Genomic DNA, 53,919 nt, shown 5'->3' with positions numbered 1-53,919 from the left:
TGCCTGAAAAAAAAAAAAAATAAAGACAACATCCCATCAAGGGAAAAAAAAACCCAAAACCAAAACCAAACGAGGGGAAAAGGAGCTGCCCAGGCTGCGCTGCCTGGCTCAGCCTCCTGGGGGAGGGCTCATCCCGAGGGTCAGAGCATCCCACCGCGTTTGGGAGGGCTCCGGGGAGGACGCGTCCCGGCAGCAGCAGCGATCCCCGGCCCCGCCAGCCCCGGCAGCTCCCGGGACGGCAGCCTCCGGCGGGGCATTGCCCTTTTAAGCTGTTGGCCCTATTTGCCTCCTCCCCGGCTCCCGGGGGGGCTCCGGCAGCCTCCCGCCTCCCTCCTTCCCTCCCTCCCTCCCCGCCCGCTTCCCTCCCGGCGGCGGCAGCTGCGGGGCCGGGGTGCGGAGAGACCCAGGGCGGCTGCGGGGCCGGACCGAGCCGGGCTCCTCCTGCGCTTTCTCCTGCTTTTGACCCTGCCTCTGACCCTGCCCCTTCTGTCCCTGCTCCTTGTTCCTTCTGCCACTTTTCCTGCCTTTGCCCCTTTCTCCCTTCTCCCCCTTCTCCTGCCCTTTCTCCTTTTCCTGCCTCTGCTCCCCCTGGGACCATGGGATGCTGCACCGGGCGCTGCACCCTGATTTTCCTCTGCACTTTGCAGCTGGTAAGTGGAGGCTCTCCGGGTGATGGGGAACGGTGCGGGGGGACGGAGGAGAACGGAGGGTTCGGTGCCTTAGGACGGGGACAAAAGCCACCCGCTGCGACTCGGTGGCCGCTGCCCCGGGGCTGGGAAAAGCTCTGGACCTTCCGGAACTTCGTCTTGGAGAAGGAAGGTTGGAGGGATGTCAGGGTGCGCTCCGGGGAGGCTTTGCTGCGAGAGGGAATTTAGTGATGCTTAAAACTCGGAGAAAGATTGAAAAAAAAAGAAAAAAAAAAAAAAAAAAAAAAAAAAAAAGAAAAAAAAAAAACCAAACAAACCGAAACAGACCAATCAAACAAAGAAAAAATTCCAGAAAAAGTTTCAATTCATAAGTTTGTGCCTAAAATATACAACTGAAAAAAAAATAATCAATCAGTGAAAGGAATCCCGGGGGACTTGGTGGCGATGTTTTAAACCAAACCAAACCAAACCAAACCAAACCAAACCAAACCAAACCAAACCAAACCAAACTTCCCCTGTGCCAAAACCCACCGGTACCTTCAGCCTCTTGGATGTCCAGCTGCAAAAAAAGAGCTGGATCCCAGCCTGCTCGCCTGCACGGGAGGGGTTTGTGCTGGCTGGGAAGGAATCATTTCGAACCTCCTCGGGATGAAGTGCTTCGACTGAACGTGCTTAGAAATAGACATCTGTTTATTTAGGAATAAACTTTGCGGTGTGAGGAAAGTGCTGTCCCCCGCTGGGGACAGGTTCCTCATCCTCCTGACATCTGCAGACATGGGAACAGGATAAACAAAGGTCTGGTTGTTCCCCGAGTGTCTGTGCATCCAGCTTGGATCTGGAGGGTCCCCTTCTTGTCAATAGCTAATAGGCTCCAGGGCTCCTCCAGCCTTAAAAAGGAAATGACAGCATCTAGGTATTTAATTTAATTTAATTTACTTCTTCCACATTTGCTTTATTTTGGAGCATTAGCAGCGGGCAGGAAAGGGCAGGCTTCCTGCTAAGTCCTGTTGAATAGTCAGCTAGTGCCAAGGGGTGAGTCGAGTTAAAAGTCTTTGTTTTGGAGTTGCTTTACTGTGACAGCCGAATATTTTCAGTGCAGGGAGGGCGAGCAGGCACTTGGCTGAAGGTGGGAGAGAAAAAAAAAATAATAAAATAATGGGAGCCTGCTAGTTTTTATATGGAAAGCCATCAGCCTAAAATTGGAGGAAGGGAAGAGGGTGGGAATGCAGCCCTGTTAGCTCTGGCTAGCACCGTCGGGAGATGGGGATGGCAGATTTGACTCATAGCTAAACAAAATAGAGAATAGAAGTGGTGGGGTTTTCTGGCACAAAGCATCTCACCAGGCATATTTATGAGTGAGTTGAATGGCTGGGGAGTGTATGTAGTCTGCTGGATTATCTCTTTTGATTTTTCACCCATGATCACAGAAGAAAGAAGCTGTACTGGAAATTGGCACCTCAACACTCACTGTCTCTTAAAGCCATCACTGTGTCATCCTGCTTTAAAGCAGGCATGGAGGGGGAAAAAAGAGTAAGAAAGGGAAAAAGCCATGAGCTGCTGGTGCTGTTCTGATTTCTGACAAGCGTGGGAGTTCTCTCGTATCCAAGATACAGGGACAAAGAACCCCCAGCATTTTATTTTCCTCAAGACCCTCCTCCTTGAAGAAAAGAATCAGTTTGGCTCATTCTTAAGCAAGTTTGGATGCCTTGGCCGTAGCAATTTCCCATGGCACTTGCTGGGTGAATTGGTAGAGCTGGAAAAATGTGAACTATGGTGAGGGAATTCCTGGAGCTGCACTCTGGTGGGGGTGAGGTCAGGAGATCCTGGCTAGTTCTCAGCAAGTGCTTGGGTGAGGGTGAGACCCAGCCTGGGGCTTTTGTATTTTTATTTTTCATATTTTTAAGCAAACTTTGTCTGCAAATTGTCACATGGCTTCCACATCCATATGGCCAAGTGACCTGCAGGACTTGCTGCTGTTTAGTGTGGGTTCTGCTAAGACAAAACACTGAAGTGATCAGGCCAAGATCATCAATAAATTATAATGACATCAACTTCCTTTGTTCCTCTCATGTCTCTGCTCTGCTTCATTTGATACTTTGAACCCTTCACAGTTTTCCCTGTATGTTGCCAAGCTCCAGTATGAAAATCCCAGGGGTGAAATCCTGGCTTTTCCTCCTCTGGAGGTTTTGCCTCTGATTTATATGGGGAGAGGATTTCTGTGCTGGGATTTCCCACTTTTTTTTGCAGCACATCTCTGTGTTTCTTTACATGCTCCTCTGTCTGTTCCTCAAGGCTTCACTGTTTGGTTTTTTTTTTATATATAAATGAACAGAAACGTGAAATGACACCCCTGAAAAAAAAAAGAAATTAGGATTTTGGGTTGCTGTGCTATGTAGAGTTTGTTTTATTATTAGATGTAAGTAGCTGACTAGGTGGGGAAGTGTTTGCATGCTGCAGTCTAAATGTTTCCCTGGAAAAAAAGGGTCAGAAACCAAAGGTGTTCATCAATGCAGTGTGAGCTCCCAAAGAAAAAGTTTCTGATCCATTCAGAGAGCAGAACAGGGTGTGAGCTCAAGGAGCTGCTGCACAGAGTGAATCCCAACAAGATGCTGAGTGCTGGTGGAGCAGATAGAGGAGCAGAGCCCTGTGTCTGTCTGAGGAACATCAGGGCTGGTCCCCTGGGATTTCCTAATCAAGGGGGGAGGGAAGGCAGGAGTTTGAATAAATAATTTGCCACCTTCCAATTTTAGGTGATTGTTTCTCTGAAATGTCCAAGTTAGGCTCTTGCTTTGCTGATGAGTGTTGCTGTGGGAAGGTTCTGGCTCTTTCTCCCCCCTGATCCTGCTTTGTGTTGCTGCCTCTAATCCTTCTCTTCTTCCTGAGCCCCTTCTGTCTTCAGCAGAAGCTTGGGTGAACGTTGGCCCAGGTCAGCCTCAGCCATGACATAGAGGACTGGGAGCAAGGGGATGGGGTGTTTGTAGCCCAGAATTTGTGTGTCCCAAGGGTGTTGTCTCCTCTGAGTTCTTGCTTTACCCAATTTTATTTTTTTTTTTGCCATGGAGATGCTGATGTTACCTGCAGCCTTTGCTCATCCCCCTCGGCCAGCTGCCTGGGGGCAGCTGCGTGTTAAGAAACATGAGCAAAACTTCAATGAGGGATAGGCCTCTTCAGGAATGAAATCAGGACTCTGTAAGAGAGCTTCTGCAGAGGGTTAAGAAATGCCCCTTGTAGGAATGAGGGTTGCAAAAGGTTTGTCACGGTCAGGATTTCCGAACCCGAGTGGAATGACAGAGGCTGCCGTGCCCAGCAGGACTGTGGACTGGGTGGGTCATGATGAGAAACCCCAAAGAAGGGCTTGGTTTCAGGCAAAGAAATACCAAAAAAATCATTGATTTGCTTCTTTCCTCTCTGCCAGGGTGAGATTGCACCCAAACAGTGTATTTCCTGGAGCAGTAAGTGACTGTGCACTGAAGGCACTACGTGAATTTATTTCCACCGAGCATGGAAAAATTCCCTCCCTCCTCATGCCCTGTCCCAATAAATCAAACCACTGTAGTTTCTTTACATTCTGTCCATGGGTTGAGAGCTCAGATGCCAAGCAAAGCCTGGAGACAATTTTACAGATACATTATAAATCCCTCTAGAATAAGAGCTTCTAATGGAAAAAGTGACTAATACTTCAAATGAGCACAGAACACGGCGCCCTGGGACGGGGCTGCATATTGAGACTAACCAAAAGGAACTAAAATCCTTTATTTATTTATTTTTCCTCATGCTCTCTTTCTCCCTCACTCCCTTCTCAGTGATGCCTCTTTAATCTCTTACAGAAGAGGATGACCAATTCTGGAAACTATTTGAGACCAGTACAGATCCTTCCGTACCTACTCTCTTGTAACTAAAATGTCAGCTTGGTTGAGGTATGAAGTGATGAAGTGGGGTGAGGGCAGAAGAAGCAGACAGGCAGGTGGGATTGCAGCAAGTCAGGAAGGACAGAATTTGGGGGGAAAAAAAGAAGAATGAATTTAAAAAGAAGGACTTGATCAGATCAGCCCACGTGGGCTGAAGGGGAGGGTTGGGGAGCATCTTCCGACCCAACGTAAAGAGAGAGCAGGATTGCAGCATCTGCACTTTGGGGGTTGGGGAGGTGCTTTTCTTGGCTTTTTCCTCTCCTTCCCAAGGATATTTTGAAGTGGAGGCTGGGTGGGGAGAGCAAGACCTCTCTTTCACCTCCTCTGGAGCTGGGACAGCTTGATGCCTCCCCTGAGGAAGGTTTGAGATGCTCCTGCTGTGTAGGGCTGAGCACAAAGCATTTGAGAGAAGAGCAGGTGCAAGGGGAAGCTCAGTGTCCCTTCCCTCATCACACTGCTCAGGACCCCTCCAAAATTATCTCGTGCTCTCCCAGGCTGTCTGTCTCCTCCATGGTTTGTTGCTTAGATTATAATCCCCCCAGGGAAGGGTATGTATATGCCCTTCTTTCATGTATATGCACAGCACCCAGCACCACGATGGCCTGAACCTTTCCTAGAGTCCTTGAACAATACTCCAGGCAAAATAATAACAGAAGTCTGAAGACTACGTTTGACAGATGCTGTCTTCTCTGTGTCTGTTCCAGACAAAGGAAAATTAAAGCTGTGCCAATAATAGAGCTCGTCAGCATTTTCCGCTGAAGCTGAATTTCAGTAGAAACCTGGGGATTTGACTAAATGAATATTTTCATGAGAAGTATCTGCTTTCCATAGACAATTTGGATTTTTTTTTTTTTTTCCCCCCAACTTTTGGCCAGAATGTTTTGGCGAAAAATCAAAAATGTGCTGGCAAATGTTTGCTGTGCTGGAAAACATTTTGAAATTTGGAGTTGTGGAGCTTTTCTTCCAAATAGTTGAATTTTTACATGAAGAGATTTTTTTATTATTATTATTTTTTTTCCCCCTTCTTGAGCAGCTGGAGTCAGCACTGCTTGTAGCTCAGTGACCTAAACCCAGGAGCAGCAGAAGGGAAGAGGAGCTTGGGGTCTGAGTTTCAGACGTGCCCCGTTGCAGGCTCTGCTTTGCCCAGCAGCCCACACCCGCCTTTCCCATCAGGAATTGCACGTGACTCACAGTGACCACATCTCTCTGAGTCCTCTGACCAAACCCACCCAGGCCAGAAATGAAATTTGGCAAAAACCAAGCCAAAAAGCAGCTGAGGGCAGGGTGATGTTGAGGTCAACTCTTCGAAGAGGAGCGGGGCTTTGTTTTGGCTGATGAGGTTTAGTTGCTTGACCGCTCTCTGGTTTCTCCCTGCTCCTTTGCCTTCCTCTTTTCTCTCTCTCCAAACACCAGGACCAGGCAAAAAGAAAAGAAGCCATTCCCTCCCCTGATGGGGAACCTCTCCCCCTGGCTGGTGTGGTGTTAAGGGAGCTGACGTTGCTCCATTGTGTGCTAAGAATCTACGGAAACCGGGATCGTTTTGGCTGGGGTGCAAAATGGAGCCTTTCCAAGAATCTGCTCCAGGCACCCTCAAGTAGGAACTTTTGGAGCACAAACTGGATAACAAAGGCCAAATTGTGATTGCTTTTCCTCCAGGAAAACCCTGGAATAGCCCATCACTTTTCAAGCACTTAAGAAAATGCATATATGATCTAGTGAGCAGTAAGTGCCTCAGCTGCAGCATTCCCTTTTTCCATTAACAAAACATTGGGTTTGAGGTCAGTAGAACTGAACCTTTGTTATTTAAAAAAAAAAAAAAAAAGCCAACCCCAAAGAGATAATCTGTGATTTAATGTTCTTATGCTTGTGGGGTTCCCTTTGTCCCCACTCCTCCTGGGCTGCAGTAGATGGGATGAAGACACCTAACTGCAAAGGTTGGGATTTTGTGGTTAAGTTTGGTGGAAAGAGAGTTTTCAACTAAGTGGAAACTTTTGCCTCAGAAGTAGCACATTCTTCTTCCATTCCGTGGCTCCAGAACAGTAGGAGGGAAAAAAGGGACATTTCTAGGCAAAAAAAATATGAAAATACTCTGGCCTTTAAGCAACGCTTGCTGAAAATGATGGGGAGGGGTTCGTTGTGCCCAACCCCAAATATTTTTAACTTTTCAGAAGTGTTTTCTGGCTTCTGTAAAAAAGTTGAAAATTCTTATTAGAAATAAGTTTGGTGTTGTTTCTTTTCTTTGGACTTGTGCACCCTGAAAGTTCTCATCTTCCAAATCTCTCTGATATCACCATGTGTCCCCTAAACACAGCTCCTGTTGGGGTTCAAGGGCAGAAATCCTCCAGGAGGAAGCACAAGCTTGGTTGTGGCAGCAGGGTGGAGCCTTGTTGACTTGAGTCATCTGCTCTCAGACCTGTTTTGGGTGGTTTTATTGGGATTTGGTTGTAGAGGGGAACTCAGTAAGTAAACACCTTGCAGAATTGCCACTCTGAGTTATTTTGTAATCAATCCACAGTTGGAATATTAACTTCAAGTTCATGAGATTTCAGAATGAGAATAAATGGCTTCTACTTGTGTGTTTATTGAGCTCTGACAAGGGCCAGAATCTTATTTCATCTTCTTCTTGTGGGGTTTTCAAAAGTGAGGATTAATAGTAGTAAAAAGTAGGGAATCAGTAGTCAAGTAATAATAGGAAGGTAGGTAGTAATTGTGGGGATGATACAAACTGAAATGATGGAAATATCTGGCAGAAATCTCTGAGTCTGGCTTCCAGCAAACGTGCTGCTGCTCACCTGTGTGTTGGAATTGTTTCTTGTGCTGAACACAAGAAAAAAACCTGATGGTGATGTTGCTTTGGATCCTCCCTGCCTTAGCTGAGCCCTGGGCTCACATCTGAAAGTCCTGGTGAAGGGAAGAACAGTTTTGGTTTGTACCTTCTGAGGTTTCACAGAGTGGAGAGGAGCACAGGGGGCTGGGGCAAGCTGGGGAGCTGCTGTCCTCATTAACATCAGCTGTCATCCAAGGGATGCTGCTTGGTCTCACTTCCACAAGAACTTAATTGCCATTTTCCTGGTGTCTGTGGCTTGTTCTCAGCACAGCTGGTTCCGTGTCAGGACGTTAGACACAAATATGTTGTTTAGCAGGGAAGTGAACACCCCAGATTTTCTCTCCAAAAGTAAGGATTCACAGAAATGGGGAGAGCAGCTTTTCCCACCCCCTTCCCCCTTCATCCTGACTGCAGTTTGGGTGAATCTAGGTTTAGTAATTGAGATGTCAGATTCCCTGACACCTCTCAGCTGAAAGGATGGTGGTGTGGAAGCGGTGACCTCCACTGCCATCTGCCATGGCTTAATGAAAATATACTGTGGGAATCAAGGCACCAGCTTGTCTTCATCACCTGCTTGGAGAAGGCAGACGTCAGGACTTGCTGTGCCAGCTTCCTTTGCCACCATTCTGTGACTAGCCAGCCCTGCAGGCAGCATCCCACCTGCTCCCCAGGCTCTCTCAGCCCAGCAGAATATCTGCTTTCTTCCTTCTTTTCTTCTTATTTTTTTTTCCTCCATTTTTTTCCTTCCAATACTCCAAACTCCTGAACACCAGGATCATTGCCATATTTTTTCCTACACTGATGGAGCAAGCACACATCAGCCAGGCCATGGCTTTCAGAGGGGTGGGAGCATGAGCTGCCACCCTGATGGAGTGATGGGGTGGGAGGGCAGAAGATGGAGGGGGATCCAGCCCTTTCTCCACTTTGGGGTAGCTTCTCAGCATTCAGGCTTCCTCCCTGCTACACTGCCCTCAGAGGAGCCAAGAAGGCAGCTGATATTGGGATAGACTTCTCAGGACCTCAGCCCACTTAATAAAAATATTTTTCCTGGTGCTTAGATGAATACAGAGTCACAGTGACCATACAAAGCCTGGGGAGATGCCTCCTGTGATCCATCTCTGGGGACCAGGGACCTGTGGTGACCCTGAAAAGAGCCTTGGACCCATTAAACCATCTGGTGCTGAATTATATTTCCCAAGTGCTATTCTCTGGAGATAGTTCATCTGAAAGCACCGTTTCATCTGAAAGGGAAGGTGAGAGAGAGGACACTAAAGAAGGGGGTGGAGGATTTTACTGCCCACGTCCAACTTATCAAATACTGAGTTCAACCTTGCATGGAGGGCTCTGGGTGCTGTGTTCATCCATCACAGATAAACACCCTCACCACAATTAACACTTTGTCACTGTCTATCCTCAGCTTTACCTGAAAACTCCATCTAGAGCAACCAGGGCTCAGTCTCAGTGCCAGGCTGGTTAACCTGCCCACAGATAAAGAGGGATCTAAATCCTACTCTGACTTGATTTCTTCCTATTTGAGAGGTTTGGGAGTTATTCTACAGTAAGAGCATTGCCCTGCAGATTAGAAATGGCTGATTTCTCTTGGGTGTATATTGGGTTGTACTCTAAGGTCTACAAGCAAACTTTTCCCTTACGTGAAGCTCAGCACCCTTTTTGTGGAGGGTATGTGGCAGGGTCTTTGCTTAATGTTACTGCTATGGGCCAGATATTCAGGAATGCCTAAATCTGTGCTAGGAAGATTGGGAGCATCCTTTCCTCCTGGCTCCTTGATGCCACATTAAGGAGGAAATAATCCCACTTGGGGCTTTGCACCACATCCAAATGCTCCAAAGACCTGGATGTAGTCCCCAGCACTTAAATTTTTCCACTTTCCAGAGAAGGAATTATTGAGTGGAGCTGACAGAAGAAAAAACTCCTCCTGAGCCAAAGACCCTCAGGAAGACAAACCAGAGCTGACTGCCTTTGCCTTTCATTTAGAAGCTTTGAAACCAGCAGAGTCCACGAGTATTTGTCTGCCCCCCATTAGGTTCACAGAGATAAAATCTGTGTCCACAGGCTGATTAATCTTGTGGAGAATGACTGAGATCTGAGTCCTGAGCCTTGAGCAGACTATTGAACCCCCTCAGAACCCAAAACACTTTTGAGATGCTGGGCCAAACACTGTTCCAGTGCAGTGCAGAAGAGTTTTTCCTGCAGCTCTCACCTGGAGGACAGGGAAGAGGAGACTCAGATCTCTTGGCCAGATTTGTGCATTCAGACAGCTTGCATGACTAGCTGAATTACTGACTCCCAAGTCCATGTAAACCCTATTCCCAAGTTCCTGTGGCTCCTGGTGATCCATTAGCAGGAGATGTCCATGTGCCAGGGGACAAGGGGCTCTGACAGGCAACTCCATTGCTCCAAGGTGCTGCTTGCGATACCACGGTGGGGAAGGCTGCACACCTGCTTGTGTTGTATATGGACAGAATTAGAGGAGAAATCTGATTATCCTAATTACTCAGAAATGCTAAATATGTGCAGAATACTTTGGCTAATTAGCCGGGGAGATTGCTGGCTGTTGAGCAGGGAGGGGAGTGGCTGTGGGGAGAAGTCTGCTCCGTGTCCTTTGCTTTCTGAGCATGTAGAGCAAAAGCGAGCACCAAGGGCTTGGGGATGGGATTGGCAGCCCTAAAATAAATGACAAAGCTGAGAAAGGACAATTCCTTTTCAAACGTCTGTCACTTGTTAGGTTTCTGGGTCTTTGAGTTTCCCATCTCATTATTCTGAGAGGAGACATTCAAGGGAAGGATGAGGCTGAGCAAGCAGCTGGTGAGAGCCCCTGCTCCAAACCTTCATGGAGGGATCTGCTCTGCACACTCCTTGTCCTTATCCTTCTGCTGACACAGGCAGGCTCTCAAATGCTCTCAGAAGCCTGAGGAGTCTGTGATGGTTGATTCTGGGAATGGTGCTGCTTTGTTTGCATTTCATAGGCTCATCTGCAACGCAGCTGCGGATGTTAAAAGAGATCTGGTCCAAAATCTCACCTGTTCCCAAAGAGACAGAGCTGCTGGGCTGGGTGGAGGGCAGGTCATGCTGAGTCCATCTCAAGGTACTGATCCTGAGGTGTCTAGATCCAGAGAACCAGGCTGGTTCCTCCACCTTCATGTTAGACATGGACTCACTAATAAAACCGTAACAGGAGGGTGCAGGATCCACCCCAGTGGGAGGCACACACCTTGGTGTGTTCTGGGGACTAACAGACTACACAAAGCTCTTCCCAAGCCCAAGCCCAAGCCCAGATCTTCTGGATGTAACCAGTGCCCCAAATACAGCTTCATCCATTGCTCCTTGGAGCTGTGCTTCCTCATGGCTCTAAATAATTCTACATGGTTTTTATTCCTGACCTAGCCAGAGCTTTTCTGAAAAGGTCAAGTTTCCTGCTCTTCAGGCAGTGGCCAGCACTCAGTGTGCTCAGGATCAGTCCTGCTGTTAGTTTTAAACAACATCACTTGGGAAGTCAGCTAGGAGAAGCTACAGAAATGTTCAGGCTTCCAGGGCTGCCACTGCAACTGCTTAGAACTGAGTTGTGTGACAGCATGGGAGAATAGATGGGGTGATATAAAAACTCTGCCATGGCTTCAGACAATAAAGACTGTGTCTCCCTGCTGATGAATAATGCCTCTTTGTTTTATTCCTTAGAAGACAGGGCTGTTACAACTGCTGAGAACTATTCCAGTGCTAAATATATGGGTGTGTAATAAAGGCTCTGCAATCTATGAACTGGGACTGAATGGATACTTGAGTGAATCATTGAAAGTAGGATGAATTTCTGAAGCAGCTCAGAGTGACAGGAGGTGGAGGGGTAGTAAACTCTTAGCCAAAGGATGCTTTCCTTGCATGAGATGTAACCCAGGCTTTGCCACTGCCAAGTTTTTCCCTGGTGGTGGCTCCTGTGGCCATGTGAAGTTCCCCACCCCAAGTTTTGGACAGTATCCTAAAAACAAAGGGTGTTTCAGATGGAGCTGCAGGTTTTGGTGGTGAGACATTGTACAAACTTTCTAGCAGAAATCCTGGCAGCTTAAATGGGAATGCAGCAGGAAAGCCCTTGTTTAGCTGTAACCTGGGCTGAGAGCTCTGTGGGGTTTTGTTGGACCCCACCAGAAGGAGTCATAGGCTGGAGCTTGCTGCCCTGGGGAGGAAAATGCTGCTTCTTATTGCTGTCACTGTTCTGGAGTTCACCTCAAAGCCTTGGCAGATTAAACTTCCTTGAAATTACTTAATAGAGCAGCAAGGGTTTGAATTTCCATGATGGGGATTCACACTTTCCTATTTTAGCTAATCCTTGCAGTCAGCTTCCAAGCAAGCAGATCAAAAGACATGAAAAAAAACCCAAAACATTGGAAAGTCTGGAATAGGGACAAGGTAAAGATGCCATAGTTCCAAGGATGAGGAAACATCCCACACCTCCAAAGGGAAGAGGGAGACTGTGGATGTCTGGATGAAGTTTTAGTGACACAAGTTAGGACAGGGAAGGTCTTTGTCCCCTTTTGTGGCTGGAGGTGACAAAAGAGTTCAGGAGTGCCCCACATTTGAGCTGCTGCCCCAGGGTTTGGGGCTGAGTCCCTGCAAAGCCACCAAACAGCCCCAGGAAGACCCAACCTCTACAGATGTGCTGTAAATGAACTTTGTTCTCCAGAGCTGCCAAAGTGGCATCTATTGACTGCTTGTATTTTAAAAGGGAAAAGGGGGAGGGGAAGGGGAAAAAGAGAGGGAAAAGAGAAATTCAGCTCTGCTGTTGAATAAACCATGAGCCATTGAGGAGCTGCAGGGGAAGGGCAGGGGCAGAGCAGAAATGAAGGGGACACAAACGTCATGTGAAAAATGGAGCTCAGGAGGAGCCTGGCCATTGTGTGAGACTCTTGGAAACTTAATTGGGGAGTCGGTTGGTGGGAGGCCAGAAAGATGTGTACAATAAAGCAGAGACACTCGACTGGACTGGAAATGCAAACAAATTGGGTAGGACAACAGGAGAGATAAATTATGCTCATAAAATAAACAATGGCTGAGTGACACTGGATAAACAGTTCCATATAATAACACCACTGTTTGTCTCAGCCATCCTAATTGGAAGGCTGGGCAGCATCCGATGGAAACTCTAGGATGCAGATTCTCCCTTTCTAATGAGGAGGATTTGCCCTCCCCTCTAAAAGCTTCCCCCCCCAAGTCCCATTTAGAAGCAAACTGAAAGGCCTGGTTTCATTCCCCTTTCCCACAGCAAACTCATCCTGGCAGGAGCTGCATTAAGGAGGACAAGTAGAAAATGATAATAAATTGAGGACTTGCTCTTATTTCACCTTGTGACAAATCTATCCAGTGGGTGACTCAGGGAGGGTGATAAGAGCAGGGACTGGGCTGAGGCTTTCCTTTTGACGCTTGGTCATGTGGAAAATAATCCCATTCTAGCCCTCATTCAAATGGGCTTTCCTTTAAAAATAATGCTTTTTAAAAGGCACTGAATCTTTATTGATACTGTTGGAAAGCCAGCAGCTCACTTCCATCAAACGTCATGGCTCTCATTTTAGCAGCTGCTTGGAGTGATGAGCAAAACCAAAGGGGATGCTGCACAAAGTGACAGGGCCAGTGCCATCACTACAAGTGAGAGAACTCATTAAACCTTAGTTGTTGGTTGTTGTTTTTATTTTTTTCCCTATGATACTGTATGGCTAATAAATGCCTGATGAGAATCCTTTGTTTCGTGGAAGTCCTCTCAAGTCCAGAAGGAAAACACAGTGGTGCAGGGGATGGTGAGCATGAGAAAAAGATGGGCTTGGGGACTTCCACCATGCTCCCTCTCACACTTTGAACCTGAAACTCTCCATTCTGCAGCATTTCTGGCCAGCACTCGGTCCAGTGTGTAGCAGAGATGTGCACTGACCCATTGATGCCAACCCAGATGCTTCCCAAGCAGTGAGAGGCTCAACTTCAGCCTCAGATCTGTGTCTAAACTTTTTGCCATCTCCATCCTTAGGTATTTAATCACTTAATCCGTGTGAGCAGTTCACATGTCTCTGTTTTCCTGCTTTTATTGACTTAAGGAAAAAAGAGGTGGATCTCTGTTTCCCAGCCTGGAATGCTCAGGAGGTTTCAGCCAAGGAGGGGACCCAGGGGGTTGTCACTCCCCTCACCTCCCACATGGCTGCTGAGGGTACCAGCAGCTCCTGAGATCTGGGTGGCAGCTCAGAAGTCATCTTGGGAAGCAGAAAATTGGTTTTGCCTCCTAAAGTGGATGAAAAACCTAAATATCCCACTCGGGATATTCCATGCCTTGAGGGAGGGAAGGGAAGCAAGACTTGTTACCTGTAATTCCTGAGGTAATGAATCAAATACTAAAATATGACTGATTTTCTTCCAGTGAAGCAATCAGAAGATGGAAGTCAATAGTGATTGATTCATTTTCCAGGCACTTTGTGGCAGGGAAGTTGTTTGTAGGGATTGTGGTTATTGGAAAATTCCTGCAATACCCTAAAAGCCTCTGACAGTCCCTGTTTGTAACCAAAGAGTTGTTTTCCTGCTTGTTCCAGTTTAAAACCCTCCCTGTCACAAGCATTTTACTGGAACCAGAAGCTAAATGGTTTTCATGTCCCAAACACTCTTTTCTTCCCAGTTCTTTTTCATTTCATGCTTTGCTGACAGGCCTGGAAGTTCACTAGTACATTCATTGGGGGAGAGCTCATCAGTTTTTCTTCACTGATATTTATTTTTTAGGGGAAAAAATGGCTGCATGGTTTTTCAACTCTGGTTTTCTAAGAGATAATTTTTCTTTTGTCCTTTTTTTTTTTTTTTTTAAACCGAAATAAACATTTTTTTTCCTTTTTTCTTTTTTTTTTTAAGATTTTTTTTTGGCAAAGCACCAATATCAGAGAGTTCCTGGTGATGATTAAAACTCAGCTGTCCCAGTCCAGGTCATTTTATACTGAGGATGGTGTGCATGAAATGCAAACAAATCACTCAGCCTCTTTGCAGCCAAACTCCTAAGATACCTCCAGCTTCTCATCTGCCTGAAAACTTTCTGCATCTTGCCATGATGTCTGGAGGGGAAAATCTCCTGGGTGTGTGGGGGGGTTGATATATAAACCAAATCACTTCTGCAGTGTTGGCTCATGTGCTCTGTCTGTGACTCCCCAGCTGTTTCTGTCCTCTGGCTGGGGAGGGGGAGCTGAGATTCACAGCTGAGATCAGCAGCTGTGCAGGGCTGGATTGGGAATCCTTGGCTGGAAAATGTTGGGATTTGGGCCGAGCATCCCTAGGGCTGGATCTGGGGGGGGATGCTTCCCTCTTTGTTTTGAGAATGTGAGCAGGATGGGACAGGTGGGGGTTGGACTTGGTGCTGCAGTCATCACAGGGAGGTCCCCACCTCAAATGCCACCACTACAGGTAGGTGGGCATCCACTAAAAACACAGTTGCAAAGATGATGTGTTTTCTGCTGATGCAGGTATGAAGTATTAAAGAAGCTTTTTACAAATACTGCCTAAGTTTCCAGCTATCCTCTGTGTAAAATGAGGATATTATTTGTGAAATCCCACTCTAGAGATGGGAAAAGAATTAAAAGCAGTGCTGGAGGACTCTGTGGAAGCAGCAGGAATGGAATCAAACCCAGGAGACTGATCTGTATTTGGGGTACCAGCAGTTTGTGTCAGTGCATCCATTCCAGATGCCTCCAAGTTCTTCCTATGGGACCCTTCTCTCCTGCTCCATCAGGTCCAGATTTTTACAGACCCTTCCCAGGAGCCCAGTGGGACCTGTGCTGTGACTCCAGTCAGCAGATGCTCCAAGACTTCACTGACTGAGGGATTCTTTTCCCCCTCAAGGAGCTGCTGCTTTGAGGCTTGGGGCAGAAAGCATCACATGTACCAGCTGGACACATGTTCCAGTGGAAAGGAAAGCTGTAAAACCATGGGAAATGCATCCCTTTGGCTTCAGATGTCTCTCCCTGACTCCCGAGATTCACAAGGAAGTATTAGGAAGCAGAAGTGCTAAGTGCTCTTCCCTGGGTCCTGGTGGGGGGGATTAAGTCTTCATTGCCACTTTGCAGTTTGTTTTTTCTCATTTGCCATGAAGCAAGGCTTCTCACTTTTTCTCACTTTTCTGAGCAAGGCTTCTTTTGCACACTCATCACCAGTGGCAATTTCTGGGTGGCTTTGCTCCCCTCCCTCCTGCTTGCAGGATGAGGCCAAAGGATCAAAGTTGCAGCAAGACCCTGGCGGATCCCAGTTTGCTAGATTATTAATAATAACAAAATGGTTTCTTCTCCCTTATTTCTCACCCCCCTGCCCTGTGCTTCCCTTTAATGAATTCTCTTCTCTGGCTGCAGCCCCAGCCTGACACCAGCCTGATTTGTAATGGAAATAAGCAGCCCAGCCCAAAGGCGACCTGCAGGAGCAACCGCAGGGCTCTAATTAGAATTTTCATTAAACTCCTTCTGTTTACGAATATCCAAGCAATCTGGCCTTGCAGCAGGAGCAAAGAGGAAATTAAAGCCACATCACCACTTAGCTCCAGTGGCATGGAGCAAGGACCCAGCTGTCTGAGCTGAAACTGGAACAGGGTTCCTACAGACAAAGTTGGTTTTATTTGGGTTTTTTTGTTTCTTTTTGGCATCCTGCTCTCTCAAGCTTTTAGCCCCCGGTTGCAGAGCTTGTGTGTTGGTTTGGGGGTGATTTTTTTGTTGTTGTTTTTTTTTGTTTTTCTTCAAGAGGGATCTGGCTGGTGCAAGTGTCTACCCGTGATCTATTGGTGACCTAATTACAGGGATCAGCTGCTGGAGCTGCTCCCAGTGCAGGAAGGAGCAGGGGAGAGCAGGTGGGAAGTGCAGAACAGAGGGAAAGGGACCATCCAGCAAAGGGCAGAGGGGAGCTGGGTCTTGCAAAGCCCATGGGGAGTTTCTACAAAAGCCCAGTGACCCAGGGACAGTCTGACCACAGGTGCAGGGGAGCAAGCTGCTGGGTTGTGGGGTGCTCTGAGACTCAGAGTGGATGGAGCTTTGCTGCCCATGCTCCATGCACATGGAGGGATTCTCATCCTTGTCTTCCCCTGGAAGATAGAACCAGCTCCAGGGGATCTTGCAGGTGTTTGCCTTCAGAGAGGCTTTTTTGGACTTTGGGTGAGGAAAAGGGATGCAGGTGCCAGGCAGGAATTAAACTTGGCAAGAGGCACCAAATGTGGATGCTTTGCTTCCTAAAGCTACAGGCAGGGGATGTTCTCAGTGCCATGTGGAAACAGCAAGTTATTTCTTGGGCTGGGGCTTAAGCTTGGCTTTTGGAGCCTGAAACAGAAGTTCCTTCCTCCTTTGGGAAACTGCCTGTAGTATATTTCAAGTCATCATTCAACCTCAGGGTAAGCAGAGCAAAATAAAATTGCAGTTTGCAGTAAGTGCCTGTAAAATAGCAATGGGAGCCATTGTTTGTCTAAAGCAGATGGAGTCCAGCTGATAATCTCATGGGCTGGATAAACCCCATGACTCCTTGGTCCACAGCCCTGAATGATTTCCAGGTCTTTCTAGTACTCTCTAGCTGAACATGAGCCAGCAGTGTGCCCAGGGTAGCCAAGAAGCCAATGGCATCCTGGGCTGGCTTCAGAACAGCGTGGCCAGCAGGTCCAGGGAAGGGATTCTGCCTCTGTGCTCAGCTCTGGTGAGGCCACAGCCTTGATCCCTGTGTCCAGTTCTGGGCCCCTTCAGCTCAGGAAGGAGATTGAGGTGCCTGGAGCAGGTCCAGAGAAGAGCAAGGAGGCTGTGAAGGGATCAGCAGAATTGCTGTGAGGAAGGGGCTGAGGGAGCTGGGGTGTTGAGGCTGGAGAAAGGAGGCTCAGGGGAGGACGTCATCACTCTCTCCAACTCCTGAAAGGAGGTTGGAGCCAAGGGGGGGGTTGGGCTCTTTCCCAGGCAACTCTCAGCAAGACAAGAGGGCAAGGGTCTCAAGCTGTGCCAGGGGAGGTTTAAGGTTGGAGATGAAAAGAAATTTCTTTCTGGAGAGGGTGATCAGGCATTGGAATGGGCTCCAGGGAAGTAGTGGATTCTCCGTGTCTGGAGATCTTTCCAAAGAGCCTGGATGTGGCACTGAGTGCCATGGGCTGGGAACCACAGGGCGAGTGGACCTAGGGTTGGACTTGATGATCTCTTAGGTCCCTTCCAACCCAGTCGATTCTATGATTCTATGATTCAGTTTCAGCACCATCTGCACAGGTCCTGTTGGTGTGTTTGCTCTCTCCCTCCAGCAGCAGAGCTCTTCTAGCTAAGCAGATGATGCTTAAGATAGCAGATCCAGAGGGGATAGGGTAATTCCCTCCACCAAACAACCTCTTGGCTAATTTTTAAGCAATTTTAACTTTTCCCTGCATCCCTGTCATGTGAACAAGCCCAATCTTTGGATAGCCCTCCTGGCTGAGCAGAGGTAATGATGACAGAATATAATGGCCTGTTGGTAGGAAATAAATCTCTCTATTAGAAAATTAAATTCTTTCTCATCTCCAACACTGCTCTGCCTTTATAGTGTCTAGATGGCTTCATAAATGGTAGCAGATCTCCTCAGGGAATGGCTGGTGAGTTAATGGCACATCTTTAATACACTTCACTCAACAAGGAGATTTGTTCAGCTGGTGGGAAAAGGTCCCCAGCAGTTGCCCAAAGCTGTCTGCCACCCCAGGGTGCTGTTTGTGGGGAGCAATCAAGGATGCTGACATCATTGTCAGCTAAGGCAGACTGCAAGTCCTACAGGAAAGGGAAAGCCAGGACTGGCACAAGTGTGGAGCCCTGAGCCTGGGATAATACTGTGCATCTGGCTGATAAAAAATGTCAGGCACTGGCTGGGGAAAATGATTCCTTTTTATGTCTGCAATACAGTCACGTCCTCCTCACTCCAGTGCCCCTTTCTCCTCTGCAAGCTGGAGAGCCAAAGCTGAGCTATAAAACTGAAGGAGGAGAAAAAAAGCTGTGGGGGAGACCACTGTGGGCACAACAGCTTAATTATGTTTGGGAAACCTAGGTTTGAGTGTTGAGGTAGATTAGGACTAAAATCAAGTTCGTCAGTCATGTCAGAGTGTTGGGTTTTTTTTTCCCTGGCCCCAAAGTCACCTGCTTATTAATTTAGGCTGATGTCTCATCTTTGGCAGTCCCAGCAGCAGATGCAGGATGGTTCTGGGGTGGGTGAAGCCCTGATCCTCAAGCTGTGGGATGGGCAGTCAGGAAAGTCTTTGCTACCAGGGCAATGACCTGGTGTGGGACTCACACCAAACCATGGAGACTCTTGGGCAGGCATTGGCTTCCCAGGCCATGGCAGTGACCACTTTGCCTTCTGAAACAGAAATGATTTAAAGATGCAAGGGCTGCTGCTGGAGGCCTCTCTAATGTCCCTGTGAATAGAAAGGGTTTAAGCAGCTCCTGGGGAGGAAGGGGAGCAGAGAATGGGGCTTATTGTGTCCCTTGGCCAGAGTGACCAAAGATGTCTGAGAGACAGGGACAAACAGAGCCCTCCTGTGCAATTAGTCTCTTGACCTCTGTGGTTCAGTGAGGGATGCTGGCAAAGGAGCTGAGGATCACAAGGCCCTGAGGAAGGTTTCCTTGACAACACTTACTGAAAGAAAAATGAGATTTCATGAATGCAGTGGGTATTAGCACGTGAGATGCTGACTTCAGAAGGACCAAGGACGTGGCACTTAGCAGAACGAGCCACCTCAGCCAGGGGGATGGGAAGCAGTGGCTCACTGAGCTGCTTTTGCAGAGAAACTTAATTAATTGTGACCATTAATATTTATTTGGAAATGCAGTCACTGTGGTAAAAGCAGACTTGTTGTTTAATCATTTTTCTTCCCACAAAATCTCCCCCTTGAACAAGCCCTGGCACAGAAAGGAGTTTCCTGCTCTCCACTCATAGTTTCATCACACTGCAACTTGGGGGTGGGATTCTTTAGATCTAGCATGGTTTCACCATTTACAAATGCAAAGCAATTGTATAGAAAGCCTATGCCTAATAATATAATAATAATACAAATAAAGCCAATAATATCAGTACCAATAATAATAATAACCAGAGCAGACAGATTTAATCTGTATGGAAAAATCAAAAAAAAAGGCATTTGTGTTCAAAACCTAAGTAGATATATTTTTAAACTATACACTTGAGACTTTGTCATTTTTTTCCTGCTGTTTCAGCTAGCTGGGCTTAAATTTTCATCCTTCTGTGATGTCTCACAGGGGACATGTGCTGTGACTTGGTCCTGAACTCAAGCCATCAGCCACTGCATGACCAAAATACCTCAGGACCAAAACCCAGGCAAGTTTTTCCTCAGGAAAAGACCCGTGACCTTTTGCAGTGAAAGTCCTGGCTGCTCTGATGGTGTTTGCAGAGTAGACAAACAAGAAACATCTTCTTAAAAAGCAAAGCCAGTTGCAGGAAATCAAACGCTGAACAGGAACCAGCCCGGAACATCCCAGGGGTGAGCAAGGGCTGCAGCTCAGGAGCTTTCTCAGTTCAGGCTGGAGAGAAAGTAAATATAGAAGTTTAAATTGGAATTTTTCTCTGTTTTGAAGCTGTAGATATGCAGCCAGGGTTCTGAGGTGGCTGTGCCCAGCACTGAGCAAGGGCAGGTGCATGGGGATGGAGTCCAGGAGGCTGTGTCCTTACAGTGGGGAAAAAACAAGAGTTTTCAAGTTGTTTTTTTAGACAACCAAGTGGAAAGTTGCCTAGGTTTCTGGGGAGACATTTTTTTCTTCTTTTCTCCAGGTCCTGGCTGGCCCCATAGCTGTAGGATCAGCTTTTCCATTTGCTCCACTCATTGCATGCTTGTAATTTGATTTCTAACATTTATTTTTAAAAAGAAATTTCTTATTTAAAGCTGAACTTGGAAAGTATAAAAGCAGGGATAAACAGAGGTGGGTGTGTTTATAGGCAGAATATTCTCTTTGTGGATCTATAGCTGGATTTCTGAGCATCTTCCCTGCATCTGGATGAGTTGTGTCATCTTGAAAGTGGCCTTTATTTATTTTTATCTTTAATTAATTGACACAGATTCAAACCGAACACGATTAAAGGTATTAAAAGCTTAATAAACTTAAGAAGAGGAAATCTAGCTGATAATGTGGCCTTGCTGGTAGGCTGTAAAGGAAAGACAGGGGGAGAATTACAGGTGACTGACTTGATCAGCAGTGTGGGGCACAAGGGGAACAGGTTGAACTCTCCAGCTTCTCAGCATAACACAACAGAAGACAGAGATGAGAGGATAGGAAGATTGAAGAGACCAGAAGAGATTGAAGGGACCAAATTAAAACAAGCACACACCCCCCAGCCCATGGTGAACCAGCTCAGAGTGTCCTTCTGGCATCAGCATCTCCCAGTCACACCAGGAACACAACTGGAATGGATTGGAAAGAAACCATTTCACTTTTTGAGATGTTTTCTCAGATCATTTTCCTATTCTGCAGTGGGCTCCATCAGGCCCCCTCCAGCTCAGGACAGCTTCCCCCCTTGGTGAAGATTAAATGGTGTGAGGACCTTGAGCATGTCTCATCCTGCTGGCTCACAGAACCTTTTCCTGATGGGGTTTGGGTGGGTGATAGGATTCTGCCAGCTGCAGAGCATCTTCTCTGCCTTCCTTTTCTTTCCTGGCTTGTATAAATGAAGGATGGCCCAACAAAGAGCTTTGGCTTGGTTGTTTGCCTGGAGAAGGATTGCTTCACGTGGCTATTTTCTATCCCAGTTGCACTCAGATCAGCAGAAATGTGGTTTATTTCAGGAGAGAAAAGCCTGCCACAACTCTTCTGCTTTTAGTACCTCAACGGGTCGTTTAATTTAAAGATTGAAAGGTAAAAATGTTCTATGGGCTAGAGAAGCAAAAGGAGGAGAAGGGATCCTGGTTTTAATAAGAACAGTCATAAAGATGAGAAATTCCTGATGGAAAGGTGCTGTCAGGTTTGGAATGGGTTGAAAGCTGTGCCACAATCTGTGATATTTCTCTTTACAACAGCATCTCCAGCAGATAATAGACTTTCTCCATAGAATAGTGTGAATCTTCATCAAAAACACCCCAGCAAGGCTGTAACTCTGCAGAAACTTGGCAGGAGCAGGGACAGATGGCATTTCCCCTGCTCAGGGAGAGGGATCCAGGGGAGGTTCAGTAGAAGGGGGCAGATACATCAGTACCCAGAGCCTGCATCACTGACCCTGACCCTGTCTCTTCTGAGCCAGGAACCCAAGCTGAAGGTTCTGCCACAACATTCTTCACATCCCAACCCCAAATCAAGGCCAGCTTAGCACAAACATCAGCCCTGGTTGCCTGCAAAGCTCAGCAGCATTTAGTGGGTAAGCTCTGCACACAGGTCTGTAGTGCAAGGAGTAAAATAGCTGTTTATCTCATTTTAGCATAATATTTCCTGAGTTATGCCAGGTTCCTGGGCAAGCACAGGGTAACTTCAGGCTGGTTTTCTGGGTTGGATTGCAGGAGAGACTCACTACCTGTGTGCTGCTAATTCAGTGTTTCACCTGTAGCATTTGTGCTTGTCATTAAGATGTATTTTAGAGAAAACTGCTGTTCCTTTGTAAATGAAGCAGCTTTCCTGAGCTCACACATGACACAAAGGGGTCCAGACCCAGCTCCCTCTCTCTTGACTGGACCAGCAGCCTGAGCTCTGCATCACCTGAGTCACACCTGCAGCTCCTGGGGACACAAAACCATTTAAAAAAATGCAGAGAAAGTGGCAAAGGAATGATAAATCAGGGCAAAAACAACCTGGAGAGAAGGGCAATCACAGTGAGGAAGGGGGAGATGCAACACAAGAAGCAAACAAATCTCCAGATGTGGATATCTGAGTGGGAAAACCCAGGGCAGAAGACACGGGTGGGAAGGAGCAATCTTAATCCCCCTTGTCAGGGCCTGGAAGCAAAAGATGAAGCTGAGCAGGGCCTTATCTCTGCCAAACACCCTCCTCCCACATTGTGTCCCCTCAGCTAACTGATGCACAGCTCCTGTGGCACAGAGTCCCATGTTAATGTAACACACAAAGCCAATTAAATGCCTGATTGGAAGAGGCAATCGCAGTCAAGTGACCCACTGCAGCCAGTCAGGATCCCAAATTTCCAAATATCATTAAGGTCTGTGCATTAATCCCCTCCTAAAAGATTAAGCCTTAACCTATTACTTCTGTTTCTGATGAGATACAGAAAATCTGCTGTGCTGGGGGAGGGAAATGAGCATCCTTTGCCCTGCCCCAGCCCCAGAGCCCCACACGTGTCCTTGCTGCACATTTCCCAGCATCTTCCCGTCAGTTTGCATTTGATGAGAAGAGGGCAGTGTTTCTTGCTTCAAAGGGAAGACTTAATTCTTTTGTAGAAGAGATGCTTTGGGAGACTGCCCCCATTCCCTCCCCCACCCTCTGCCCCTTTGCCAGGGAGATGTCAGAGAGGGAACCCTGCTTATCCCCAGGCTGATTCATCTCTCCTCACCAGAGCTGCTGCAGATTTCTTTGAAATACAGATTTCTGTTGGGCTTCCAAGAGAGTGATGAGAACTCTAATAGCCCCCAGAGAGGTGGGAAGGTGATTTCCCCACTGATGGAGGAAGGAGAGGAAAAGTGGTCACTTGCTAGAGGTGGTTTCCCTCATCTTCTGGCTGAACCCCCAACTCCTCACAGCCTTAAATGCCTCTAAGAAATTAGAGATGCTGCAATGCTGGTTCCCAGGTGCCACTTAAAACCCAAACCAGAAAAAGATGTTGCAGAGCTGATGACACATGTGGACCAAGATACTCTAGAGTTAATTAGTAATAGTTAATTGTAGCTAGCAATGGTAAATGGTGATTATTTATTTAAGCAAAAATAATTATGAAATGCAATAATGCAATCCCAGCACACTACTGTGATAATTAAACAGACTTTGAAAGCTTGCACTGACCAGGAAATCTGCTGTGCCTTGACACTGGTGAAGTCACTGGTTGCACTGGTGGGGTTGGTTGCACTATTAGTGAAGATAAACAAAGAGATTTCTCTAGGTAAGGCTGGGCACTGGGGGAAAACCTGCAGAAATTGCTGTTCCCTCACTCTTTGACCTGTAGGGATAATATTTAGAGGCTGTGGGGATGTGAAGGGCATTCTGCAGGGGCACCTTGATGGGGTTTCAGCAGCAGGAACAGAGCAGTTCAGATCCAGGGGAGCAGATGTTGGTGATACCCAGGTGATGGCCACAGGTGGAAAACATCTTCCTCCAAATCCAAGTGGAAAGTCAGGCCCAGCAATTCCACACTAATGGAGTTTTATTTCCAGAACACAGTGCTAGCCTTGAACCATGTTATTAGTGGGGGGAGAGGAACACAACTTGTCCTTCTGGGAAAATGATGTGTTTGCAGAATTCCTTTGCTGGGTGGGAGCATTTTCTGTGGGGTGAAGGTGGAGGAGAGAGTTTCCTCCTCTCTCTCACTTTGATGGATGGGTGTTGGGAAGCAGAGACAGGAGAGGTGTCAGGAATGATGAAGTGATGCTGAAGGCTCTGACAAATGAGCTCTGGAAGGTCCTCCTGCAGCCATTTCAGACCTTGCCATCTGCTGCTCACCTCTGCCCCAGCCTGGGGCCACCTCCCCTGGGCAAAGTGCATGGAACAGTGGGTGAGCCCCCCCAGAGGCACTGGAGCTTACTGGTGTACATTAGATGAGCTGTCACAGGAGATTGTGATGAGCACAAAGTGGAAGGGGGGACGTGTAGAAACATGTCCTGTCCTACTGACTTGGTTCATAAGCAGTAAATTGCTCTGGGAATGAAGTAGCATCCTCAGCTCCGGGAACAAGTCACAGGCTTGAAGCTCTAATTCTCTTTTTCCTTCTCCCTTCCAGCTTGCTGCATTGGAGAGGCAAGTGTTTGATTTCTTGGGATACCAGTGGGCCCCTATCCTGGCCAACTTCCTCCACATCATCCTTGTTATCCTTGGCCTCTTTGGCACCATTCAGTACAGACCTCGCTACATTGTGGTGGTAAGTGATGTGCTTTTTGTTCAAGGTTACTCAGAGACCTCTGGAGCTTTTGCTCTGGTGAGATATGGTAAGTGATAAGGAAATGAGTAAAGCCCTTGGGAAACCAGGCACAAGTGTTGTAAACAGTTTTAGGAACACGTTGTTCAGTGTGCTGCATTTTGCAGGACTTAGAACAGCCTGGAAGATATCAGATAATTTGTACTGGTACCCAAGTAACACTGAGATACTGCACAACAGAGAAGGAGAACAAGAAGCTGGATAAAAGCATGGCAGAAACTCTTCCAGTCCCCCCAAAATTCTGCCCCCTGGGGCTCTAATGAGGCAAGGCATATGGGAAACAAAGAGAACTGCAGTGCTGCTTCAGGACATTGACTGCTCTCAGCTGTATCACTTAAATAAACTAATTCCAGTCACTTCCTAATGCTTATTGTTTTTTCTCTCCCCACCATCCCCTTCTAGTATGCCATCTGGACTGCAGTTTGGGTCACCTGGAACATCTTCATCATTTGCTTTTACTTAGAAGTGGGAGGGCTCTCAAAGGTGAGTAGGAAATCTCTGGGGGAGTGCTCAGGCTTGGCATCAGAGGGTTTAGGATGTGGCTGGGAGATCAGGGATGGGATGGGAAAGGGGATTAAGGGGAGTAGTAGGGGGCTGCCTGGGAGCAGGTTCTGCCTCCTTGCCTATGGAGAAAGCTGCCTTAGTAGGGATGGAGGAGCACTGCTTCTTCTGTGGTCAAAATTGGGGATCTAGTACTGATTTCTGGAGCCCTTTGCTGGGTGGTGCAGGTGGTGGCTGGAATAAACCCTGCCCTCAGAGGGAATACTTTGCTTTTTGAAGATAAGAGCAATCAGAGAGGGGAAAAAGGGGTTTGAGGGCTGATTCCCAGCCATGATGCAGAGGTGGCTGAGGGAGGCTATCAGCTAACTAGATTACAGCTGATCCTCTTGAGAGCTGCTGACACCTCGGGAAGATGCTGTCTGACATGGAGGGGATGTTTTCCTGGGTGCTCTCTCTGCCAGCACATCCCAGGGAAGAGCTGCAGCAGGGACTCCATGTGCCTGGGCTGACTCAGAGCATCAGTTTTTGGTTGGTTTTTTTTTTTTACTTCTTGATATTATTTTGCCTTGCAGTCCTCTTGGAAATCTAGTGCACTGCAGGCAAAATATTCCCTGTTGCACCTCTTGGGAGAAGCTCTTTCTCTCTGCTGAACAGAGCCCAAAGGGATGCTGAGGAGGCTGGCACATCTCTGCATGCATTCTCAGAAGTGATGTGGCTTCCCTGGCTGAGTTTTCCTGTCTTAAACCCAGTGGTAGCTATTTATGGCTGTTGGTTAGAGGTGTTGAGAGCCAATATGTGGAGCTCTTTGAAGGCAGAGATAAGGAGTAACCAGATAAGCCAAGGAGTGCTGTCTGCTTAATGAGGGCTGAGTCAGAAAGAAGAGAAATGGGAGGCAGGTTCTAAATTAAGCCTGGGCTGTAAGAAATGAGTTACTAAGTGTTGCTGTGTCTTAGAAGACTCGGTACAATTATGGGATACAGGTTCATTTTGGAGCACTCCACATCTGGCCTCAATTCCCGGGTCATACATCTAAGTTGCAGGCATAATTGGAACTGCACTGTGTTTTTATCAGGCCTACAGCAAGTCATGAGTGACAGCATAAATCCTTTGCAGATAAGAAAATGTAACTTCTTAATTCCTCAATTAATCTCCATTTCCCCTCTCAATTATCCACAGAAACTTTGAGAGAGTTTTTGCCCCAAACAGTGATTCCTCATGGCCTGAAAGCTCAGCCTGAGATGCTCTTTGTATTGGCTGGGACCAACTAAAAGACAATTTTATGTAACTATTTAAATGCTCCCTTATGCCAAGGAAATATTGGCTTGATAAACTGCTCTGAGAGCTTCTCTGACAGCCAATGTTTGCTTCCAGCCAGCTGATTACTTGTGTTTATCCCAGCCTGTCCTGCAACACGTTGGGATGCTCTGCTGCAATCATGGCAAACCCCTCTCTCTCCAGCTTCATCTCATAACCTTGCTCTGTCCTGTGGCTCATTTTAGCAAGGCCAGCACACAGAGAACCTTTATTTAGCCTCCAGGATGACACTTGTGATTGGGGACTTTTTTTATAGAGCTGGGCTGCAGTGTGAGTTATTGACTCAGTGGACTTCCCTCTAGACTAGAGCTGGAGTGAGAAATTCAAGCTGTTACTTTGGTGGCAGCTGACAGAAACAACAGACTATTTGTGCTTGTGTGGTGGTAAAACACTTTACAGCCTTGCCCCTGGAACAAGTTACTGCTATTTTAAAAGGCTGACTTGGAAGAAAAACTCATGATGCTGCTTTCTTTCCTCTTTTTCCCTTTAGCTGAAGTTATTTGGGTTGTTTTTTTTAATAGCAAACCAAAACCTCGCTCGCCCTTGACAACCAGAGATGCACTTGAAAGAGGAATGACAGTTTCTGTAGGACTCATGGGAAGTGTGGCTCTCCTGCTGCATCCCTAGAAACCTGATCCCAAGACATCTGCAGAGTCTTACTGATCCCTGGAGCCTTGGGATCAAACTGCAGAAGGACACCTGGGCTTGGATGAACACGTGTTGGGCAACCTCTGGGAGGTGGCCAAGGCAGCATCACCCAGGGCTCAGGTTTTTTGCAGTGCTGCAGAAGAGCAGGAACCTCTGTGTGCCCTCAGGGACCTTGTCCTTAAGTTCCTAATAAGAAATCAAAGCTTGTAATTAGCCTGGCAGCAAGCAAATAGATTGCAAATATTAGAAAAGCTTTGGTGGAGTGAGGCTGATGGAGCTGGCCAGGTAAAAACCAACTCATTAACCCCAAGACTAAGCATGAGTGTGCTGGGGGGGGGTTCAAGCAGAGCTGTTGCTGTGCAAATCCCTTAAGAGGCTGAAAGAGGCTGCCCCTGTGCTCAGCCCTGGTGAGGCCACAGCTTGAGTCCTGTGTCCAGTTCTGGGCCCCTCAGCTCAGGAAGGAGATTGAGGTGCTGGAGCAGGTCCAAAGGAGGCAACTGGGCTGGTGAAGGGATCCAGCACAGATCCTGTGAGGAGAGGCTGAGGGAGCTGGGGGTGTTGAGGCTGGAGAAGAGGAGGCTCAGGGGAGACCTCATCACTCTCTCCAACTCCCTGAAAGGAGGTTGGAGCCAGGGGGGGGTTGGGCTCTTTTCCCAGGCAACTCTCAGCAAGACAAGAGGGCAGGGTCTCAAGTTGTGCAGGGGAGGTTTAGGTTGGAGATGAGAAAGAATTTCTTTCTGGAGAGGGTGATCAGGCATTGGAATGGGCTGCCCAGGGAAGTAGTGGATTCTCCGTGTCTGGAGATCTTTCCAAAGAGCCTGGATGTGGCACTGAGTGCCATGGGCTGGGAACCACGGGGGGAGTGGATCAAGGGTTGGACTTGATGAGCTCTGAGGTCCCTTCCAACCCAGTCAATTCTATGAGTCGATTCTATGAAAGCTTTGGGGAAGGTCTTCAGGTGCTCTTTTCCTCCAGGATTCCTGGTGGGAGAGCAGAATTCCTGCCAGCACCATGCTCAGCCCTCTCTATTCCTGACAAGGGCATCCTGCCAGGGAGATCTGTCAGCAGCCAGCTAATCCATCCTGACAAAGCACAGAAAGGGCAAGGAGTTAGAAAAAAAAGAGTTTGTTAACTTGGCAGGGGTAATGACAGCCCAGTGCAACCGAGCAGGTGATAACTAAGGTGGGGTGAGAAAGGGGGGAAAAGGATCCAAGTGTTTTTGTTGTTACAAGTTCAGGAAAAATCTGAAGAACTGAAAAAAAAATGAGCTGTTGAAGTGCCAGTTTGGGGGCTGGCTATTTGCTTTCTTTTATCAAGCAATTGCTTCTCCACTGATTCTTTTTCTCCTTTGGGTTCTTTATCCACCACTTCTCACCCTCTGTTTCCTCCTGTCTTTCATCTAATTTCCTAAAATGCTCCTTTTTCAGCAGTGCTTGCTCTCTCCTGGCCATGGAAAACCTGAGAGTGGCTGCTCAGGGCAGTTGTGGCTACTTACTAAAAATCTAACTAACCCCTAATTATAACTACCCAGAATTATTTATATTCCAAAAGGAATTTTCCTGCTCTGTGAATCTAGTTGCTGCTTCTTGGAATAGTTAAACTGATTCCTATATTTCTATATTTCTACCCTGTGATTTTTTATTTTTTTTTAAATAGTGCAATCTTTTCTTAGCAGAAATAAGAGTGTGAAATATGGCAGAGCAGAAGGTCTTAGGCAGCCAGACACAAATGGGTTCAGCACAAGTGTCTCAGAAAGCACTTGCCCTATTGCTGCAAGGGCCTCCCTGAGCCTGCAGCCTTTGCCAGCTTCCCTGGAAGTGCTTTGCCAAGCAGCAGACAGAGCAATCTGGATCTGAGGGATTGCTGCAGCCCTGGCAGTGAGCTGCTGATATGCCTTGGAGCAGCTTTTGGCAGCATTTCTGAGCATTCTGAGCATCTCCTGCAGCATCTGGGGGAGATGCAGCCTCTCCAGTGGTGCTGGACCACTGCTCCATGCTGGGGCTCCCAGCTGGGTTGCCAGGATGCTCTTCTTCCTCCTCTGGTCTGCTCCTGCTCAATCTCCTCTTTTCTTTGTGTCCCTCTGGCTGTTTGGTCAGGTGAATTGTTGGGAGCTGTCTCTAGGATTTCTAGGGTGTGCTTGCAGTACCACGTTAAGCTTCTCCCTGTCTGCTCCTGTGTGAAACCCCCTGGTCTGAGTTAATTATTAAAATCCTGCTGGTGAGACATCTGAGCATCTGTGTGTCCAGCTGCCATGCTGATGGACTCTTCAGCATCTACTTAAAAAAAAGAAATCAGAGAGGTTTGAGGGACTGGTCTTGTGTATTTCAATGTATTCCTTTGTCTTTTTCCTCTGGAATTATTCATCTTGCAATGGTGAGAGTTTGGTTGGTTGTTTTTTTTTTTTTCTTTTCTATTTTCTTGTCTACCCTGTGCTTTGATCTGAATCCAGAGCCATAGTGGTGGTCCTAAATCTCCTGAAATGGAAGCAGCCCTTCTGAGACAGATGGGGGTTATTTGTATTCCAGAGAATCTGGACAGCATCTTGAGATTACTCTGTACCTGGAATAACACTGTGAGCAGGATGGATACATGGATGCCTAATTACAACTGTCCCTCAACTCCATCTAAATTTAGAAACTGGAAGCCTAGGATTTGGCCTTTAAATGCTGAAATATTGTCAACAAGAATGCTGAGAGACAAAGAAAGTTCCTCTCTGTTGTCCCAGGGTGTGATACAGCTATTCAGCACACATGACTGAAAAATAACATATTTTCTATTTTTGATAAATCTTTTCACTTGGAAACACTTCTTAAAATTATTCTGTTGCCAAGCTCTGGGGGATCCCATGAAGTGTTCAGTTTCTTTCCAGAGCTGTTACAGTGCTGGCTTGCCTGATAATTAAGGAAATTTGGGGGGAGGTGGTTCAGGAGGTTGTTAGCAAGGAGAAATAAAACCATTTCTAATGGTGCAGAACAGCTTTCAGAAAACTATTTTAGAAAAGGGACAGAGCTGGCTCTGGGGGTGTCAGAGGTAGGTGGGAGTTTCACTGTAGGGCAGGATGGGGGGAGGCTGGGAGAGGAAAAGAGGGTGTGGTAAAATGGAGGGTACCACTGGTTTAGTGCTGCTGTGTCTGCTCACACTGATGCAAATGGATGGCAAATCAGGTGCTGCTACAGTTCAGAGGGATATGGGGGGTTCCTTTTTTTTCTTTTTTTCTTCTTTTCTTCTTTTTTTCTTTTTCTTTTTTTTTTCTTTTTTATTTCTTTTTTCCTTTTTTCTTTCTTTTTTCTCTTTTTTCTTTTTTCTTTTTCCCTTTTTCCTTTTTTTTTTCATTTTCTTTTCTTCTCTTTTCCTTTTTCTTTTCCTTTTTCTTTTCCTTTTCTTTTCCCTTTTTCTTTTCCTTTTCTTTTCTTTTCTCTTTTTTCCTTTCTCCTTTTCTTTTCTTTTTCTTCTTTCCTCTCTTCCCTTTCCCTTTCCTTTCCCTTCCTTCCCTTTCCCTTTCCTTTTTCTTTTCCTTTCCCTTTCCTTCTCCTTTTCCTTTCCTTTCCTTTCCTTTCCTTTCCTTTCCTTTCCTTTCCTTTCCTTTCCTTTCCTTTCCTTTCCTTTCCTTTCCTTTCCTTTCTTTCCTTTCCTTTCCTTTCCTTTTCCTTTCCTTTCCTTTCCTTTCCTTTCCTTTCCTTTCCTTTCCTTTCCTTTCCTTTCCTTTCCTTTCCTTTCCTTTCCTTTCCTTTCCTTTCCTTTCCTTTCCTTTCCTTTTCCTTTCCTTCCTTTCCTTTCCTTTCCTTTTCCTTTTTCCTTTTCCTTTTCCTTTTCCTTTTCCTTTTCCTTTTCCTTTTCCTTTTCCTTTCCTTTTCCTTTCCTTTCCTTTTCCTTTTCCTTTCCTTTTCCTTTCTTTCCTTTTCCTTTTCCTTTTCCTTTCACCTCTCCCAGGCAAACTGCAGCAGACAGCCTGGGATATTTTTTCCCTCAGTCTCAGATAGCACTGGGACAGCTATAGGTGAATAAAGTGATCTTCTTGACTGCTCTTTTATTGTGCCCCCTCAGTGTGGGTTCCCTCTGAGGAGACCCAGCAGGGATTGGGCATTGCTTTGGGTGCTGAGGCCATTTCACTTCTGCTGCTTGTTCAGAAAGGGGTCTCTGAGAACAGTGGGGGCATCCACAACCTCAATGTGCAATCAGTATTCACTTTACATCTGCCAGGTGGATGGATCATGTGGGGGAATTGCTGTTTTGGGGGTTTTTTGCACAGAGCTGGAGGGAGATTGGAGGCAAATCTCCCAAATCACCTCCTCTGAGTGCTGTTTAGGACCTACTCCAGCCCAGCACCTCTTCTGCTTTTTCAGGCTTAATTCACAAGCAAGTTCAGCTTCTGCAGCAAAGTTTAGCAGAGCCAATTCCATGAGGACAGCCCAAAGGGAGGCTGAAGAAGGGAAGCAACCTGTTTCTTCCTTTCCAAATACACAGAGGTGCCTCTGGAAGGAGAGGAGATGCTCTTAGCATCAGGAAGGCAGAAGGGTTGGGAAGGCACCAGCTGGGAGCTGGAAGCCCTGGGGACTGAGGTTAAGAGTAGATCCTGTGGTCCCCCGTGGAAAACCTTGATTTCTTTAACTGGGGGAAGCCCCAGGCAAAGAAACAGGAACTGAATCCTTTTTATTTTGAGAAAGATTATTTTTTTCCTTCCTTAATAAGTGGCAAGTGGCTTCTGAGAGGGAGCAGAGCCCAGCAGCTTGGAGAGCTGGCTGTGTCCAGGAGGAAAAGTTTTTTTCCTGGGGAAGATCCATCTGGCTCAGAACATGCAAACTTGGGAGAGAATGAAAAATCTCTGCAGAAAAAAATGTGATTTGGTGGTGAGGTACCAGTGGACCACTGAAGAGCAATGTCCAGCAGAGGGAGCAAAGTCTGCTAAAGTTGTGAGAAGCTGGAAAACTCTCTAGCAATGCAGCTAGCACAGCACCTCCCACTGTTTGCATTATCCTGGAGCTGCCAATCTAATAATTATTCCCCAAAGCCTTCGAAATGCAGACAGCTGCCTTTATATTCCCAACTGTTAGCAGAGTTTTTCCCTTTGCTATTCAGGCTGCTTTTGCCACACTTCATCCCTCTGCCTTTCTCCATCCACAGTAAAACACATCCCATCTGTTGTGGTGCTCGATGTCAAGGGTTTGGAGGCTCCCTTCTCACTTCATTGTCCACATTTCTTACCATGTGCTTCCTGCAGCATATTTAATAACAGCTCTGAAATACATTTATGGAGTGGGGGGTACTTGCATGATGTGGGGCACTTGGTTTCTGCTCCCTGGTTTTCTGACTGATATTTCTTTCTAATCTCCAACCTAAACCTCCCCTGGCACAACTTGAGACCCTGCCCTCTTGTCTTGCTGAGAGTTGCCTGGGAAAAGAGCCCAACCCCCCCCTGGCTCCAACCTCCTTTCAGGGAGTTGGAGAGAGTGATGAGGTCTCCCCTGAGCCTCCTCTTCTCCAGCCTCAACACCCCCAGCTCCCTCAGCCTCTCCTCATAGGATCTGTGCTGGATCCCTTCACCAGCCCAGTTGCCTCCTTTGGACCTGCTCCAGCACCTCAATCTCCTTCCTGAGCTGAGGGGCCCAGAACTAGACACAGGACTCAAGCTGTGGCCTCACCAGGGCTGAGCACAGGGGCAGAATCCCCTCCCTGGACCTGCTGGCCACGCTGTTCCTGAGCCAGGCCAGGATGCCATTGGCATCCTGATGATCCTGATGATGGTGGAATAGGTCTGTGGGAGTGCTGCAGGGTTCCCACTGCAGAATCCTGCCTGTGAAATACTTTTTAATACTAAATATGTCTTGATCTGTGTTTGCATTTCTTGAGGTCGAGGATCTCAGAAACTTTAGGTTTAGTATCTCTTCCCTCTGACAGCAAGTCTGGCACTCTTAGAGTTAAACGTCCATCTCTGCACCTCTTCTCTTTAGGACAGTGAACTCTTAACATTCAACATCTCCCGGCACCAGTCGTGGTGGAGTGAAAATGGTCCTGGCTGTGTCAGGAAGGAGGCCTCAATGTCTGGCATCAAAGGGCTGGAGAGCCATTCCTACATCTCAGTGATAGGCTGTGCCCTGGAGTACCGCTACATCGAGGTCATGCACAGCTCCTTCCAGATCCTCCTCGCGGTGAGTACAGCCCCAAAAACTCTTATCCTGCACAAACTGCTGAGGTGATGCTGTGTGGCTTGGGTTTTTTTGCTTCCAAACACAGAGGCTGGCTTGTATTTCCACCCTGGTTTGCATGATCAAGCTGCAAAAGCCTCTGGAAATTGTTGTTGTTGTCGTCCTGTTCTCTCCCATCAACAATTTGTCTTGAAAATGAGTACCAGCAACTCACACCTAAGTCACCCAGCATGGGGATAACGAACACAACAATACAACAAACACAATAACAAATCATTCTGTGGCTCTCTTAGGGTGTAGAAATCTGTTTTGTCCAGCACAGAGTCCTTCTGAGGAAGGATTTCTCTTATTCTCAGTGACTTAGGGATGAGTGGTGGCACACGTCTGTGCACTTCTGTTGTGAAGAAATAAAAAGGAGATGTTTATCTCCAGAAAAAGAAACTTTAAGGGATGAGAAAGCAGCATATTTGCTAAGGTACATATTTGCCTAAGGTACATGCACTAAATGCTTTCAGTAACTCTTCCCTCACTGGAGTTTTCCACAGGCTTTTTATAGGATTCTGCTTAACGTTCAGTGTTAATGGATTGCTTCTCATTTGTCTGGGAAATTAACTGAAACAAAACATCCATTGTCCCCCTCACTTCCTCAGCACTCTTGCAGTTAGCAGCCCCCATCTTTCTCATCTGCTTTGCTTTATTATTTTGTGGTTAATGGCTCTAAGAACAAAGGGTCGTGGGCTGGTGGGACACTCACATTTCAGCTGTCAGTCTTGGCTCAAAAAAGAAAAGGTAACTTGTCCTGATTAAACAGTAAAGGATAATGAACAGAGAAATTCCAATTTCTGGATTGCCAGGCACTTCTCTGCACGTTTTGGGGATAACTTTCCAGTCCTGATCCTGCATTTCCTATTAGCTGGGATGATCTCTGTGACCCAGGGAGCTGCAGGGAGAGGGGGGAGACTCAAACAACTTTCTTGCCATGTCATGAGAAAGAGGCAGATGGAGAAGCTCCTGTTTCCTGAGCTGGCTGGACTCCCTGGTGTGTGTGCTGGCTCTTAATATCATTACTGATGAGCTGCATGAAACTGTTGGAGAGCTGCTTCAGTATGAGAAAGGGAAATCCATGCATCCAGAAGAATAGAGATTGATGGGTTATTTTTTTTTTTAAAGGGCTGTTAGCTGGAACAGGATTGATGCTGCTGAGCTGGTGCTGTTCATGAGTTTGGTGAAACAACTTTCAGGCCTGAATATCCCAGATTTTTAAGTGCAGAAGTTTCTTGCTGTTATTAGCATGAGATGGCACAAGCCCCTGTGCCCCAGGCAAGGTGTTCAGCCAACAAATAAATGGTCCTGAGCTGGTTTGGAATGGACCTTTCTATTATTCTAACTTAGGCACATGGCTCTGAGCTAAATAACCACACTAATATATAAGACTCTGTCTCTGGGAATGGTTTTTTCCTTTGCTTTTTCCCAAAGGCACATGACAATATTCTCTGTATATCTGGAGACAAGAGAGAACTAGAAGATAAAACAGGATTTCAGCAAATATTTTCTCCCTCTTTCTCCCCAAGATTTAAATTGCAGTGGATTTTTTTGAATCCTAAACCCTGGAAATGAGGTTAAAATACTTGAATGCAAGAAAAGCCATATGAGCTATGCAGAGTGCACTGAATTTCTGCTTGTCCTGTAATAGGGTATTGAAGCCCCAGGCCTGTGACTCTTCCCAGCTCTGAAATGCTCATGTAATTTTGTCATGCAGTGGGAGAAATAAAACTTTTTCCTCTCTGCTTTGCTGAGAGGTGAGGCAGGAAACAAACCCTTTCATATTCTCACTCAGAACCTGCCTGAAACCCATCAGTCAGATCTCTCCCTTTTTAGTCTCTGAGGGTCAAACTCTTTGATCCCTGCCAGTATCTTTTGAGTTCTCTTTAGCTCATTTTAAGGTGGATTTTCTTCCAGGCTGCTCTCATTCCCAGAGTGCCTGGCAGGTCCCATGGTGCAGCCAGGCAGAGGGAGCAGATTGAAAGCATCAAACACATCAGGAGGAACTTGAAGGCTCAGGGATGCAGCAAGGGACATGACCTTGTTCCTCCCTTGTCTGCCACCACACATTTGAGACTGAAATAGTCCCTTTCCTGCTAAGAAGGTCAAGGAGCAGGAAAAACTGTGCCTTATCTAGGGTTTTGGGGGGTTTTTTTTGGTTTTTTTTTGCTTTGCCTAATGCTTTTTAGAAGTTGTAGAGTGTAGAGTTAACAGGGTTTTTGTGTTGCTTTTTTCTTTGCCTTTTGAAAAACTTTTATTCTATAAATGGTTGTGAAATCCATGCTGTTTAACTATGCAGGACCTAGCTGTAGACACGTTGATTTTTTTCTGGGAATACCTATTCCTTGAGATTACTGAGGAGCTGTAGAGCACCATATTGTGTCCTTGGGGTCAGGCTCACTGAATTCCATCCTGAATGCCAAAGGAGAAGGAAAATAACCTGAACCCATATGGTGAGCAGAGTGTTGGCTGTCATCTCTACTCCTGCTGACTGCTTTATCCTGCTCCTGGGCACACATTTGAGGCTGCATAAGGTCCCAGCCTGCTTTTGCTCAGAGCTTGTCTGTGCTCCTTGAAGGCACAAGGAACTCCTTTAATCAGGAATGTGATCAAACTTGGGCATGTCCATCACTGTGCTGGATAGAAGGAGCTGGAGGGCATGGAATGAAAATCTTTCTCTGTGTTTTAGTAGGGAACACGTTGGAGGAAAAAGCTGATTGTAGCAACATCTTATTCTGTACTGTTCCAGAACTGTCACTGTAAAACTAATCCTACCAACCCAATTAGGAAATGCAATTAGTTTGTCAGGGGAAAAAAATCTGCTTTGCTTTTATTTTAGCAAGGATTCATCTCCTATCTCCCCAACCTGCCAGCCAGAGGAGAGATTCCCAGTTTTCCAATACCTGGCATAGCTCTGGGCTGCCCATATGGTGGTTCTGGGGGTGGGGAGGGTTTGGCTTTTCCTGAGGCTGCATGGAAGGGGATGGAAATTGGCAATGTCTTCCCAAGTGAGAGAGCTGATTGCCTGCCTGTCTGTCTGCTGTTCTCAGGCAGACTGAGAGGTTGGAAGGTTCCCAGGAAGGCAGCAGTGAAAGCCTTGACAGCAGCTGTGATGTGAGAAGCAAAGCACAGGAGATGCTTTGCTGTTGGCAGAAGGGAAGATTCTCAGTGGTCATCACTGCATCCCAAAGCAGAAAGCAAATCAAGGAATCCAAGGATTTTGATGGCCTGGTTTTGGGGCTATCTGGTCACAAGAGCTTCCCCACAAGCTGGCTTTTTGCTTGCTTGTAGAGAGATCATTTTCCCTCTCTTGCACTGGTGAGAGCACACACACTTCATTAGCTCTGATTAGAAGTGAAACCCAGACTACATCTGCCCTGAAGGAACAGAGTCTCTGTGGTGGGGGAAAAAAAAAAAAGGCAAGTTTTTCTACTGAAAGATGAGCTGAAGAGCCCAGAATCTTCACTAGGATGAGTGTAGCTGGAAGCTCAGATTTTACACAAACAACAGGAACACCTCCTAAAATTTGCCTTCCCATCCTTCACTTGTTTTATACACTCAGAGCCAGCTGGTGCCTTTCTGTACATCCTGCTGTAATTCAGGGGCACACTTGTCTCTTCCTGCTTTTCCTCTTCGTTTCATTTGCTTGCAGAATGCTTGGAACTCCAACTCCAACTCCAGTCATTTATTATTATTATTATTATTATTATTATTATTATTATTATTATTATGATGATGATGATGATGATTATTATTATTATGATGATTAATATTATGATTATTATTATTATTATTGATAGGGTGTGCATTCCCAGGCTCTGGGAGAGGTTGACTGAACACACCTGCCTATGAAAGGTGTTCCTAATAAAAAGTTTCATTGGAGACTTGTGCAGCCTGGAGGAAGCTGGTACTGAACATGCAGGATGAGTGGAGAAGTAGCAGCAGAGGCTCAAAGCCCAGAACATTCTTTGGGGAATTAGAGCAATAGCTTAGTGTCATTTTACATCACTGATGCTTTCCTTCCTCTTTCACCTCCCCTACATAATCTGCAAAGATATAAGAATGATTTCTATTTCCCTGGGACAGCAGAGTTTAAACCCTTCTTTTGTCTTGAAATCAGCAGTTGGGATGGCACCTTGGGCAAGAGTGAAGTTATTCCCAAATTCTTGGATTCTGTGAAGTTTTCTCTTCTGTGTTAATTGCTGCTAAACATGGTGGTGTTTGGGAGCTTCCTACATTCTCAGTAATACATTCAGAATGGAGCTGCTGGTCTCTGCTTAGCTCACATTCTAGCAGGTTCTTCTAGTGAAAAGACCAGGGCTAGAGGAAGAGCATTTCTCCTCTCCAGCTGTATTTTATTCATAATTCATGGAGAAGGTGAGATACAGGGAGTCCTGGGAGTTAACTTCAGCCCTGAGGTCATATATTTAATTATAGTTTGGGTCAAGAAAATGCAATTCCTGTTTATGTTGTAAGGCTTCCCACCTTGGCACTGAAACTCTCCTGGGAAATGTCTCTTTTTCTTTGTTCATAAAATCAGGAGTTTCCTGATAGGTATCATAAAAGGTTTGTGTGTACACATGACAGATAATAATAATAATAATAATAATAATAATAATAATAATAATATAAAGAGTGGGTCCAGGACTGCCACTTTGCTTGGCTGTTAACACAACTCTCAGGCATGATGGAAAGCCTGGGAAAAAGAGAAAACCTTCCTAGAGTTCCCTTGGAATCAGGGCACACATTCCAGATGCATCTTTCCTGCTTGGCTCTTTGTGTGTATGTAAAGGGCACCTCTGAGCTGCCCCATCCCAGGTGACCAATCCTCATTTTCTGCTTTTCCAGGGAATCCTCCCAAGGGCTGGGTCAGCAGCATGGCCAGTGCCCAACAGCCCAAATTGCCCCAAACTGCCCCAAAAATCCCTTGGGATTTCTGTTAGCACAGTATAAGAAAGAAAGAGAAGGAAAAAAAAAATAAATCTCTGATTATTCTGATTTTGGGGATGGGTTTGGGTTAGCAGAGTAGAAGAAAGAGAAAAAGAAAAAAATCTCAGATTATTCTGATTTTGGGGAGGGTTTCTTTGGTTTTTTTAAGGGGTGGGGTTTTCATTCTGTGCATTTTTTGGGGTGGTTTTATTCATTTTTATGCCTTTAAGAAGTGATGGTTCTACACGGCAACAATGCTAAAAGTCAAGAGGTAAAATCAGATTGGTCATTGCCTGTTGCTTTGTGGTTACCAGCATACCCATGGAATCATTTTCTTGGACCAGGGTGGAAAAATCTGAAAATATTTTTTACCCCTGTAGCTCAAGGACATTTGGTACAAACCAGCCCTGGTTTCCAAACTGCACAACTGGGGACTGAAAGAGCCCAAAGAGCTCCCACTCCTCCTCTGAGGAGCTTCCATGAAGCTCACCCAGGAGGGAAGGGGAGAGCTGGTTCATCTTTACAGACCCTATGAGTAGAGGCTGAGGGAGCTGGGGGTGTTGAGGCTGGAGAAGAGGAGGCTCAGGGGAGACCTCATCACTCTCTGCAACTCCCTGAAAGGAGGTTGGAGCCAGGGGGGGGTTGGGCTCTTTTCCCAGGCAACTCTCAGCAAGACAAGAGGGCAGGGTCTCAAGTTGTGCCAGGGGAGGTTTAGGTTGGAGATGAGAAAGAATTTCTTTCTGGAGAGGGTGATCAGGCATTGGAATGGGCTGCCCAGGGAAGTAGTGGATTCTCCGTGTCTGGAGATCTTTCCAAAGAGCCTGGATGTGGCACTGAGTGCCATGGGCTGGGAACCACGGGGGGAGTGGATCAAGGGTTGGACTTGATGATCTCTGAGGTCCCTTCCAACCCAGCCCATTCTATGATTCTATGATTATAGAAAATTGCAAAGGAAATACAAGGTTCAGTCATGCTCCAAACCCATTCCATTTCCTTCCAACAGGGTGTTTTGTTTTGTTTTGTTTTGTTTTGTTTTCAGGGAGAGCTGTTGAAATCACGAAGGTTTTATAACTCCCCAGTAGAAATCTCATTATCTTGCCTTTTGTTTTCTGGTGTGATGTATTTTTCTGTCCTATTAAAAATGAATGGACTCTACTTTTCAAGCCCTACCATGCATCATTCTGTCTCCCCTTGGAGTGAATCACTGGGTGTTCCATTTGAACTCCTGTTCACAAGAACTGAGTTGATGGCAGAAAACAATTATGCCTCCCAATAACTTCACTAATACACTTACTGTCAACTGAGATCTGGCTAAGTGGGGTGTTGTATAAAGATGGAAAATGAAGGATGGAGAGGATATTTGATTAACAGGAAGAAAGAAAAGCAAAATAAAACCTTGCTGGATCTGGAATGTTTAACTCCCATAGTACCAGAACTTTGTATCTCTTGCTCCTGACACTGAACGAGGCAGTTCTGATGGGTCACTAACAGATAAAGACAGATTCACCAAGCTAATTTAATTTTTTTTTTTTTTAATATATTCATTGGTTTTCTGCTTAAAGACTGGACATGAGGGCCACACCATGTCAGGATGGCAGTAATGCTGCCAAGCATAGAGGAAACGGTGGCTTTTGGAGTCAAGGCCACTGAGTTCTGACCTGTCTTAAAGATCTGACACTAAAATTATTTACTCTCTGTTTTCCAGCTGGTGGGCTTTGTCTACGCCTGTTATGTTGTTAGTGTTTTTACAGAAGAAGAAGACAGCTGTAAGTATTTCTCAACAGAGCCCTTGGCAAAGATTTTATTAAATTTTGTTGCTCTCTCAGCTGTTTGCCTGTCAGGACCGAGCTGTCTTCAGACTTCTTTCCATCTCTCTAAGTACCTTTCAAGAATCAGCAATTTTCACTGCAGATTTTTCTTTTTGGTTTTGATTAAGATTATTTATTTTAAATTAAGCATTAAATGCTGTCATTCTGCTCCTCTTCCAACCCAAAAAACCTTAGTGTTGGCTCCTCACTCAAGCTGAGCTTTAGAGAAGTGGGCAGCTTCTTCTGTTCTCCAGTTTCTATACCTTAATATTACTGAAATATTACTCCAAAAATACAACCTGGGACTACTCAAGCAGGCCACCTGCTGAGGATGAAGCAGAGCATGAAATTCCTTGCCAACAACCTGACCACTTAATTTAAGAGCAGAGGAAGAGCTGTGTCTGAAGGATGAGAAGCAGGAAAGGAGCTGACTCCTTGTGTTGGGTACACAGAAATATTCTGTGTCATGACATGTGCCAGAGAAAAGCCAAGACCCACTGGAATCACATGGATGCTTGGGTCTGGAGGATCTATCCTGATCTCCATAACCTAATCCTGGATTACTTTGCCCTCCTAAAAGCCCCTTGGAGAGCAGTAATTCCACAAACCAAAGAGCAGATGTGTGTGGTTCAAATAAATGGGAATTTTTTGGCAATTTCTTTGCCTTGCTGAGTGGGATTTCTGAGCATTCTGAGCATCAGTGAAGTTTTACTGAAATCAAGGGGTCTGGGCCAGTTTAATTCAGGTAAGGATCTGATCCAAAGGTTTTATATCCAAGCATCACTTTAATAATACATTCGTTGGGTTTGTGCAAGTAGCTTTGTTGTTTTAGAGAGCAGCTGGCATGGATTTTAGCTGAAAAACAACAGCTTTGAAGTGGTTATTTGAAAAATATGTGAAAAATGTTGATTTCATAGGGGTGAGATAAGCAATGCATCTCATCTGACATCTCCTCATGTTCATCTGGTTCTTCCTGTGCAGCTGAACTTCTTCCACTGACTTCATTGATCATTTCTTTAGAGCTTGGCAGTGCACTTTGCACAAGTGATGTATTACAAGTAATATTTTTTAAATTACTCTCCTTTAGCTCTTCTATTAGCTAAATAGCTTGATTTCTAAGCCCATTTTGAACACTGTAAAGTAAGAACTTGACAGAGCTTATTTTTATAGCAGGGCTCTGTTAGGAGAGACAACCCCATGGAAGGAAGCATTACCTAGAAACACAAAGCTGTTAATTTCAGGTTCCATATTTTTGTTCCACTAAGAAATTTACTTTCCCCCCAGTTTCCCAGCTTGGAGTTAAAATGCCAGCTTGAATAATTAACACTGACAAACCATCAATATTTCACATTCACAGTGGTAGAGCCTTCCAGTGACCTGAACAAATTCGAGCTGCATTTTAATTTTCTCTTCCACTTGTGGTTTCCTTTAAATGTTGCTTTGATATGCAGCATGAAGTAATTAGAAGTGTTGAGGCACATTAATCAGGAAGGCTCCTGCTAACGTGATTTTCATGAGAAAACACAGCAGTAGGGATCTACCAAAGAATATTTTACATGTGCTACTGCACTGTGATATATTGCAACAAGGAACCACAGTTAAGATTATTTTTTTTTTAAGTGACTTGGATTTTGAGTCCTTCCATAGTTGGGTGCTCAGATGAAAGGACTTTTGTTTGTTCAAGATACCAGACACTGAAAACTGCAATTCTTTAAGGTTTCCAAATTTAGACAGTCCACAACTGAGGTAGCATAATATCTGTTTTTTAAGCCTGTCTTGATTTTAAAATACACAAATGTTTTCAAAAGTGGTTGAGAAAAGGTCGAGTCTCCCTGGAACTACTGGGAATTACCCCCATAATTAGCTTAGAATCTCTACAGATTCTGCTCATTAGCTGACACTTGTTCCAAGGTCACAGCATCAAGTTATCCATCAGGCCAGAATTCGTGACAATTTCTTGTCTTTCTGTTTCAAAATATATTTTAAGAGTTTTTTTGGTTTTTTTTTTTAAATATTCTTTCTGTTCTTTGTTCATTGAAAACCAGCAAACCCCTGGCTAAATTTAAAATAATAGTGCCACCTTCAGGCTAGAAAAACAAACAGGTATTTATAGAGTTAATAAGACCCCAGATACTTTTTAATGGCATTTGGACTGGGCAGCTTTTACATTTCCAAACAAAATGCACTGAGTGAGAATCAAAACATGATCTAAGCTGGATCTGGTTTAAGGTGTTTTTTTTTTCAAAGCCTCCTGGGTCAGTCCCAAACCTCAGCACATCACAGCCCCACTGACCTGGCTGCACTGCCCAGCTCAGTCATAAAGACTTGGCCTCATTTCAAGGCAACTCAGAGATTTGGGAAATTCTTCTATGGTTACTAAGGGAATTGTCACTTAAAACTTCCCTTGTTTGGTGAGCTTGAATAAGGGAAAAGGGGAGCACTGTTCCTATTTCTATACAATGAAAAGAAATGGAGCTGGCAGAGAGGACTTGAAAAATCCTCTATAATGAGGTAGCTGCAGTTTTCCAAAGCTGCTCTTGTCTGTCTCACAGGAAAGACAAGTGGGGCAAGAAAACTGGAAAGCCTTCCAGGGGATGGCTGTGCTGCCAACTTCTCTGCTGGCATTGACTCCAGAGCCATTCCCCAATTCCTTCTTCCAGCACATCCCTGAATGGCTGGAGTTTTGTCAGCTGAGTCCTCATGTGAAGTCCCAGCAGGATGACAGTGTCCCAGGAGGCTGAGGGAGGCCCTTTTGTTTGTCTGGAGTCTTTGTTAGACCTCTGCTTTAAGTCTGGTGCTAACTGAGTCTTCTCCTTGGTACCTTTACTGACCCCAAAAGATGCTGAAAAAAGAGGTCTGGCTGGGCCAGAGATTTTCACCCCACACATCCATCCCTGGAGAATCATTTTTCTGTTCTTTCACTGATTTTTGTTATGCCATGACATGCATTATTTTTTTATTTCCTTTCAACTTTCTGGCCATGTTTTGTTTATTTATTTGAGTTCTGATTTTTTTCAGTTGATTTCATTGGTGGATTTGATCCATTTCCTCTCTACCATGTCAATGAAAAACCCACCAACCTTTTGTTCAAGCAGACATACCTGTAAGTATCACCTCCTGTGCTTTAGAGGCTATTCTTGCCTCTTAGACTTTGATGGCTAAAGGGTGCCACAGGTTTGGGGTTTTTCCTCCTTGCAGGTTGATTTTTCCAGCATGGAAAGAGTGAAAAAGTCACAGCTGAAGGGATGACACTGGTTCTGCTTAGCCCCAGGGTGAAGATGGTGTTGGCATCCCTGGCTTATGGTAGTGCTGATTGATAGGAAGCTTGTAGGATGCTGTTGTAAAGAAATAACTGGATGCCTTGAAGCAAGCAGAGAGGTTTTTCAGCACTAAATGGTGACCAAGTAGGTAAAAGTAGGAGCTGGGAGGATGGAGTCAGCTTCAGTGGATGCTGAGAGTAAGCAAAGGAGTCTCAAGCTCAAGGTTAAACTGTGGTCTGTCAGGCAGAGCCTCAAGGACATAAAATATATACAACATTTAGTTATTTAAGCTGTATTTTAGCTCCATGGAGAGGCAGAACTGAGCTCTGACCTACAGAGCCCTGCAATTCTGATTTTTCTCAATTATCTCCTCCCAGCAGCATCACAAAGTTTGATCCTGTCTCCATGTCGCTGCTTGTACTTCCAGGGAACTTGTAGGGTACAGAGCTGAGACACCAGGGAATGAAATTAAAACAAGCATTAGGTGGGTTTTATGCAGGATGGCACAGGTTTGCTCTGAAAGTTTTATATTTTAATTCTTTTGCCTGCAAGGATAAGGGCAGGGTAGGGAATCCCAGGAGCTCAGCTGAGAGCAGGAAAGGGAGAGGGTAAGAAAATCACCTGCTAAGGAAAATCTATTGTTGAATTCCAGCTCCTGCCCTCTGATAATCCCTCCCCACAAATGAAAACCACTTAAAAGCTGATTCTTAAGGAGATTCCCAAACATCCAGGCCACTGTTGTCTGTTTAAAGCAGCAATAAGAGCTGAATTTTTGATACTCAAGCTGCAAGGAAGCAGTTCAACATGCAGAAATTTTTTTTTTTTTAAAGCAGCTGCTAAAGGGAGCTTGGTTTCTAGAAATGATGTTACCAGAAAGTCCTGCTAAAAAGAAGGATGTGAGGGTGCCCCTGTACTCAGCCCTGGTGAGGCCACAGTTTGAGTCCTGTGTCCAGTTCTGGGCCCCCCAGTTGAGGAAGGATATCAAGGTCCTGGAGCAGGTCCAAAGGAGGCAACTGGGCTGGTGAAGGGATCCAGCACAGATCCTATGAGGAGAGGCTGAGGGAGCTGGGGGTGTTGAGGCTGGAGAAGAGGAGGCTCAGGGGAGACCTCATCACTCTCTCCAACTCCCTGAAAGGAGGTTGGAGCCAGGGGGGGGTTGGGCTCTTTTCCCAGGCAACTCTCAGCAAGACAAGAGGGCAGGGTCTCAAGTTGTGCCAGGGGAGGTTTAGGTTGGAGATGAGAAAGAATTTCTTTCTGGAGAGGGTGATCAGGCATTGGAATGGGCTGCCCAGGGAAGTAGTGGATTCTCCGTGTCTGGAGATCTTTCCAAAGAGCCTGGATGTGGCACTGAGTGCCATGGGCTGGGAACCACGGGGGGAGTGGATCAAGGGTTGGACTTGATGATCTCTGAGGTCCCTTCCAACCCAGCCAATTCTATGATTCTATGAGGAGAAAAGTGGAGCTGGGTGAAGAAAAAGCATTCCTAAACAGATTTGTAGACTATAGGATGGACTCACTGCCTCCTTGCTCACTGCAGCACAAGACCAGAAGTAATTTTTGCAAAATAAAGTCCCTGTAAGCTTAGGGGTTCTGTAGCATTATTAGAAAGGATGCTACAGAAGATTAAATATTGATTTCCCTTTCATTTTGTCACAGTGAGATGGAATTTTCCACAGTCTGCAGAACCTGTGGAGCTTCTACAGTGTGGGGTTGGGGCTGCATTTTTGTCTCAAAATGTCTCAAAATGACAATTTCTGTTTGTGAAAGGAGCTACAACTTATAAATGAAGTTTTCTGCATGGGGAGATTGGAATATGAGCAGATTCTAGCAACATAAAACTTCATTACCAGGGTCTTGGTAAGATGGTAAACTCCTAATGAAACACACAGATCATTTTGTTGTTCAGAGATGTTATGCAGACCATCCCTTATCTATTGATGGCTTCTGCTGCCATAATATAATATTTTTTTTCTGGCTAACAAGTGAAAACAGCTGCTGAGCAGTAGATAAGCTGACCCTCCATAGATTTTACAGCAGCCATATCAATTTTTGATTATTTCAGCCTAGGCCATGCTTTTTTCCACAAGATGAGAATGGGGGTGAAAAGAGGAATGAGTGTTTGATTCTCAGTGATGCCACAGAGCTCTGAAGTCTGGGGCACTGAGTGCCAGATGCCTTTTTCCTGCTGGGAAAATCTTTTCCTGCTGACTGAATGCATTTTATTATAACCTCTTCAAGAAGATGCAAGACAACAAATACCTCCAAATTCTTCCAAGCTTAAATTAATAGAAGAGGAAGGGGTCAGGAATGTGAGAACTCCTTTTTTTGCAAAAAAAATCTGAATGAAACCAAATCTATTCTACAGCTATGGACTTGGGCAATAAACTTGCATTTTAGGATGGTGACACCTCAGTGTCACTGGTCAGCAGCTCTCCTGAGAGCCACAGCTCTTAGAGCATCACTTTCCATCATTCCCTAATGGAATGATCCTATTCCCTCCAGTTTCCTCCAGCCTTTTTTGATGTCCTCTCCTCCCAGTGTGTCCTTGTCCTGGTTTGCATTTCTCCCTTTTCTGTCCAAATTTATGAATTTTCATCTATCTGAAAATATTATGTATTTATCATATATCTGAATGCCCCCCAGAACTATGGCCCTGACTGCTGGGCAGAGCTTAAATCCAAGACCAACCCCCATCCCTCCACACATCCCTCCCTCAAGCACAAGTTAAATAACTTTTAAAGATGCTGTCCCAGTTCAAAGACATTAAAGGGAGACCTTGGCAGCCAACTTCAGTGGTTATCAGCTGCTAAATTCAGCAATCTAAATGTCCACTTCAGTTCTGCCCTTCAGCTCCCACCCACTTCACTGGAAGAAGTTCTTAAATACTTTTGCCTCTTCCTAGGAGTTAAAAACATCTCCCCCCACCCTTAGTGACAACAGAGACTTCCAGCCCATAGTCCAGGTATTTACCAGCTTAATCCTGGTAATCTTTTGACCTCCTGGATGCCACTTCCAAGTTTCCAGGTAGTGGAAAACCTTACAGATTATGAGCAACCAGGTGGGTTTTTTTTTTTAAATCCAACAACAAAAAATGAATCAACCAACTTTGCAGTGTTGCTTGCAAAGACATGATTTCAGTGTTTCATCTTGATTAACCCCTACACCACTCACACAGCAACCAAAAATCCTATAAATACACTGGTGTCCCCCAGGGATCAGTGTTGGGCCCAGTTCTGTTCAACATCTTCATTGATGATTTAGATGAGGGGATTGAGTCCATCATCAGCAAATTCGCAGACGACACTAAGCTGGGGGGGAGTGTGGATCAGCTGGAAGGCAGGAGGGCTCTGCAGAGGGACCTGGACAGACTGGAGAGTTGGGCTGATTACAACGGGATGAGGTTTAACACGGCCAAGTGCCGGGTCCTGCACTTTGGCCACAACAACCCCATGGGGAGCTCCAGGCTGGGGACAGAGTGGCTGGAGAGCAGCCAGGCAGAAAAGGACCTGGGAGTCTGGATCGACAAGAAGCTGAACATGAGCCAGCAGTGTGCCCAGGTGGCCAAGAAAGCCAATGGCATCCTGGCCTGTATCCGGAACAGCATGGCCAGCAGGTCCAGGGAAGGGATTCTGCCCCTGTACTCAGCCCTCGTGAGGCCACAGCTTGAGTACTGTGTCCAGTTCTGGGCCCCCCAGTTCAGGAAGGATATTGAGGTCCTGGAGCAGGTCCAAAGGAGGGCAACCAGGCTGGTGAAGGGACTCGAGCATAGACCCTACGAGGAGAGGCTGAGAGAACTGGGGTTGTTCAGCCTAAAGAAGAGGCGGCTCAGGGGAGACCTCATCGCTCTCTACAACTACCTGAAAGGAGGTTGGAGCCAGGTGGGGGTTGGGCTCTTTTACCAAACGACTTTCAACAAGACAAGAGGGCATGGACTTAAGTTGTGCCAGGGGAAGTTTAGATTAGATATTAGAAAGAATTTCTTTACGGAAAGAGTGATCCGGCATTGGAATGGGCTGCCCACTGAAGTGGTGGATTCTCCGTCCCTGGAGATATTTAAAAAAAGACTGGATGTGGCACTCAGTGCCATGGTCTAGCAACCGCAACGGTGGTTCAAGGGTTGGACTCGATGATCTCTGAGGTCCCTTCCAACCCAGCCAATTCTATGATTCTATGATTCTATGATTTCTATTTGAGGTTCCATGACTGCTTCTATTCAACATTTCCCAGGCCCCAGGGGTGGTGGATGGTGATGGTTCCTATTGCAAGTCACACACTTAAGTCAAAGAAACTCAGATTATCCTGAAAAAGTTGCTCTGGAAGTTTGACTGTATAAAAAGGGTTACCCTTAATTTCACTGCTGCTTATCAATAAAATATTGCCCTAATAATTTAAGAATAACACATGAGGAATCATGCCAGAAGGTATGGTAAAGCCTTCAGAACACAAATATCCTTAGCCAAAGGATAATAAAAGAATTATTTTTGTACACAACTTGGTACTAAATCAAGAACCCACTGCAGAACAGGAGGGAACCTCTATTTTTTTTTTTAAAGATGGGCAGAGACCTCTCCAACTTTTAAGACTGTTCATAAGGCCAAGCAGGGACTTCCCAGTTGTGAGGCTTCCATCAGTGATCTCCCATCTCAACTCCTACATGACCTTGATGGCTTAAGAACTTTAATTTGATTTTAGGTGCCAGATTTCACTGACTTTGCTCTCCTCAGATCTCCCAGTAGAAAGGGCCATAGGTAACACAGGGTGGGACTTTCCTCAGCTGTAGATTTGAGTATTGACAGGGTAACACCAGGATGAACTGAATGATCCAAGGCTCCAGTTGGTGGATGCTCACTTTACCTCTCCCTAATCAATTGTTTTTTGGGGTAATCTGGCTGCTAGCAGAGGCACAAGGCAGCTGTGAGCATGAAGAATCCAAGGACTTAAATCCTATGGAACAGTCATCCACTTGGAGGTTTAAAGTAGGTTTTTCAGTAGATTATGTGGCTGGTACAAGCACACAGAACCTTCTTCAGTTAAAAACAAAAAAAACCCCAAAAAAACCCCCAACACCACTCAAAATCCAGATTGAAACACTAGGGAGAGGGGGTTGGAAATCTAAGATCCTTTAGTATTGCTTTCCTCCAAACTTTGATGATGAGAATACTTCCCCAAGGAAACTTAAACAGAAGGAAATCCCACTTTGTTTTGAGGGAAAAAAAAACAAAACAAACCACAAAAAATGCTTCTGCTTTTCTTTCTAGGTAGCCTTTTTCCCAAACAATTTGCTGAATACCACCCTGAATTTGCAAACTCTTTTGGTCAACCTGAAGCTGCATGTTTTAGAGGTGATGTTCTAGCTGAAAACATTCCCTCATCTTCCTTGCTGGCTCCAGAAGTAGATCTGCTTCCACTGCTGCATCCACCCAAAAAGCACATCATGGCAATTTCAAGAAGCTCATTCATTCTAGAGATGAGCCCCAGCTTTTAAAATTCCTAACCAAGTCCTTTTTTTGCAGCTCCAAATGCTGAGGATACGTAGATCTAACCCTTTGGCTCACATCTACTCCTTGGTCTAACTACAGAATACTCAGGTCTGGCAGATACATAACATTCTTGCCAGACTTGAAGACTACTTAACCACATCACCTCTGAGCTCCCAATCCTATTCCTCATCTGTAATCATATTTAAAAACACAGAACAGCAGAAAAAAACAACCAAAAACCCCCCAACCATTTTGTCCTCATTATTTCCACACCATTATTTGAAGTAAGCAACTTAGCCCTTGCTTCACACTGATGCCCTGACTTTAATTTTATTTTTTTTTTTCAGGCCTGCATAAATAAAGAGGAGCCAGAGGATGGATAAACCTTGCACTCCCCCATCAGAGGTGCTGCAGGAAAAAAAAAAACCAACAAAAACATCCCCCATGGCCTGGATCTTTGGCAGAGGATGATGAACTCCATTCCATTTTTTGTTCCTTGTCCTCTTTTCAAAAGCAATGAATGTACACTGAAGAATGGCCATGCTGATGGGTTTTACTTCTCCAAGTGCCCTGAGGAACCATTCCTACCAAAACCTGGTGGGATCAGCCAATAAATAGCCCAGTCCTGAAGCCCTCAGGCAGAACAACTTCACCAAGAGCCTCCAGAGTTGGAGCTGGAGCTGCTTCTTTGTGCCATGGATCCATAAAGAAGGAAGCACTGAATAACAACCTGGGACTTTTCATGTTTTGTAGTCAGTTTCTTCTCCTTTCCCATGGTCTGAAGAGCTTAAATCCCTTAACAATTCCCTGCCTGTCTAGAACTAGGTGGGAGCTATTTACATTTGAGTTATTTAGGCTATATATATTATTTTTTTTTAAGTTATAGATGAGAGCTTTTCCCATCTCTCCCCCTTACCCATCCAGGACTTCCTTCCTCAGCCTGTATTTCTTTAGACCCACTTGGCACCTTAGCAATAGGCATTGATCCTGGATTTCAGTGTTCTGTGTCTCACCTCCTAGGATGCTGAACTGCTACAAAGCAGCACAAGCACCAACTTTTGACTCAGCATGGAGCTTCACCCCATCTCACCATGCAAAACCATTCTCTCAGAGCAGCTTACTCTGGATTTGCCCAATTACATGAAATTAACACTGGGATAGCCACACACACAGCTGAAACCTGCTGTAGGAGGCTGGAAAGTTCTTAGTTCTGCATGGAGCAGAGACAGTTTGGTACCTTCCTTCTTCACTGAGCAGCCAAGCTTATTCCAGGCACAATCCTGATGAAAAGTGGGGTTTTTTGTGTGTGTGACAGGATCATTTTAAGGGGAAGGGAATGGACTGAAGGAAAAGGGGAATATAAGTGTAATTAAGTTGCATTAATGAGCTGCAGAGTTTTGTTAGCTACTTCTCCCAGCATCTTCAGTGTCAAGAAGAGAAAGAAAACTTGTGAGCCATCCCTAGAGTTCTTTGGCTGGTTTGTTCCAAGTGCTGTTGCAATTCTTTTATTGTCTTGCCTATTCTGTTTGAAATCACTTGGCATTTGGGAGTAATGCTTTTCAGAAGAGCCAAGCTAGAAGCCATGCTAGGGAGGGGAAGTGGGAGGGAAGAATTAACAGAAATAAAACCATCAAGTGTTAAGTCAAAGACAGAATGATGCACCTTTTTTTTGGCCCATTCCAAAGAGCCCAGGAAGAAAACTCTTGTCATAAACCCCAAAATATAAGCACCAAGAGCATATTTTTTTTTGTTTCTGTGGAACTTCCATTCCAGATGCCACTGTAACCCAAGGTCCTGAGTTGCAATGAGCTGCAAGTAACACTCTGTAGGTGTTTTAGCCTATAAAAACCACAGCTTCTGACTGAGCAGGACACGCAGCTGACAGTTCATTTTTTTTTTCCATCTTTTGAGGAAGAAAAAGCTCAGCCCTTATTAAAACAGCTCTGCCTGACAAGACTTAAGTACCTCACATGTTTCTCAAAACTGTCCCTCTACCAAGTTTTAAACAAAAAGTGGAACACAAGCTACTACAGCATTTAGACAACAGGAATAGCAGTGTACTTACACAGTCTTAATACTTTCTCCACCTCTTCTTTGATTCAGTTCCTTTCCATATAACACTTATTCCTATTTGCCCACTTTGTGTTCCCTGGAAGGGCAGAAAAAGGAATTGAATACATATGCTCTTGTCCATGAGATTGTTCCACAAAAGACTCATTTATTTGGAGCTTTTCAAGTTGATCTTCCCTCAGAAAATAATCTTTGCACCTTTTTTTTAACAATTTCTTTTCCTCAGAGGGAATCCTTGTCCATCAGACACCAGCATTCTTTATTGGCCTCCAGTGCCCCAGAAATGCAGCCCAGATGGTGGAGAAAGCAGTTTCCTCTTTAAACACCTGCAACATTTCCCTCCTGGTTGCAGGAAGGAATTCTACATGGCAGTAAAAAGTCAGAAGGAGCTCTCAATTACTTTGAGGTCTGCATGATTTTAACACTATCCACATGCACCTGGCCAAGCCTTGATGCCACATTTAGTAAGAAATCTGATCAGCCCCACTTGCCAAGGACTCTGAAGGGACTAATCAAAGGTAATAATAATATAATAGGAAGCTGAACATGAGCCCACAGTGCATCCAGGTGGCCAAGAAGGCCAATGGCATCCTGGGCTGGCTCAGGAACAGCATGGCCAGCAGGTCCAGGGAAGGGATTCTGCCCCTGTGCTCAGCTCTGGGGAGGCCACAGCTGGAGTCCTGTGTCCAGTTCTGGGCCCCTCAGCTCAGGAAGGAGATTGAGGTGCTGGAGCAGGTCCAAAGGAGGCAACTGGGCTGGTGAAGGGATCCAGCACAGATCCTGTGAGGAGAGGCTGAGGGAGCTGGGGGTGTTGAGGCTGGAGAAGAGGAGGCTCAGGGGAGACCTCATCACTCTCTGCAACTCCCTGAAAGGAGGTTGGAGCCAGGGGGGGGTTGGGCTCTTTTCCCAGGCAACTCTCAGCAAGACAAGAGGGCAGGGTCTCAAGTTGTGCCAGGGGAGGTTTAGGTTGGAGATGAGAAAGAATTTCTTTCTGGAGAGGGTGATCAGGCATTGGAATGGGCTGCCCAGGGAAGTAGTGGATTCTCCGTGTCTGGAGATCTTTCCAAAGAGCCTGGATGTGGCACTGAGTGCCATGGGCTGGGAACCACGGGGGGAGTGGATCAAGGGTTGGACTTGATGATCTCTGAGGTCCCTTCCAACCCAGCCAGTTCTATGATTCTATGTAAGGGACTTATCCACATGCAATACACACAGGCAAACAGCAATTAAATAATAAGTGTGATGACCAGGTAGCTACATAACTACCAGCCCGTGTTATGAGGAACACAAATAATGAAGTATCTTTTAATAGAAGTAATAAAAAAGGTGATGGTAAGAGGTAGTATCTACCTCTTGTAAGAGGAAGTATCCATGACATTAATCATTTAAAAACCTGTCTGAGAAGAAAGAAAATAAAGCAGGCTACCAAGGCTCATGTTCCCCACTTAATTACCTCCTCTAGTTTTGATTAGCAGAGCCATTCATCCTTCATCCTGACAACCCTTCCTCATCTGCTCCTGCTAAACCTGCTCTGAAGTACTGCAAGGTCATGCAGGGGGACTGGATCCTTAAGGTGGGACTCGGGAGCATCCCCAACATCCTATAAAAATGAGGAGCAGCTCAGGTTTTGCTCCCATGGTTCCCTTATCACTGGGTTAAGGGTGCCCTCTGTTGGGGATAGGCATCACTCTGCTAGGCAAAAATAACCTGTTTTAAAGAAATAAGGCATCTTCCCATAGGAAAAATGGCTCCACTCTTCTGGATGTGGAAAAGCCACAATTTTCAGTGTTAAAAACCAGGAGCTCCAGAAATAGCTGGAATATTCACAGCCTTGGAGTGCTCTTGATGCTCACCACAAGGTTCCAGGCACAGTATACTCAAGTTTAGGAGAAAAATAACATTATTCCAGCTGAGCTGGTTTTCCCTTTTTCAGATGAGCACAACTACTTAAATCACAAGCTTTTACTGTTATTTAGAGGCAAAATGAAGCCAATGATAGCTTGAACTCAGACCCAACATCTCATTTGGCATGGTGCTGCAATTCTCTTCCCTATGAAAGCTGCTGTCTGGCAAAACCCCACCAGCTCCTCCAAGGATTGGAGACTTTAAACTCCTCAGCTTGTAATTTCTCTCATCTTTACCCAGAGATTACCTTCTGCTGAAGGCAAGGATGAAGATATCTGCCCTCCCATATAACCCAGGAATAAATGACATTTTAAAGCTGCTCAGAGCCAAGCTGATAACCCTGTCCAGCATCCAGGGCTGGAAATAAAGAGAAGCAGCTCCAGAGCCTGAGCTCCAAACTCTGCAGATGTGTTTAAATAAGAGCCAGGGACCAAAACTCTGCAGAATGTTCAGATGCAGATTTATTCACCACTTACTCCATCTGACAGCCCCTTATCCTCCTCCTTCCTTACTCTGCCTTTTGCTGTTGGGTTCTCCAGAGCCTTAAGTGCTGTCTTGGGAATTCCAAAAGGAATCTAAAGGATGGTAGGATCAGTTGTTTCTCTCAGGCCCATTTAGTACCAAAGAACAGAAGCTCAAGTGATCTGTGACCTGATGCCACCAAGATTTTTGGACACCACCACCACACCCCCTCCCCCAGAAGGGCACTGGGCTGCAATCAGATACTCACACCTCCAAGATAAAACAAATGACAAATTTTATTCAGTGAAAAAGAGCACTTAATATTAAAAAATAGATTTCCTTTCCCCTGCAGTCATCAAGTATTATTGACAAACTTTTTTTTTGGCTACATGATAGGAAGTTCTGTTTAAAATCAGAATCACTTTAGGCAGCAAACAGAAGTCCTTAAAAAGTAAGTTTCCACAGTTATCTTCAAGTAGAATTGTACCCAAGAGCCAGGGAAGAGCCTCTGAAAGAATTCCATGAGATCTGTGCCCCTGACCAAAGAACTTTTCACCTTCTGTCTAGGGAGGTCAGCTGAGAGTAAAGAGGTTGGAAGCTGCAAGAAGCTTTTCATTCAGTAACTTGAATTTGAGAATTAGTGAAACATTCCATCAATTGTTGAAAATTCCATGAGGGGGAGGAGACAGCAAAGAGCTCAAAAGAAAAAGCTGGATCTTCCCTCAGAAAACGTGGCTGCTGAGTATCCTGGTCTTTGGAATATATTCTGTATAAAAATATTTCTATTTGACTGACTGGCTGAAGAAAGCCAAGCCCAGAAATCTAAACAGCTGCTAAATGAGAGAAAAAAACAGACAAGCCTACTGAAAACAGCCCTTAATGTCAACACAGAGCAGGGATTCATTTGAGAATGC

At 45.6% G+C, this 53,919-nt stretch overlaps 1 protein-coding gene across 2 annotated transcripts; it reads left to right on the top strand.

The window, feature by feature from the left end:
• The first annotated feature begins 203 nt into the window (after positions 1 to 203).
• On the top strand, positions 204 to 50,206 carry NKAIN4 (sodium/potassium transporting ATPase interacting 4). 2 transcript variants are annotated; one of them, XM_030463284.1, is made up of 7 exons: positions 204 to 650; positions 24,249 to 24,386; positions 24,846 to 24,926; positions 32,855 to 33,052; positions 39,726 to 39,786; positions 42,847 to 42,931; positions 48,916 to 50,206. In XM_030463284.1, exons 1-7 carry the CDS (start codon positions 597 to 599, stop codon positions 48,923 to 48,925), a joined length of 627 nt encoding a protein of 208 aa, XP_030319144.1. In that variant the 5' UTR covers positions 204 to 596; the 3' UTR covers positions 48,926 to 50,206. The 2 variants fall into 2 exon arrangements, with proteins under 2 accessions (XP_030319144.1, XP_030319145.1); XM_030463285.1 differs by lacking the exon at positions 24,846 to 24,926 and having other exon boundaries at positions 48,916 to 50,183.
• The last annotated feature ends 3,713 nt before the right edge of the window (positions 50,207 to 53,919 follow it).

Source organism: Calypte anna, chromosome 20 (assembly GCF_003957555.1).
Source record: "Calypte anna isolate BGI_N300 chromosome 20, bCalAnn1_v1.p, whole genome shotgun sequence".
NCBI lineage: Eukaryota > Metazoa > Chordata > Aves > Apodiformes > Trochilidae > Calypte > Calypte anna.
Note: the sequence above shows the minus strand (reverse complement) of the source record. Positions and strands in the feature narration are given on the sequence as shown.

Bases quoted from the DNA above. Each gene is read 5' to 3' on its own strand.
- NKAIN4 (XM_030463284.1), top strand. From the start codon at position 597: ATGGGATGCTGCACCGGGCGCTGCACCCTGATTTTCCTCTGCACTTTG. The intron at 24,927-32,854 runs GTGAGTAGGAAA...TCTTCTCTTTAG, and splicing joins AAGTGGGAGGGCTCTCAAAG to GACAGTGAACTCTTAACATT. The intron at 33,053-39,725 runs GTGAGTACAGCC...TCTGTTTTCCAG, and splicing joins CCTTCCAGATCCTCCTCGCG to CTGGTGGGCTTTGTCTACGC.